Source organism: Rissa tridactyla, chromosome 3, assembly GCF_028500815.1.
Source record: "Rissa tridactyla isolate bRisTri1 chromosome 3, bRisTri1.patW.cur.20221130, whole genome shotgun sequence".
Classification (NCBI taxonomy): domain Eukaryota; kingdom Metazoa; phylum Chordata; class Aves; order Charadriiformes; family Laridae; genus Rissa; species Rissa tridactyla.
Window position 1 is genome coordinate 117,073,841 of NC_071468.1, and position 72,089 is coordinate 117,145,929.

The window sequence follows — 72,089 nt, forward strand, 5'->3', positions numbered from 1 at the left end:
TTTCTTGTCAATGTTATTTCTACAATCACTTAGTTAGAGCAGGGCATATTGTTCTCTGAATTTCTTGTTAAAATGTTTCACTTAATTAAACTTTTACAACCAGTTCTGCTCTATGTCTGATACTTGCTGTAAATTATAAAGAAAAGCCCCTCTGGCATTTATGAGAATTCAGATGATGAAGACTACAGGAAAGAAAAAAAAGAAACAGTGTCACTGAGCCCCAGATAGTTGCTGATTCCCGGTTATCTGCCACACAATTCAATTTAATGAAATATAGTATTTCTTATTGTATGAACTGGGCTGAAAAAGAAGCCAAAATAGAATTAATAATATTTCAAATGATTATATTGCAAACGTTTCATAAGTAGAGTGATTTGCAGCATTATTTGAAAAACTGTGGTTTTGTCTATATTTCCGTAACATATTACATGGAAAATAAGGCTAAAATTTGCTTGAACCCGAAAGAAAAAGAAACCAACAAACAAACAACAGGAAAAGACAGGGAAATTGAAGTTACAACTGGTTGTACGTGCTTGTGGGGCGTACCTATGCACAGTTGCAAACACACACATCCCTTCCTGTGTCAAAACGTTGCCAGAGTTTCAAAGGGGTGCTTGAGATGACCTCTCCGGTGTGGGGATTTAACAACAGCTAAGTTCCAGCGAGATCTCGTTTTTGAGAGCAACGTTCTGCTTCCAGGCCCTCCCAAAACCAACTGTGGGATGACTGCAAGATGGCTGTCACATCGAATACAGTACTGAGAGCTTTAATCCAATTGGCGGCAACGCTGCTATGAGACTTGGAAATCTCCTCTAACCTCTAACCACAGTTTAGTGCGCAAACTATTGTGTTTGCTCTTGGGAAGCTTCGCTCTTGCCAAAGAGAGCCAGTATTTATGCTATTTGGCATATTTATTATTCAGTTAACCCATTCCTTATAAGTAAATGCTTTTTTAGAATTTATAACTGTCCCAAGAACTATGGGTGATGGATAGAAATAAATAGCCATGAGGGGGAAAACAAAAGAAAACAAAACTTTAAATCTCTCTTCTCCCATAACTTTTATAATTTCTTCTATTGTCCTTTGTTTCACAGGGCTATTTGTCATGATGAAGGGAAGCAAGAATCAGACAGTGTCTGAGAAATCTGGTTGTGCTTAAACATTTGTGAAATTCAGGGAAACGGGTTGTGCAATCTGACATCAAATAAAGATCAAATGACCCATAGGCTTCAGTTTCCTCGTGTATGAAGGTAAACGGGCTCTGCAGCCAACATCTTTATTTACTGGGATACTCAGTAGGGCACATCAACAGGGATTTTTATACCTCTGGTTCCCCTGGGCAGGGTGACGTACGCAGATTAGTTCTATTCAGAATGAAAACTCCTTATTTTGCAGTTCACAGGGAACTACGCCATCTCTTTAGAGAATTATTGCTATATTTGTGATGGTTGAAAGCTCTAAAGGGAAAATGGATTTACCTTACTTTCTAAGAGATGCCCACTCTGTCGAAGCTAGATAGGGGCGTGTATACTACTGTGCTTGTCAGATTCTGATCTTAGGGTTAATGTAGCTCATCTGAGAAAAATCATTACTGGCAGACTTACTTGGGTAATAATATTATCTGGCAATAGGGATGTGAAAGTCATATAACCCGACTTGCTCTGAGACCTGGCTAGACTGGTGTGGACCAGCTGTGGAGGTGGGACCATTATTCCTGCATAAACCCAACACGGGCTCTCCCGTTTCCAGGATCTGACCTAACATCTTTGCCTGGTCCTGCTCTGTGCTGTAAAAATGTATCTGCTGCCACAAAACTGATCCGGGTATTTGTAAATCAGTGCTCCGTTGCTTCGTGTATGTAACCAACCATACCATGGGATGAAACCAGACCCTCTGTTTTCCCATTAGTGAACAAGCAACAACCATATTACAGAGGGAAATGATTGTATCAAAAGAGACATGTACACAAAATTTCTAGTGTCGTTTGTCAAAGAGTTTATTCTCAAAGAGGCAATATTATTTCAGCCTGAGCATGCCTGTCTCAAGGACTATCTATATAGTATTGCAACAGCTGAAAACAAACCGTAACAGGTTCACGCATTTTCCACTCAAAAATAGCCCTATTTTGTGAGTGAATTCTTCAACATTATTTAAATTCATCTTTAAATTGCGAAGAATAGGCTTCAGGCTAGGGGACAAAGGGGAAAACTTTTTGACTCCCATCATATTCAGTGATGTCAGTGAAACTTTGACAGTTAACTAAACTCGCAACAAGTAAAAGTTAGACAATTTGATGTGAAAAACCAGAAATATCATGGGGAAACAGGTAAGAAAACCCTGTATTTCTGATTCATAAATTAGCCAGTAGAAAGAAAACTCATCTACAATTCTTGGCACAGTTTTCTGAAAACTGATACATGCATAAATTTATTTTTCTTAACAGAACATTGGTATTATTATCTGCAGTTTTCCAAGAGTCAGATTTCTATTCTGTTTATATTTCCATGTTCTTTTTCACTTTTTTTGATGTTATTTCCAGAATTCATTTACTTTTTTCTTCGTTTTTTTTTTTTTTTTTGTACATGCTTTTTTCTACGCTGGGAAAGAGATGTGTTTCCAAGTCATTCTTCAACTGGCTTATGAATGTGACCTTTATCTTAAAACCTGTTTATTCTATGTATTCCATAGCTTTTGTGACTATTTACAATATGTATTGCACATTATTGGCTTGATCCAACATACAGTGAAATCAAAGCAAAGACTTCCCGTTGACCTTGACAATTGTTGGATTAAGCCCTATGGTCCAAGTAAAAGCAGCTGTAATGAATGACACAAAAATGTAATAAAGAACTCATTTATTGGCTTATTAAGCTTATTAAAATAACCTAGTGTAGATTATTCAGTTTTCATTTACATATTCAAATTCAAACAGTATCTACCTGAAGCTCCAGTATGCTGATTGCTGTTATTTTTAAATACATTGTGGTACAAACTTTTTACTTCTCCTCTTCTGTGTGTCCACTCAGCTCTTCATGCGCTGCTGTATATTTTCCATTATCTGCTGAAGACTCAGTTGCTCGGTGGCAAGCTGTTCATCAATGAATCTTTGCATTTCTTCCCATTTCCTGGAGCCTTGCTCAATGCCTTGCTGAATCAGTGTGCGTGTTAGTTCCACTTTGTTTCTGAGTGCCTCTCTGCTTTTTTGGGGCATTTGGTAAACGGACTGCCAGTCAAATGGCTTGGGCACGTCTATTCTAAGCTCTCCTTGACGAACAGCGATATACGGCTTTATGCTCTCAGCTGCTATTTGCTCAAACCAACGAAGAAGCTCTGAGATATACTGCAGGAATGCAGAGTAATTTTCTATAGTTAGATCAATTAACCTTTTGGCCTCACTGATTAGCTTTTCTTGGGAATGACTAAGCTGCCCATAGATCTCCTGGAGTTTTTCTTTGACTTGCTTGTTATGTTCATCGATTTTCCTCTTAGCAGCTGCAGACCAATATCGGATTTTTTCCTGAGCAGCAGATGAGAGCTCCATCACCTTCTGTTTTCCTTTTCCTTCAACATCAGTTATAAGGTCATAATATTCCTGGCTGTAGTTTTCCACCAATTCTCTTACTTGGTCCGTCAGGCGTGTAACTGATTCAGCAAGATTTCCAACATAATTCTTCTGCCAAACCACTAGTGTATCTATTAGATTCTTCAGCCATTGTAGTACCTTGTCTTCCACCTCATAGTATTTCACTGACCATCCAAGTGTAGTCGGATCAAAATACTCCTCCCGCAATGCCTTTACATAGAGGAGAAGCTGCTGCAGCTTTTCTGAAAGGTCCTGGAACGTCTTCTGGCTAAGATTTTTAAAGTGAGAAACATATTTTTTAACATCTTCTGCCAAGGATCTCAGTTTCTGTGCATAGTCTGAAGCCATTGCATCTTTGTACAGCTGCTGCGCTTGGACTTTGATGTCCTCAAAATTTTTGGATTGCAAGCTTCTAACCATTTCTTCTACCTTCTGAAAAACTTGTTGCACTACTTGTTTCAGTTGCTTCAGCCTTCCTGCGAAGTCGGCTTCCTGGAGAGTAGCAAATGTCTGCCTGATTTTTTCCTGCAAATGTTTCAGCATTTCTCTAATTTGATCAAGTACATTACGACCTCTAAGAATTGTTTCAGAAGCCGGAACTCTGACTTCCAGCTCATTGATAGCTGCAATCAAGGCATCAAAGTACTCCTGAAGTTTTGAAAGGCATAAATCAGCATATTTTGCTACCTTCTCTGTAGTCTTAAGGTATATTTCTTCACCAGTGTACTTTTCGGACAGCCCAGGGACCTGGAATTTTGTGGTCTTCAGGAATTCAATGGCTGAGTCAATTAGGTGCTTTATTCTCTTGTGATACTCTTCTATTATGTCAATTGTAGCATCCAAAAGCTTTGCTTTTATTCTTTGATAGTCAAATTGTTCAGCTTGATCCGCTGCTTCTTGATATAGCTGTTTAGCTTTGACCTTCATCTCCTGATATTTGCCAGAGGCTTCATTGGCAGCTGTGCGAAGCTGAGCATCTATTTGATCTATTTGTTTTACAGCTAATGTGTATGCTTTGTCAGCATTATACTGCATGATATTCTTCATCTTTAAGGCAGCAGCACTAATTTCCAGTCCCATATGCTCCTTATGATACCGATTAACGTACCTATAGGCTGCATTTGTCATTTTAGGTACTTTTTCTTTTAGACCCAACAGCAAGTCTTTGGCAGCATCCTCTTTCCAGTTTAATTTCATTTGAATCAGGTCAGGTTTCTTGAGGGATATCTCACTTTTTAGTATTTCAATGTCCTTCTGAGGAGCAGACTGAAATATAGAACAGGATAAGAAAAAGGTAGCTTGTATATAAAACAAATCAGGTATTATTTATGAGTGTACTTCAACATTCTCATCTTTGCATCTTTAATTTTATTATACAGTAGGACAAATAAACTACATTTTTTTGTCTACTGTATGTTTGCTCTCATATTGAAAAGTTATTTTGGAAGAAATTATATTGTATCAAGCTACTTTGTGCCTCTTCAAACAGTAGGACCAGCACATAGCTTAGTCTGGTCTTTTTAAAAATTTGACTGCAAATAAGATTTTTCCTTCCTTTGTATCAAATACCTATCATGTCTCATAAGGCACGCAAATTACTTGAGAAAACGGACCTTCTACTCATTCTTGAAATCATTTAAAGTGAATTCAAAAGGCATTTTCTTCATATGAAAATATTAGAGGATTTCATTTTGTAATCATTTAAATCAAAGAGACAATTTACAGAGTTACTCAGAGTAATTAAAAGCCCTTGAATGAGCATCTATTTACATAAACAAATTTTCTAGTTTTCAGTAGTAAATTATTGTCAAGTTAGTGAATTATGTGTTGCTTGTGATTCCTAAATTAGTATTTCATTCTGGAAGGTAAGATATTAAGTTTGAAATTGTTGTAGTATGCCAATAATAATACCATGTTTTGTTAGCAAATCTAGTAAGGTTTTTAATTCTCATAACATATTGTGACGTATTAATGGATTAAAAAGATGGTCTGACCTCTTCCAGTGCCCTGGTTCCTATAATGGCCACTTTTGTAACAATTACAAGTAGCCTGATGGGTATATGTTAAACCTGATGGGTGGCTTATCTAAAACTGGATTTGTACTTTCTTCATTTTCAGGGTGTGTGTCTTCCTGACCATAGGAGAGGGCAAAATTAACTGCATGGAGGAGTTGAAACAGCCTCTTCACACAGATGCTACTTTTAGTATTGGAAAGGCCAGTGTAGGAAACAAAAACTTTAATTACTGATAATATACTTTTCTTAGGACAAAGAGTGGTTAATTTGTGTCTTTACATAAACATACACAAACTTTAAAAGGGAACTTCTCCTCTGATGGCCTAACCTTTTTTGCTTTTTATTGTTCATATCAAACTTACCCGAGTTCGGTAGTAAACTTTCGCCGTGAGAACGTCAGTGTCCATTTCAATGACGTAGCCCAAGGTCCCAGCAGAGGGTGAAGATACTGAGCCGGACAAGCTCCTGTCAGTCTCTTGATAACGCATATGAACGTCTGTAAAAGTTGGGCTGATGATGTCTAGTGATGCAGTGTTGTCCATGACTCTACAACAGTGAATACACAGCTATGAAGGAATGCGCAAAGCACGAGACCAATGCTGTATGTCTAAATACAATACCACCTATTATTTTTTATATATATATATATATATATATGTATGTAAACAACGCCTTTGTCATCAAAAAAAAATGTAGGGTTTTACTATCCACGTTTCTTAGGATTTAGCCTAACACATTCAAAACTTCACATCACTCCAATTTTCCTGTTTTAGATAAAACTATATTGAGTTCCGTTGAGAATGTTCATTAAATTAGGGCAGCAAAACAAAATCTGTAGCTGTACCACTGTCAGCTTTCTACAGACTTCTACAAGGTGACTGCAATTTCTTCCGCCAGCACAAGTATAGTATTGTTTATCTGCATTTGTACTTGCTTTCACAGGCTCTGTCCCTTGGATATATCAACACAACACTTGCAGATCATAACAGGCAGTTAGAAGGCCAGCTCTGTAATCCCTAGTACTGGTAGCTGTGAAGAAAAATTACTCTTTAATGGCTTGTGGTGACAGAGGGATCCAGTCAAAAAAACACAACCTATGCTCATGGTCAGACCTAGAATTGCTCTGATTATAAAATACTGTGTTTATATCTCAGCAGTTTTTCGAAATGGGGCTGCTGAGAAAGCTATTCTAGAAATGCTGAGAGGGAACAGCTTTCCTGCTACCTTGAGAGGGAAAAAGGCACAGCCGATAATGACGGGGTAGCTACATTGGTTCATATTAATTACAGCAAAGCACTCTGGGGCAATAGAGATCAAAGCAACAATACATCGTTGGCAATGTTGTCTATTATAAATTATATCATTAGAACAAGTCTTTACCTAATTCCTGAAACAGTAAGATCTTCCTTGTAGTTTGCGCTCATGTCACGATGTGAAAAGCTGCCAGTTGTCTTCATAACAAAGATGCCTTCTTCATATTTGTAGTTTGAAACAACTGTGAAAAAGATTTCAAATGTGTGTATTTCCAGAACTTACCAACAAACAACACAAAATACATGTCCATTTGTATGTTAGATGGCCAATTGTGGGGTGTTTCAGTAATATGTAAAATTATGTATCAAGAAACTGACTGCCCATAATTCCCCAAATAAAAAGATATGAAAATATTTGTTTAACCAGAGTATTTTAAAATTCAGTGTTTCTCTATATTTAGAACAACATGGATATAACATTTTGTATTCATGCAGATCATAAATGGTGATTCTAGTTTCTTGAGAGTTTAGAATTCTATTCTGATGCATATTTTTAGTACTACTGTAAAGTATAGAATTCAGTGATTATATGGGACTCCAGATTTTTCCGAGTTGAAATAATTTTTGAAATCAAATATGCTTAGTTCCTGAGGAAAAAGATAGGTATTCCTTCATCTGAACTGAATCAGATAAAAAAGTCACCTGCCTTCTCTCCTTTACATGTATTATCACAAATAATGGAGGAATGTTATGTTGTTCACAATGTAAAGAAACTGCTACACAGAAAAGAGATCTTTTCCATTTTTTTTCACGCTATGCCATTAGTTATCTTATATCTAGTCATTAGCCTTCAGGGTGACTGACAGAGACTCTGATACTAATTTATTAAAAAATGCTGCTGTTGATAAAAGAAGTATAATCTAATGTCAATGCTAACTAGACAGCAACACCTTCATATACAAAGTCCTGGAAAAAAAAATCTGTAATAACCCAGTATACAGTATTTCCCCCCACATTGTAGCGTATAGAATTTCAGTGTCTTACCATTCAAGTCATATTCCAGGAACTGCAATGTTGAGCTGCAGGTAGAGTCAATGGACTGTTCGAAAGAGTCTTTTTTGTTTGTTAAGTCTGTTCTCCAGGTGACATTGTACAAAGGGGAAGCAACTTTGAAAGATCCGGTCAAGGCACCAAATGATGGGATGTAAATTCCAGCAGGCAAGGATATTTTGAGAGGGGGGATCTCAATTTTCTGCTCAGGAATTGTAATTGTAGGCAGATCAAAATCTGCAATCTTATTGGCTACTTCATCTAGATCTACATGGTAACTGCCAAGAGAAATACTCTTTGGAAGAGTGAATTGAGACATGGTTATTTGGTATTCAGGTATTGTCACCTCAAAATATGGTATTTTATATTCTTCTAATGTAATATAGTTGGCTCCTACATCCACTTTGGGGAATCTTAGTTTTGGCAGTGTGGGTAAATTAACATCAAATGGCATTGTGTTTAGTGTCTGTGGAATTTTTATGTTACGCAAGTCAATGGTGTATGCTGGGACCTGGAGAGTGGTGAAAGGAACTCTGAACTCTGGAGTGCTGAGAACAGGGCTTGGAATCTTCAGGTGTAACTCAGGAATACTGAAAGTAAAGCCATCAGTCAGCTTATTCACAGGTATGGGGAAAAAGTAGCCATCATCACTCTTTGTGTACACGAGGGATGCTGAACCATTTAAGTACTGTTTTCTGTCAGCACTGGTAGTGACGTCCAACTTCAAGATATCCCATAAGCTCTTCTCAGAAATAGGACACTTTATGTTTTGGAGGAAGTCCATGTATCCTTCCAGAGACCCAGAAATATCAAACTTTGCCTTTGATTTTTCATTTGATAACTGCATATCATGACTGAGAGATATTGACTGAATTTGGCCTTCACCCTTCCAGCCAACTTTCTGGTTTGCAGTATTGATTTTCACTACAACAACTTGTTTAACTGAGGCTGTTTCCAGGAAGAAATTTGGCTGAGTGGCTTGAATCTGAAGATCTGCTGATATACCCCAAGGAGCAAGCTCTAAGGTTGCTTTGCATCTCTGAGCCCCTGTTGTTGTGAAAAGAGGTGTATACCGTGCATAGTTTTTCCCATTGTGTTCCCAGACTGCATAAACACGACGTGTAGATGCTTCAACTGCAAGTACTTCTTTCATTTCACTGTTCCAGAGTCCATCTGCTTTGGAGTGGGCCTCAAGCTTGAGAGATGATCGAGCTCCATTAGCATTCAGATAGGTGTGTGCCTCATGGTCTAGACTTCCAGAAAATGCATTTCCGGTGTAAAATACTCCATCAATGTCCCCGTTTGTAGAAGTTTCTACTGATATGTAAGATGTAAGACTTTCTAAAGCAAGTTTGTGAGCAATTCCTCCCTTAGCACTGGTGCCATGTTTAGGAGTATTAAAATCGTACGTTAATTTTAGCATTGAGGAAATTGTGGGTTTAGACTTAGTATTTCCAGAAAGTTCTTGGCTGAAATTCATTTTTAAAACTGGTGTGTTGATTTCTGCATTTGTTGCCACTGAAGCTTCCAAGTTCCTTTTTGTGAGACTAATAGCGCTGTCATGATTTCCTCCTAGAAATTTGTTATTAGTAAGGGACAATGCTGTGGCCAGCTTCAGCCCCCTTTTTCTTGTCAAACTTGTTGAACCATCCAGCTTAAATTGCAGTGCATCAATGACAGAAGAGGATGAGACACTGAGCTGCCCAGCAATATCTGACTGATTGAACAGCCCAGCACTTGCAGCTAAAGTGATCACACTGGATTTAAATGAGAAGTCGTAAGTAATGTTACCCATGGCAGGAATTAAGATGTGGTTTGATGGGCTGTTGATTCTGAATCTAGGAAGCTTTAGAGTGCGTAGATCCTGTGGGACATGAAGGACTGGAAGCTCCAGAGAAGGTAAGACGAGTGTGTAAGACGGTACTGAAAAGCCAATAAATGGGATTGTGAATCCTGTTGTGCTTATTTCTTTTGGGAGCATGTAACCAAAGGCTGGCATCTCAGCAGTAAAAGGAGAAACCTCAATATTCACAAGTGGAATGGTGTATCCTGGAATCCTGAAGGTCCTTGGTAGTTTGTTCAGTGATGTCTGTATTTTGTATTTGTCAAATTTTGTTTTGGCTTCATTGTATGACTTTGTGAGAAAATCTAAAGCGGTGTTTCTTCCTCTCTCAAAATGCTTGTTGAAGGAAATGATGTATTTATTAAGTACTTCATGCACTGTTGCTAAAGGAAGTGGGATTACATGCATGTCTTTGTTTTTGTCATACTGAGCATTCAAATTTAAATTAAAGGCTTGTCTTGTGGTCTTCAATAAATCCTTCAGGCCTACCTGTTCCCACAGTGAATAATCTTTTAGCTGAGGAGTTTTGATTCCAGTGTAGGGAACCTGAAGCTGAGGAATGCTTAAAGGTATATTTAGGAAGTCCAGGTTGGCATCTCCATTCATTTCAACATGAGCTTCAATTCTGTCATCGTTGTTGCCAGCAGACATATTATGGGAATATCTGTACTGATTGAACCTGCCGGTAGCTTGCCAGCTGACCTGCTGAACAGAGGAACTGAGTGCAAAACCATAGTTATTCAGGAAGTCAATTTTGCCAGTCAGTTTCATGGGGAAGCTGATTTTCACATTTCCATCATTGTTTGTTAATAGACGAATTTCAAAAGGCTGTGCCAAGAAGGAAACCTCATTATTTACAGTTCCAGTAATCCTTCCATTAAGACGAGCATTGTGAGAGCCTGTTAATTCTACTTTCATTCCTCCGAGCTGTCCTGTGCCTTTTACATTCAGTACACTACGTCCCACGCGTTGCGACTCAATTTCAGACTGAATCTGAAGTGTTGCATAATTTAGGAAACCACATTCATATCTCATGGCTTGGTTGACTTTCAGGTACTTGTCGTTTATTCTGTTGTTGGCAGAGAACGTAATAATTGGGCCCTCAACCCTGAAAGTGGCATGTGAATCATGAGTGCCTTCATCGGAGAAATTAGGAGAAGCCCATTTCCAGTTTCCTTTACCAGTGGAGGTAAATGATATGTGTCCTGCTTCTACCTCTGTTGTCATATTATTGATTAGATCAGCTTGGCTGGAGAAATCAGCTTGTGGAATATTCAGTCTGTGGGAATATGCCGTTCCACTCTGCATCCAAATTTTTCTTTGCAGCTTGACCACTAAATTGTTCTGTAGTTCTATTGAATTTTTCATTGTATATAAGTTTGCTCTAGTTTCAGCTTCACCTTCTACTGAAGTCCCTAAAAATACCACTTCATTGGTGTGATCAACTTTGAGGAACCTGTGGTTGACCTTCATGGAATTTTTAAGATTCAGCTGCTTCATCTCAGGGGCCAAGAGACGAGAATCTGCAACAACACTAAAAACCAGGAAATCTAATGCAGAGGTTGTTTGAGCTGAAAGGGAGGTCACAAATTCTGGACTGTTTGCAGATGATGTAGTATTATGAACCTCAGCTTGTGTAGACAGTGTAAAGAATGGAGAAGTGACTCTGAAAGCACCAGACAATTTGCCAAATGTAGGGACAGTCACAGTATGTGGGATACGTGGAAGCTGAAACTCTGGTATCTTCATGTTAGGAATCTGGAGCTCATTTAGATTTAGCTTTGGAAGCAATAATTCTGGTATTTGAAACTGAGGCATTTGTATCTCTGGGAAAGAAATGTCGGAAAAAGGCATATCTCTCATCTTCAGATCATTAAAATACAAATCAATTGCTGGCAACTGAAATTCACCAGACATGAGTTTGTCGATTGTTTTCACAATCTGAAGTTTAATCTCATTCAAGTCAATTGTATAGGAAGGAACTTCAAAGGTATTTAGAACTCTAAACCCTGGGGTAGTAAATTTCATTGGGATTTTCATGTCCTTTAGTCTCCTAATATTTATCTCATAGGAGGGGATATGCAGATCAGTCAGTGGAACAATGAAGTCCGGTGTTCGAAATGTTGCTTCCCGAAGACTTCGGAGACTAACCTCAAAGGCAGGTATAGTGACTATAACAGTTCTGATTTCAGGGACTTTAAATCCTGTTTCAACAAACTGGTTTAAATTTTCAGCCCAGTTTTTTAGATCATACTTTTCAGCCAAAGCAACAATTTTCTTAAAAGCTATGTTCCACTGGTCAGAAATGTACATGACAACAGAATTATAGAGTTGGCTTATCTTCTGAAGAAACCACTGGAATTCCTGGGAAATATCCATTTCAGAAATCCTCTCTCGCAGGTCTTCCAGATGTTCATTTACCTTGGCTTTCAGATTAGCAAATGTTGTTGAGTTTATGAGCTCCTTGAACCAGTTAATTATTGCAGCGAGCTTCGTGTCCCTTAGTTGTTCCATGTATTTTGAAATCACAGCTCTAAAATCTCTCATATACTGTTTCAGTGCTTCTGCTTTCTGTGGAAGTTCTAGATTTCTGAGTTCCTCATTTATTTTCTGTGTCACTTCTCGGATTTTGTTGTTTGTGTCATCAACAAACTGGTTATAGTCAAAAGACTTGAGCTTTTTAATAAGCATGTCAAGGAATTTGTTGACTTCCTTTATCATCATTTCATAATCAAAGGTTTGCACTTTCTTGACAGCATCATCAATAAAAGCAACAACTTTATCAAAGCATGACTTCACATCGATATTTTTCAGGTAAATGGTCAGTTTCTGGACAGTTTCTTTTATTCTGTACTGGTTAAGCAGTTCTATCATTCTGTCCATTAAAAAATACACCTGCTTATCAATTTCATATTTTACAATCAGTTTGTGCACATGACCTCTGAAAGCGCTGATCTTCTCAGATACTTCGTATTCCTCCATCCAATTCAGAATAAAGTCTTTGATTTGTTCAAGAACTTCATTAATTTTTTCAATTGGTAATGAAAGCTTTAATTTTTCCAAAACTTCTTTAGCATCAAACATTTTAATCTGTTGTTTCAAATTTTCTGCAATGCGTCTGACATCAATATTCTGAATCTGAATCTTGAGTTGTTCTAGTTTTTCCTGTATTTTAGCGGTAATTTTGTACTCATCATCTACATTTTTCATCCAAGCCAAAGTACTACTTCCAATTTTGCTAGGATAATACTGGCGAAAAAAAAATTGCAATTTTTGAATAGTGTCAACTACAGTCATTCTTATATTATATTTGTTATCTAGAGCTGTCATTGTTTCAACTATTTTGTCAAGAATCTGTGCAATAAGCGCTTTAATGTCATACTGCTCATAATGATCTTTGATATATTGCTCTATTTGTATCAGATAGACCTGCAGCTGAGACAGTATTTCTTGAAGATTGTCCATGGCTTTTTCCAGCATTATCTGCAGATCATCAGATGTTATTCTGTAGTCCTTTGTGAAAGCAACTAAATTATTTTTCATGCTGCTTACTCTGCCTTTCATATCTAATTTGTCCATGTAATCATTAATGTGCTGTGGGAGTTTATCCAAAGTTGCCTTGTATTTCCTCATATGCTGCTCTATGTTAATGTTCTTTAGGTAACTTTGTATGGCCTGCAGTGTGGATAGAATGGTGCCTCTGATTCGTTCAAAGTAAACTGGCAGATGTTCCAAGAATGGCAGGTTAATAACATGCATATCTTTATTTTTATCATACTTCACAAAGCCAGAGATGCTGAATTCTTGAAGCTCTGACACACTACCCCTGAGGCCTAATACATCAATTAAATTAACTTCTTCAGATGTGAATGGTAGTATGACTGATGTATCCATCACAGAGAGATCTGCTAAAGCTCTCCCACTAAGTTCCACGCCGGTCTTTTCTGCATCATTGGAAGCACTGAGATCTTGTGAATATACATTATTGTTTAGCTGACTTTTCAATTTCCAAGCACTTGACTGCTCTGATGGAGTAAAAAGCACATGAACTTTGTTATCAAGCAGGGTAGTGTATCTTCCTCTAGACTTCAAGCTATGGCTGGTAGATCCTCTGTAATCATGGGAGAAAGTGAAAGCAAGAGGCTCTGCTTTAAACAGGAATTTGCTGTAAAGGTCCCCTGTGTGTTCACCCATGGCAATCAGCTTTCCGTTACCGTTGGTATGTATGTCAGCAGTGATAGAAAATGGGGCCATAGTGGAACGCACGGCATTGCTGAAACGGAGAGATTTGGAGTCACAGTTTGTGTTCATTGTAACTGAGGAAGCAAGTCCCGCCACATTCAGATTAACTCTGTGACTCACTGCTGCGCCTTGAACATTTGCGACTGTATCTGTTTTGAAGTTTGCAGCTAGCTCAGCGTACGCAATGGTGTAGGTATGCCTTATTTCATCTGCTCCATAGGCTCCCCTGACATTGCCACCCAAGTTCAGCTTCAGAGGCTCGAGAAGGAGTTCTGCTTTGTTGGAAACTTCTACTTTAGTGTATTTAATATTATTGCTCAGTTTAGCTGTAAGTGAGGTAGGCTGCAGTTGTAGGTCAAAAACATGCTTGTGGAATTTGTCAAAGCTGAAGCTGTTGTCTAACTTCGAAGCAAATGTTAAGGATAAGCCAGGAATATTCAAGTCATTTGTGTACTCCAGCTTAATCTCTTTGAATGATCCTTGCAAATTATTTGAAAACTTGAGTCCTTCTCTGTTAACTCTGAAGTTTAAAACGTGTTTGTTGTCCATACCCAGAATGGTACTCTGATATTCACTTCCCAGCGTTATTTCCGCTAGGCTCACTCTTCCACCGAGGTTGAATTTTGCATTGTTTTTACCATAGCGCCCAGAAGAGGAGAGTGACATGGACCCTCCAGCAGTATCAAGTTTGGCATTCATTTCACTCTGCATTGTCAACGGACTAAACTGCACATTTGTGGTTGCGCTGCTGGCTAGACCGTACTGATTTACATTGAGGGATGACTTATGTGCAGCTCGATTCTTTTGATCGGTCATAGAGATATCAGTGTTGAAAACAAGATCCTGGGAATTGAGAGAACCTGCAAACAAGGCATAGTACTGGGTTTGCCTGTAAGTGGCTTGGTACTCAGATCGAAGTGCTGCCATCTTCTTTGACAAAATTAATTCAAGTTTATTGACACCTGCAACATGTCGATACCTCCCATTTGTTTCAGATGTCATTTTCAGCTGGCTGTTTTCATACTTCAGTGAGGCTGTGTTCTTTAACAGTCCACTTTGTACATCAGAAACTGAAGTAATGGAAAATAAATCATCACTGTATCTGCCGGATATCTGATTGGTAGCCTGAAGGTAAGAAGAATCCAACTTCAGATTTGATTTGCCTTCTAAAACCCGTCTCTTTTCATTGTATGAGCTTGACAGAGTGTAAATGCTTCTTGCAAAGACAGAACCCACTTCCAGCTGCCCTTCCATCTTAACGTTATTGATATTCGCGTTATTTGTCTTTTCAGAAACAATATCACCAGAGAATGAAAGCTGAGGACCCAGAGTACTGGATGCCATAAGTGACATGGTGTAGTTTGCAACTGGACTAGGTTCATAACTCTTTGTTCTGGCCACCTTAAAAGCTGATGTTAACAGTCTGTGCTTCAGGTGATTTTCATATGCACAGGTAAATCCATTTCTGTTATATGATGCTTCTCCAGAACCTGAAATAGGAAAAAGACAAAAGGTAACGGTGTAATTTATACCTTTTTGACTTTAAGATTTTGTCTGATGCCACTAAGCTTTTATGTTACGCTTGAATTGCAATTACTGTTATATCATTTTGCTTAAAAGGCCAAAATGTTTTGGTGAATCGTGAATGTTCCTGTAAAAATTATTATTTTGATACTTGGGGCTAAAGTTTTGAACTATGAATAAATTAAATCTCTACACTACTAAATACAATTATATGAAACAACATGAAGTTATGTCATTATTTAAACTTAAATTAAGAAGATGGACTCTCAAGAATAACCCATATGCAACATCCCTGTTTTTAATGTTTTCTTTATCATGCTTCATTATGGTGGGGAGTTTAGAAAAGACTGAAGCTAGCGTGTCTTTTTGCAATTTGAGAACACAAACTGCAATTTTAGATGAATTAACTTAAAAATACCAGTCTTAAGACCTATCCAGTCTGAGTCCGGGATAACTGCTATGTAGTTATGGCAGTATAGGGATATATAAAAATGATAAAAAAATATACATCTATATAATATATAAAAACAGAGCGACAAATAAACTGTGGGCATACCTACACATACACCTGCACACCTGATTTTGAAAACACTTGACATGTCAGATACACAAGTGTTTGTAGAATCACGCCTTCAGTCTTGAAGGGCTTTTTCTTCAGTAGGAAATATCTAGGAAAATTTGAACCTCAAAAGTCTTTATTGAATTAAACTGACTTCACCTTTAGTGCCTGAATAAAGAGGCTCACATAATAACTTTAAAAACAGAGAGTAAAAGATCTGAGATTATACAACACCGTTCTTTAAATAAGCGACAGGAAAATGAATGTACTGTACCTGATACATGGAAAATAAAATCATTGAAATAGTTTTTCCAGCATTGCAGTACTAGCACACATTCTTACCTTTCACACTGTAGGAAAGTAGCTCAAAAACTGAATCAGCGTTCGTGGTATAAGTAGTCCTTATGCCAGATGCTTTCTCTGTGGTGCTATTAGCCAAAGTGTATGCTGCTGACCAGTTGTAATAGTTGCTGTACACATTAGCGGAGACCTCTAAAGTGCCAAGTAAAGGCACGCGAAGAGGATAGGATTCTGGAATAGTAAATGTCGGAATTCTGTATTCCTGAGACGGCACACTTATTCCCATTGACTCCATTACCAGAGGAGGTGTTTTAACAGTCTGTGGCACCCTTATGTCATGGGATGATCTTCCACCAAATGGCAATGGGATATTAATTAGAAAACTGTTTTTATTTAAGTTGTATCTGATCCGGCCTTCACTAGAAAATAAAAGTGACTCTATTAGAAATTGTAAGTCCATGAAGCATATACAGAAATTTCCATGATTCCTACTATTCCCATAATACTGAGCTTATTCACATGCTTATATCAATGTCACGACTTTAGGTTTAGATAGGATGTAATGATCATCTGTTATTATCAGCATTTTTTAAGCACTCATCTATCAGAATTTACCGACAGCACTTTCGACATCAGTGAATTCTGCCAATTTTTTTTTCCCCCTTATTTCATATTCAAGGAGACTCATAGGTCAAGTAGTCCAGAAACACATTCTTTCCGTAAGACCTTGCATAGAATTCAAAGGTTCCTGATTCTTTGTTCAGAGCTTAACTAACTAACTAACTTTAGCTCCCAGGTGGAGAGTGTCATTCAAGGGGCTAAGTACTCTACTTTTATAAATCTTGCACTTGATTTTCTACTCTGAGAATTCAAATCTGCTTTATGAGCACTAATGAAAACATGTACTGGCACGAAAATGATTCTCAAAATGAAGGAATTTGAATGAAAACAGCTGACATAAAGAAAAAAAAAATCCTCCAAAAAAATCTGCCCCATTTGTGCAATATGGCATGCTGAGGACCAGAAAAAGGTGATTATATTCTTCTTTAAAAAAGCGATGTATTCTTATAGAAATACGTGAAAAGTCTTGTTAGCATTAGAAGTTCTAAGAACCTAAATTCTAAAGAATTTATCTTCCTGATGATAAGCATTTCTAAAGTTTCATCCAAATATTCAGCATTTATTTTATTCTGAATAAAGATAAATAAAAATCCAACCATCTGACCAGGAGCTAGGAGTGGAAAAAATGGATCGTCAGCTGAAAAGCTTGTGGGCAAGAAGTGTAATTATGAAAAGGCAAAACAGGAGGAAATTTGGCCTTAATTTGTGCATGAACAATAAGCTGGCAGAGATGTTTTTATTGTTTGCCTAAATGGTCTTTTATATTACAAAATCTTCTTTTTTACACTTAGAGCTACATCCTAAGATGAAAATTAAGGAAACACTTTTGAAATTTGTTCCTTTATATCAAATGGTTAAAAAAGCAATATCACAGGGCATCAGAAATCCTATTATTACTATTATATTGTGCACTGCTGATAAGAATATAGGAGAAAAAACAGTTTTTTCCTTGCTTATGCTTAGTTTAGGAACACAATGGAAGCAATAGAGATGTGTGTCATTAACATACAGTTTCCTATTACCACAGTGAAAGATAATATGTGGAAAAACAGCGCTGAGAGAGATAAAATGCAGGACTCTTCTCCATCTGCTTTTGTAACCCAATCTTATACTAGCTTCTGTTACCCTTTACATTCATTTCAGCCATCAATATTTCCCTAGTTCATGGGAAAATTATACAGCTATGTTTCTATTCCTTACAGTGGCAGCTGTGGGTGTATTCTGAAGATACTACCAAGCAACACTGTTCCTTGAATCCTTATGCACAGGCAGAGCAGCAATGTGATAGAACACTAACTGGTAAGAGCAATATGTGCTAGGAACTGTAATGAGAGCAAATCCTGGCAGGTGCATGAGCGTTTTAAAAATCTATATCCACTTTGGCTGACTTATAGTCTAATTTCCTAGAAACAGAAGAAATACACTATTTATCTGCCTTCCAGTCTCTCTTTTTGTTTGTCAAACCCTGTGTTCTGGAAATTTTTAACTTATTGGATGACTTCTATCATATTTGACAGAAGGGTAAAAGCCTGAAGGGTAATTACATTCATGCAAGTTCTGTGAAACTCTCTATTAGGTGGAGGAGATGGGCCCAAACTAGTGCAAGCCTCCAGTCCATACGTGTACATCCATGGCATGTGTTGCCTCTGAGGAATTGACAGATGGAGTCAGACATGGGAAGCGTTCAGGGTACTATATTGGTAGAGGTCAACCAGTATGTCTAGGGGAATGGGAAGAACCGTCCAGTAGGACTGCACAGGTAAAAGGAGAGATATTAAGGTTATGGTCAAAGACAAAAAGGTCTGTAGGGATGCAGGACACAAACCTATGGGAAACCTGGCTTCATCAGTTCTGTGGCTTAGAGTAAAGATTGTTCAACACTGTATTTTTCTTCAGTTCTCACTACTAGATAACACAATACTTCAGGATATATCCATATGTTTCAGGAGTGACTGCTGAGTCAAATCTGTATTAAACACATGCATAATTTCCTCCATGTAACTTCATCTCTCTGATCTTAAAATTCTTTGATATGATTCCAATTTTATGCTAATGTTTACAGCAATTCCACGCTGTTTTATAAAACAAAGTAAACCAAAATGACAAAAAATATATGAACAAATATCTATTTTCAGTTTCCTGCGTGACTGTCCTAGTTTCTCTCCCTACCTTTTCAGGAAAAGTTCTTCAGGAATGGTGATAACAGGCAGGCTAATTTTCTGAATGCTCAGTTCCTGCAGTCCACTTAGTTTGTCTTGCAGAGTTTGGGCATAGGGGACATCTTTTGATGCCTTTTGCAGCCAGGTGTTGGTTGCCTACAAAGAAGAGACAAGTTTTTCAAAGTAAATAACAAGTTTTAGAACTTCCCAGTAAGTTATCTGAAAGCCATTGTAACTATCCGTATACTGAGCCCTAGGCATCTGATAAAGTGACTGGCTCGATCAAAGTTGGAAATATACATCTTATTCAATACGATGAGTGCTTTTACAAGAAGTTCCCATTTTGGCTTCCACAGGGGAGGCAAGAATTCACCAAGGCTATGTGGTCAAGCTGTAATATCTACTGTAACTTGAAACATACCACGATAAATTGTGACACAATATGTCGCAGTGTCATATCTGTATGAGCCACTTTCCGATCCAGCAGTTCATTGGCATGCTTCTCGAAAGTTTTTGGGTAGTCTGAAAAGTCAACTGGGAAGCCAGAAGACATTTTCTTCACAGCAGCACTGGCGCCTGAATTCCACTCTAGCTCAACTTTCTCAGAATCTGAAAATCATGAATTTAAAAGAAAAAGGTTAAATGAGTAATATTCTTATTCTATGTAGGGATATACTATAAACTAATGTAACAAGATGCTTAAATTTATAGGTTGTACACATGGATCATGTTTTTGCCCCTACCATATCTGAGAAGTACTCTTTCTGAAACTGAGTTTCCATGAGTTGTTGCAGCTGCGTTCATCTGAAGATATCCTTTGGTTGGTGAATAATTAACCAGCGCTTCAGTTCTAAATTCAGTTTGCAGGCGAGGAATAGAAACGGTGCCTCCTAACATTGCCTCTTCCATTCCAGCATACCTGTGAAAGCAAAAAGTAAATGTGAATATAAAAAATTTCACTCTAATTGTTCACTTATGTTTCAGGAGCAATTTCAGCATCTAAATCTATAGTAAAGGTATAGTAGGTGTTAAAAAAAATAGATTGAATCAAACTTGTAAACTCTGTTCCAATTCAATGAATGTTTTCAGCTTCTGCTAGTTACTTTGGGAAATCTACAGTAAATTATTATACTGCTACTGTGCAGATACACACAATAATAATTCTGTATTAATTCCGTAATACTGAAACGGATGGAAATATGTACCTGTCTTGGTAAAGTTGTACCTGAACCAAATTCTGAACTCCTTACTCAAGCTGAATTCACTACTAAAGGATACAGACTGTGGCCATGAATCACATAGGAACAAAACACTTGACAAAATATATTATGCCACGGGGCTTCATTTTCCTTTATTCACATTTATTTTATATCTCTGTAACTTTGTTGACTTGAGCAAACTTCTAATATTATGTTAGTGCAAATGAAAGGGAATTGAGGTCCCTGACATCTGTCCAAAGCTCCCACTGATATCAGAGGCAATTCTGCATGAACAGCAAAGACAAAGACTCCCTGGGGCACCATCAAGATCACAGAATTCCATGGAAGATTGAGGTTTATTAAAGAATGTGATCAGCTCATTGCACTATGGGCTTGTGAGGCAGACAATTTTAGAAACCCTGGCAGGCTGAACATTTTTGTTAGCTCCCCTGTAGGTGTTCCCGGAAATATTCTCATCATGAAGCGTGGGAATTTTTACAGGAAGCTCTCAGTTATTTTTGGTTTTGTTGCTTATTGAGTGCCATTAGATTTCTTCATGGGGAGATGTAATAACTTTTTTTTAGAGCTGAACATAACCAGTAAATGATAATACCTCTCTGAACAAATCTTGCCTTGTTTATATCCTTGGATTATCACACCTGCAATAACACTAGTACAATGTCATTCTTGTAGTCATGTGTGTGCAAAACATGGAAGAATTAGCCCAAGGAAGTTGTAATACAAATTATATATATATATACATATAATAGGAAAGATCAGTTGGTGGACTAGATGTATTTATTTGATGTATACGTGATGGATCACAACTAAAATACTTCAAGGGCTTTTAAAGAGGGTTTGAATGACAAGTTTATATGTCTCTCTATATAAGGAATTTCTCCAAAATGGGATAAAATTTCCCAAAATTTTCTACCTTCAATAAAACCTTTGCTATCTTATGCAAAGGTATCTGTAAAAGCCTAAGTGGTTTTCTGAGTTACCTTATCTGGCCAGTAAGAGTAACTTCAGAAATCTTCTTGTTGTTGAAGTCTAAGACAAAAGTATATGCTTTCTTCCCAGAAATGGATTCATCAGTAATTCTGAAGTTTGTACCAAAGTCAACATCAATATCTGGAATGTGGACGTCACTGGTCAAAATCTTTCTGTCTCTGTTGTACCTGAAGGTCAATGTGGCCTCATGCTGCTCTACACCTGGAAAACATAATGTATTTTGGTTATTCGCAACTATGGAATCTTTTTGGACTTTTCTTAAAAGGAGAATAAAAAAGTATTGACTGGAAATTATATCACCCTGAAGATCTAACACAACCTTTGATGGGTCTGAATTAGAAAGTGGATCATCTTTTATTCTCCTCATCTTCTAAAGCCACCATGGGCTGATCCACTAATCCTGTCACTACTTTTGTTAGGTAAACTTGCTATCCCACAGATTCTGCCTTTGACAAATTTTCTGTTTATGTAGTTCTTCTCAATTTCTATGCTTTACTTCCATATTTCATCAGAAATGGTATTTTTCTCTTGCCTACATAGAACTCATTAACAACTTCCCTTCCTTGCTTCAATTCTCCAACATCACACTTTTATTTAAATCATGGGAAAATATTTTGGGGATAAAATAATCAGGCTCTGATCATGAAAATTTTGCACTGGGATTGCATATATGAAATGAAATGAGAATTAAAGGGTGAAAATAGTATTCCATTTTATACTGTAAAGATTTTTTTAATGATTTATTCCTACAAATATTTTTCACATTAAATGACAGTCAACTGAGCTAAACCAAATTTCTTTTTCAGACTCTTACCTTCTGCCTGGACAGCAAACTTTAAGGTGTCTATCAGGTCATTGTCCTCTCTCTGCAGGCCATAATTTGCACTTGCAGAGTACTCCTTCACTTCACCTGTGGACTCTATTTCAACTTCAAATCTAAAGAAAGAATAAACATATGTCTTGTAAATAACTATTTTGTTCATGACCACAAATAGAAGAAATCATACAGTTCCTGCTAGTTTGTTTTTAAACCTCCTGCTTGTTTGTTTTTAAAGACTTTTAAAGGTAAGCTTTATGTGAGAGGGCAGTGTAGATACTAAGCCCTAAGAGGAAAGGTTAGTTAACCCAAAATAAACACAGTTAGAGCTGATATGACTTACCTGGATTCTCCAGTCAAGGGATAATATGGAGCTGCCTCTGTGGCACTGGCATTAGAGTACAATAATTTGCTGCAGAGATTTAGACCAGTAATGAAAGGCTTGCAAGAAGTCCAGGTTTCTCGGTTCTCAATCAGAGGTGGAATCTCTTCAGTTTTGGCTGGAGACACCAAATGTAGAGTGTTGCTGGAATGGAAAAGTGAGCCGTTCACTCCCAGGACAGGTGTTCAGATATTGTTCTATTAAGAAGCTTACTTTCTGAATAAAAATCACCTATTAAGGTAGGGGTTAATGAAATAACATATGGTGGTTAAATGATCAAGTGGTTTATTATTGTAAGTAATATTATTGATAATTATAATTCTGTGTATTGAGCCATTTACCCTCTCTAAAATTAATATAAGTAGTTCATTTAAATTCAACCTAAAAATAGGCATTGCTATTATAATAAATTTTTTATGAAAGAAAACAAAATAATAGAAATGTTCAGTGTCTTGTTGAAAATTTCAGAAAATAGTGACAAATTAAATAATCTGTAAGCCTTGACTCCCAGTCGCCATTTATCTGGGCTATTTGCTTATCTTACAAAAGAAGTTATCACACTTGTACAATGTCTGGGATTTTTCTGAACGGAAAATTTCTCCATGTGTGCCCCAGTCTCTCAGTTCCATCACAATAAAAGAGAAGGGAAGAACATAGCCTCGAAAGTTCTCATTCAGTTCTCATTACCTGATACTGAGGAGCTTTGTTGGAGTCTTCGGAGCAGGAATGCTGAATTTCAGTTGCCCAGCTTTCATACTAACATGTGCTTCAATTCCAGACTCATGGAATATATTAGAATTCACCTCCACGCCACTTCTAGCAAATTCAGGCATGTTTATTCCCAGGTGTGTTACAAACTCAATTGCTACTGAAGGTTTCGCAATAAGTTCTGCTTGCATCTATTTAATAAAAACAAAATGGTGTATTTATTTGCCCAATTCGCTTCTTCCTGGATCTATAAAACAAATGTAATATGCTTGATAATCTAGAGGTAGGGTTTATAGAATTGATTTTGCTATTCAAAGAATTGTATTCCCAAGTCACATAAGCAGAGGGACCACATAAGTGGTAACTGTGATGTAACAAATACAGCAGGATGATAACACCAAGGAGCCTTACCTACTTCAATGCAAAAATACCAATGCTCCAGAAAGGTTTTGTACATGCAGTTACTTGAATGTATTTTTAAATCTGAAGACAAGAGCCAGTTTTCCATTGTAAAAACAAAATAGCAATTTTCAGAAACAATGAGTAAACTATTCGACAAAAAAGAAATTAATCCAAGATTTGAATTTCTCTAAACAGAAAACAGCTTATTTTCAAGCTTTTGGTTTTGCCATTACAAAAAGGGACAGAATGCAAAATTCTGGAAAAGATTCCAAAGGTAACTAAAAGGCAACCAGTACTAAATTTGAGGACATATTTTTTTATTTTTACTTAAATAGTGTATATGGTGGAAAACTAAAAGTTTAAGTGAACTGAAACTATTGAGAAACTTATATATAATATTGACTGAATTGGAGAAAAATAGTTATTAAAACTGGCAAAAAGAATGGAAATATTTAATTTATTATTTTTTTTAATTTTAACCGGATAATTAATTTCATGTAATATGCTCTTTAATTGTTATAATTTTAAAATGTTTCCTTTCAGATCATTTAACTCAGTTTTCAATATTTCTTCTAATTGAAAATCAAAATTTTCACTTTGAATGGGCTACATCAAAATTTTTTATTAACTGTTTGGTTTGAACACCAAATTCACATGCTGTAGCTTTTGTACTAGTCTCATTTGAGAGCCCGAAGAGAGAAATAAACAGAGATTAAAAAGATTATTTTTGAAAGGGTGATTAAAATACTTTGAATTCATAAATTTTATTATGTCTCATGCTTAATGTATTATATGTATTACTTCTTACTTCAATGTAAATGTCATTCACAAATTAACTGGAGACCTCTAATAAGTAAGTTGTTTTTTTCATTTAAAGAGTATTCTGTAGTCTTTAAAATTCTTCTGGTGTTAGAGTTTTATCCCTAAATGAGACTGTAGATTATCAGGAGGAGACAAAATAAAGCAAGGTGTTTTGATGCTTACGCTTTTTTGATGAAGCTTCACGGCTACTTTGGCCCCAGGTGTCGCTATTCCAGACAAGGCAAACTTCAGTTGCAAACCTGCTCCAGTGGGAAGCTCAAACTCATTGTCCATGAACATGTAGTGGACAAATAAATCCCTGTCCACACCTTTTGAGATGGCTTGTGCAATCTGTGAATCAAACAAGGAAATGAACACTAAGAAATCTACACTTTGGAATACGTCCATTTCGTACTTTAAAAACTGATCATTGAATGATTGCAACCGTACAATCCAAAAAGTAATTTCATATACAGTACAGAAACTAATTTCTACAGATTCCATGCTTCAAAAAATATACTAAAGACTGTTTATCAAAATCTTAGCTTTAAATGAATACTAGATTTTATCACCTCCCTTGATACACACGGATCACCTACCTTGACATACACATACAAAGGTAAATTCATTTAGATAACACGTAACATTCTGGCTTCCCCAAAGTCAATGGCAAAGCTTTTTTTTACTTCAATGAGAGAAGGGTTTTACCAAATATTCCTAAACTGTACTACATCTTGCTTTCTTTTAAATATGGCGAATTATTGCTTAATATGAATATACATTTTAGCAATCAGAAATTTAGTAGTATAACAAAATGGCCAGCACTAAGATTTTGGGGATTGTTCCAATAGGTATCTCAATCATACAATAAGATCTGAACCTTCCTTCTTTCCTTCCCCTCACCCATCTTCCAGGAGGACTCCACTCGGTTATTCAGGAGTCTTCATGGGTTTCTCATTGTGCTTCAGACTAATCTGCATATTTTATTTTACATAATTTTATTTTCATGCTAGTATCAAGTATCCATTCTTTACATCATAGATAAACACAATCGAAATCTTAAAAAAATCTTGTACAAACCCCCCAAATTAGTAATACACATTGGTGCATCAGAAACATACCATTTCTGGAACAGTCTGAAGAATTTTAACACTCTTTAAAATCATGCTTCCCAGCAATTTGAAATCATTGAGTTTCATGTACCCAAGTTCTTCTCCCAGGATTCTCAGATATGCTTTTCCTTCGGGAGCCTCCTTGTTGCCCAATTCTTTTATCAATTTTTCAAGGTTAAGCATTATTCCTTTCATGAGATCCTGAAAATTTGGTCAGAAAGTAGTAAAACAGATTTATGAGAAATCTGTAAGATCATATATCTAAACCAGTTACTTACTGAACGCCAGCTAATCTGCACATGCATTTCTTACAGATTTGTCTCCAGAAAAAGGCCCCTCCCACATACAATTAAGAAAAAAACATTGCTAAATAGTATTAAGCATTTCTATTTTAGCTTACCAGAAGAGGAGAAGGCTTGTATACAATAGAGAGGGAAGTGCTGTAATTATTGTGTAAAGATAGGAATGCCGTGCTGCACAGAGAATGTTTTCAAGCTGTACCTGATCCTGCTTGTCATCCTGGGAGTAACCAAAGTAGTCAAAAAGTGCCTTGGAAACCTGCTCTGGCACTCTGCCGTCAACCCAGTACAAGGCCTTGCTTGCAGTGTCTGGGAAAAACCCCTTCTCTCCAAACAAAGCTTCCAGTGTTGGTTCAAACCCCTTTCCATCCAAGCCAAGCTGGAATGAACAGGACAATGCAATAACTGAGACAATTTCCCCACATCTTTGGAGCTTTGCAACAAATAGACTTCTTGGGGAACAAACAATACATTTAAACTTTATCCTACAAGTCTATGATTCTTAAGGGAAGAGACAGAATACTAGGTCTTACAATGAGTTTTATCTCTGTGGTGAGGTCCAACAAAAAACCTACACACAGGCTGTATTTCCCTTAAAATCTACTATGACTACTTCAGTGTGCCAGTAATAATTCATTAGTTTGAAGTCAATTTGTTACAGATGGGTTCATTTTACCCTAGCTGAGGCCTTTAATAACTCCAACAGGGTCGCCCATCCAGTCAGTGGCAAGTGACATCACATAACGGTTGGCTTGCTCTAACACCCATTGCGATCAAATGAAAGTCCCCTTGTAAGCATAGTGATCTTTAGATTTCTCCCAAAGCTTGTAAAAACAATACGTTATTCAGAGGAAGTTGTTAGAAGCAAACAGAAATGAGAAAGAAAACAGCTGAATAGTAGCAAAAGTTTTTGATAATTGTTGTACCTCAAAGATATCGCTTGGGGCAAATCCATACACATTCAGGGTGGTTTTCAGCATAGTCTCTTTAGGAATGTAGCTGTTTGGATCAAACACCACATTTCCCTCTAGTTTGGCAGAGATGGGATCAACTCCAGGTACAGAAACTCTTTTGGAAATCTGATAATTTTGTGAGAATTTTCTGAAATCTTTGGCTGTTGGAACCTGGTTTCCTTTCAAAGCTTCTTCAACTCGGCTTTTTAGACTAGGAAAGAGGACAGCAATACAAATACGATTAGTATAAATTCCAGAAACACATTTAATCTTAGTTGAGGTATTGTTTGTGTTACTTGCAGACATTCTTACAGCTGAGGTGAATATAAATTGCTAGCTCTCTGCACATATTCACAGTAAAAATAAGACTTAAGGGGAAGATAGTAAGCTGGCTCTGCTCTGTCAAAGCCATAGATTTACTCAGCTGATGTGCCTGCTCAAAGAAAACAAACAAGCAAACAAAAAAACAAGCAGAAAATGCATTGCTAAATAACTACCACTGCAATTATGGTCAGAACTTTGTTCTTCCTAGGAGACCAGTATATAACTAAATTTTACTTACTCTTCAATGCCTACTTCTTCGGAGTCTAGGATGTTGGCAATGTGTGAGGCAATAAAGCTTTTCACTTGCTCGTTCTTCTCCTTTGTGAGGACTCTCAAAATCTTTGCAAGATCAGTTGGGGAAGGATCTTTCATCAGAATGAGATACGCCGCTAGACGTTTGTCTGTAGGTGCTTCTCCTTCTTGGAAAGCTTTCAGAAGTGCTGAACGATCCTATATAAATAGAGAAAGGTTTGCACTGATGAGCTGGCAGTAGATGATACTGTTAAACTCTTTTGGGAATATATAGGGTGAAATAATTTCCAGGATGTAATTTTTTCAGGATTGAGTAACTATATCTATACCTTATTTCTATAACTGACGAAAAATTTTTAATTGAAGCTATTCTGATAAAGTTTCTTTTGATAGAAAATGCCATAGAAATTATGATTTTATTAAAAATGATTTTCTTATCCTGTATCTGACAGGTTACTTTTTTGTTTAGAATACTGAGGTTTGATTGTTGGGAATCATAAGTGTTCTGGTTTGCAGAAAAAATCTCAAATTTTGGCTGAAAGACCATTCAGTTTAGGAAAGGGTGGTGATAAGACTCTTCTGCTGCAGGAAAATAAACATAGTTTGAAAATAAATAATAATAAAAAAAATTAAATGCTTTAAATTAAATCACATCTAAGGACATGAGCACCAGCTGTTTCCAGGCTCCCAGAGTCATTAAGTCTTGTCTGGAAACAAGAGCATGTCTCTTAGATTAGAAACTTATAGATATTGAAACTTTCACTACACTAAGATGAAGATGCTGTGTATAATGACACCCATTCTGTAGGAGGTGCTTTAATGTCTCTGGATGTAAACGTAAATCTAACCAGTACTATTAATAACAACAACAACAAAATGCCTGTATAAAATAGGGACCTGGCTTTTTCTTAGTTAAATCCATTTAAATCTGCAGTAATTCATCAGTTAAAGCGACGTTTAAATAAGTAGAACTCCATTTAAGACACACTAACAGGAACAGATCCAAACTTCCCATTTAAGCAGAGGCCATCTATACAGAGCAACTGCATCTCAAAGGAGCAACACGCATTATGTCAGAAACCTGGAGAACTTCTCAGGTACGTGGGTGGAAACTAAACTAACTAAAGGAATTCTAAAAAAGCTGGAGACGGCTAAAAGGGAGATGGCAAAACTATGAAATAATGGGAATGCTTTTGCATATTCCATAACTTCTGTGAACAGTCAAGGTGAGCCGAAGACAGTTTATGCTAGTTCTTGTGACGCAGTTTACCTCCTCAGTAATGGTCATTTTCCTGAATGCCTGGATGGCTGCTTTCTGAACTGAAAGCGATGCAGCTTCACTTCTGATACATGTCTTAAGAAAAGATTTCAGGTTGGGTTTAGCTTTCTCCATTACTGCACCCATGTTTCCAATAGCCTGTCAGCGATGAAAACACAGAAAGATAACAAACATTTATTCTCCACCAAGAGCAGTAGAGTAATATATGTGCTACAATTTAAAATAATAGCCTGCATAAGGAAAGAAGAAAATAAAAATACCCGAAGTGTGAGGTATGTGAGTTCATCTTCCCCAGAGCAATCAGTGCCCAGCAGTGACACCATGAAGTCTGCAACATCTGTTACTTCCTCTGTCACAACCATCTTCTCGTTGTAGAACCTAAAGAGAGAAACACACCAGAAAAAAAAGTAAAAAATAGGAAATGTCTATTTTCTTTATTCTCAAAGAGCAAATTCATGAGATTAACAAAAAAAAATCCTCAAAAAGTGACTACTCTTAGGTTTTACTCTAAGCATTGTAACGTTTTCTTGAGGTTATTTTGTACAATTACATGCTATCATTACTTACTTAGTAACAGCGTGGCTCAAGCCGTAAAAAGAAGCTCTACTTGGCTGATACTGGGCCATGTTAAGAATTTCCCGTATTCTTTTTGGTGTTGGAGAAGGCAATAGTCCCAGGGTGTATGTGATCAGGTCTACCATGAGTGGATTCGCGTTTCCAGTTCTCAGTATTTGAAGGACTGCACCATAGCACTCTGGAGTCCCGCACTGGGTCAGGGCCTGAACTGTGATGGAACTGAAAAGAAAAGAGATAACTTTGATTGATTAATTCCCTGTTTGCAGTTATCGCTGCACGTTGCATGTTTGAAATAAACATTTGACAGGTTTATTAAGTTGTTTTAATGTAAATTATGTATGCTTATGTGTAACTGGAAGCAAATCACACAATCGCTTATCAAAAAGAAGCTTCTTAGTTTTACAAGTTATGCTAATAACATGATTAGCTCTGAAAAACAAGAAAGTATTAACAACACTATAATTACACAGACATATCTTTTTTTCTCCACAACAGACTTTCCCACAACTTTAAGTATTATAATATAATATATTGAACCACTCTGAGGCACTAGCCCCTCTACAGACTGAGGACATAAACTATGTGTAAATTGACTCAAGTCCAGCTAGGACAGAAGAGTAAGGGTGGGGAGTGGAGAGCAGGGTCAGACCAAAGAATCGTGCCCTTCCATGTCTCTCAAAAATCTCACTTTCAGAACTGTGTTCTTTGCAATAAGTCAGACTTGGGAGTTTGCAATTACAGTCATTGTCCTTGAGCAAAACGGCACGAAAGATATTTGGCTACAATAACAGATCCACAGGATTGTGCCTGGCATACACACTTGTGACTTGTGTCGGGGAGAAAAACCCTGTGAGGGGCTGTTATACTCTAATTCATAGTTCAGCTTCTCCAATAAATTTGGAAGCGTTGATGGAGGAATGATCAAAATGACATTAGTTCTTCATAGAAGCCTAGGAGTTTCAGATCTATTTGAATTCTTATACTGTTGTCATATATTTAATGTACAAGTTCCAATCAATTACCAACACAGCATTTCTGATGGAAAAACGTGAAATCCACAGGTTTTACTCTCTCTTCCTTCTTTCTCTCTCTAGATAATACTGATGATACTTATTTTTCCGAAAGACACTCTTTACATCTAATTAACCTCTAATTTAACACTGTTTGCAGCAAATCATCAACTTTAGAATGGATTTGCTCTGGCATTGACACGTGGTGTACTTACACAACGAACTGTGTAACGTACCTTGAAGTTTCCATCATCTTTGGTACAAGAGAGCCAAGAGTGGTGTTATGTAAACTTCTAAGTCCAGTAACAAATTTGTAAAAGAGTCTTGCTCTCTGCTGGTTCTGCTGGGAGGCTGTAAGTTTCTGCAGTTCCTGAAGGATTTTCAGAACAGCATCCCCCTGCCTAGGAAATTTGGCATCTGTACTTTCCAATGCAAGTCCTTTCTCTTCCAGTTCATCTAGAAATTAAAAAAAAAAATTTGCATTCTTTATGTCATCATCAAGGAGCTATGTTAATTTTTCAACTTCTGTCATACATTCAGTATAAATATAAAATCTGTAGGTTGTTTTATATGAAAATTGTTGAAGTTTAACAGCTGAGCAGTTTCTAAAAAATAATGGAATGGAATTTAAATGTAATTCTCCCCCAAATTAATAATAATAATACTTATTCATATAAATTCTTTTAAATTTTTATGAAGATGATTCCTTACCACCTTTTATATTAGCACAGTTTGCTTTTTCAACTTCTAATGAATATATCTTGGGAGAAATATGTTATGACTAGCAATAACAAATTGCAAGGCATCTCAAAGTAGTGTGTTTTAGAACCAAATGTAGAGTAATCATGGACTGTTTACATTTGGTAGCTGAAGCTAAAAGTTGCATAAGAAATTATGGTTAGCTAAAAAGGGATCATTAAACTCATTTACAATAAGATTAAAATTACTTTCCAAGTAAATTATAACTTTTTAATAATAAATAATAATTTCAAAATTAAAATGAAAAGAGAAAGATTATTTAAAATTATAGAGTGATTTTGAACTTTTCAGGCTTTTCTATTTTATATGCCAACCTTTTTACTGACTAAATTGATCAAATTTCATTAAAAATTAGGAATTGTTTTGGTCATTAACTGCATAGTTAATGAATTCCGGGTTTAAAAAACGTTGTTGTCCCTGTATTTGACATGTATTTATATTTTCTCCCTGTATGTGTATTATTGAGAATTTCAGCTATACCTCCATCGAAATTTCTGTTATTGATCTTTGGGGTATCTTCAAGCTTCAGTGTCTGGTTGACCTCTGTCATCACACCATAGCGATTTCTGGCAAACAAAGAAAAATCGAGCACTTTAGTTGAGTTTAAGTGCCTTTGAGGCATCTTTCCATGCTTTGTCCCTCCTTGAGAACAAAATGCGTATTTAGGGATGAAGTCAGGGCAGAATGTGATACATCATCATTCAAAATGAATATTTATAAAGAAAGGGTATTGAGAAACAGCGAGCAACCTACTTGTATGAGGAAGGCAGAAACAGGTGTTTTTCACTGCAGACAGCGTCTCTTATATGCCTTTTCTTTGCATCAATATTGTAATGACAGAATTGAGTGCTTCTTAGAAGGGTAGATAACGGGATATTCTGTAAAATGAATAGTTTGGCAGTCATTTTACTGAATAGTATAGGAAACAAACATAGTTTTAAAGGCTGCCACAGTTTTCCTGTAATATTAACAGTTACAGCATATTGGAAACAAAGGTGCATAACTGGAATCATTCTCACACAAAGACAAAATTGTGCCAGCATCAATCTTTGGTCTTAAGTCTCTTCTCAGGCGAAAAATCCAACTGAAATTTTCCCTCAGGCCTTACTAACGTGTTTGGCTTAGCAGTTACTTCATGATGGATCCCCTGCTGCCTACCACAAAGGACTCCTTCATAGAAACCAGTTTGTAATTTTTAGAGTAGTTCAGGCTCCTCATAATAGCTGATGCTCTTTTTAATTTCACTCTTATTATGCACATTTTTAAGATTTATATAGTAAGCTGTAAAAGTGGAAGAAATTGTAAAATGTGCTTTTTTTAGCATGGTATGAAATCTTGATTTATTTAATTTTTTTTGAGGGAAAACATTCAAAAGTACAGATGCCATGACACCAGGAAGAAATCTGCCAATATTCACGCAAGCAACTGCAGTTGATCGTTGTGGATTCACAACTAGCCTCAACAGCATGTCAAACCATTTACTTCGGGGCATTTAAAACCCTCTTCTCCTGCACATTGCATACACATCAGCAGGGGTTTGGTGGCGTTTTTTACATGAAATGGGAATGTTGAAAGTTTTGACCCACAAAATTAAAAATTTGGATGTGATCTGATAGGTTAACGTGCAATCAATAACACTAACTCCATCTATGAAAAGGTCTCCTTTAAAAATTCTTCAGAAGAATATGAAAGAAAGTAATTACCCTCTTTCCCTGAATCTGTTTTTTCTCTATTGACTGCCAACAAAACCACAGTCTGATATAATGCAAGGGGGCAGAAAACCCATTTAAGTTTTAGAAGATAATTACAAAATTTACTTATTGTAGTAGTTGTTTAAATGATTTAGTGAAGAATGTTATATCATAGAATTTTTGATAGTATACTTACTAGTCCCTTTACAATGGCAATAGGGCTGACATAATCTCTGATAGGACTGAAGTTGTCACAGGCTTTCAGGTCCCTGTTAATTGAAATATCTTCTGCTACATTTCCTTTTCTAGATTTGAATTCAACTTCACTGTCACACTTTCCATATACAGTATCCTGGAAAGAAGAAATAAGTCAGTGTCTTTGTTTATGCTGTCACACATTTTCTGATCTAGCTGAAAGGCACCCTTTCTCATCTGAATTTCCAGGTCTTTTGAAAATTGTGTTCAGGAGTAACTCCACTAGGTGAGATTTCTTCCATTTGTTAAGGAAATAAGGTGAATGCTTTTCAAAATACCTACCATGGGAATTGTTTTTACGTTTTCTACTGTTTCTGTTGGCACAAGTAGAGCTGAGATGATCCCTCTCTTGAGATTCAGTACATTCAGAGGTTCGTCCTTCTCTGGATACAGCTTGACTTTTGTTCCATCCTGAATGCTGAATTTTAGCTCATGTCTGTCCAAAAAAACCCCCAACGTTAGTATGAAATCATGTTAAAGCCGCCCACATGTTATCAATAAACTTCTGGGCTATAGCTAAAGCATTGTGTTTATCTTGGTCTACCATTATTTACTATTCACGGTTGTTCCTATTACAGAGTACTACTATTAAAGCAGAAAAATTTTAGCCAAGGACATTCTGATATCACCAGACTACGTCATCTAAGGACAAGCAAATATCAGGAGCAATGGCTGGAAGTTGGAATTGCACAAATTCAGAGAGGAGATAAGTAAATTTTTAAAATGAGGTAATTATTAACCACTGCAATAGGCTACAAAATGATGGGAAGGATTCTCTACTAGTTGCAGTCTTTAAATAAAACCTTGATTATTTTCTAAAAAACGTATTTTAACACTGTCTGAAGCCGTTTGGAGATCTATGGCTTGTCAAACAAGATGGACTGGATACTGAGGCATTGAAATAAGCATGAAGGTGCACAAGTAAAACACGCACTGACAAGCACTGGGTGAAGGGAGTAGCAATAAGTTACGAAAGCAGATAAGTAAGGAAAAGATAAGTGCATAGGTCATTAAAGACCATGATAGGAAACCTGGACTTCAGTCTCAAATGCCCTTCTATTGCACAGTCTTAGTACCATGTCAGCAAAGGAAAATTATCTTAAAATGGCTGCAGATAGCCATTTGAGAATTTGCCTACAAGAAGGAACATTCCACTTGCAATAACCTTTTCAGGGACTACCCAACATTTTCCTGATGTAGATGATATAAATGACAAACACAGGCTAGGTGAAAATTCTGGATGGAAAAAACCCTACCCCACTAGCAATTGAGAACTGTGCCAAGATAGCCCTAAATTATATCAGGGAGAGTTTTGCTGTGGAACCAGCTTATAAGTCTACCATGTTATCATGAAACGTGTTCCATGCCTGGAAAAAACATAGTCAGGGTGGACTGTAACACTGAAGCCTGTTCCATGTCAAGGCTACAGGTATTGATGATAATTGATATTTCTTACTTGGACATGGCATTTGCAAAGTCCTCAGAGTTCTTCGACTTTTTCAGCATGGCCCTTCCCTCAGTGTCAACACCAAAAGTCTCCCTCAGGGAGCAATGCATTGTCCTCAGGATGAAGTGGCACAGCTGTGGTACCTCCAGTTCAACCTGAAAGCACAAATATGATGTGTTTATCCTTTTTTCATTATCACGTTTCCAGGTTCATCCAGTTGCAGTTTTGAAAATAAGGTATTCCTTGGGTTTTGTAAGGTGGCAGAATCACCCTGCTAGCAGCTGTTTGGAAAGATTCCAAAGTACTCTGAATAGCTTAAGGGAACATGAGAGAAGATATGAAAGCAGGTATTTGCTTGGCTAATGGCATGGAGTATGCTGCATACACAGTAAACAAGTAACTTAGGTTCTGAAAATTTATAGTACTAGAAGGACTGTATGAAAACTTCAGTCATTACACTGATCAATGTTTAGATTCGGTCAGAACAGTGTGTGCTACATAAAAAAATATTTTCCCTAGTTACTCCATTTCAGAAAAAAAAAAAAAAAAAGATGGGAAAGTTTTGGGCAAGGTGGAGGGACATTGGGTAGTTTAATGGTCTACAGGACCTTTTACTCCTACAGCCCTGATCCTGGCTTGAGCATTACCATCAACAGGCTATCAAGTAGTCATGGCATCAATGAGCTGTTTTGGTTCAACTTCTAGAATTGTTTGGTGGACATTGATAGACTCAGCCTGGTAGCAAAGGAAAACTGAACTACCAGGTCCTCCCCCTCTCTCGTGTAAAAGTACAGCCCAATCAGGATGGAAATGCACGGGCACAGCAGTATGAACCACCTCTGCCTCTGAGGAGGTCTGCCATCCTCAGCACCTGTCTAGGACAGGGAGGGCTTAGTCCTTAGGACTCTCAACATGTGCCTTTAAAAGAATGATCTTTTTTGGCAAAACACTGAAGGATGCTCCCCGGCTGCCAGCTCCCATGTTATTCCGTATACAGTCCCAATCGATTGTACTTACTCCTCTTTCCCTACCTTGCAAGTGATCTTTGAACCGCTTCGAGAATCTGCTGTTCCCGTGATCCCATTTGATGTTTCTGCTTCATATGAGTAAACATATTTTCTGAGGTGTTTAAATCTGGTTGCATCTTCTGCAATTGGGAAAAAAAGGGTGCTTTTATGACTTGGGTAGGATATGCGTATGACCATACTTAAAATACACGCCTAGTGTTGTGTAACTAAAATGAATGCCACATATAAATGAAACATGAGGACCCTCCCACTATTTCCTTTTACAGAATAGCTTTCAGACAAAGAAGCAATGCCTTCATGTCAGCTGGATACTTTCTGAAGCATAAGACAAAACTTGTGGGAAAGCATACGTTTTGGGGCCCACTGCTCTGTTTGATGAGATCCGAAAACATGACCCCATCTGGCCTTCAAATCACGCCCCATTAACATTAATGACAAAAACAGGAGAAAACCTAAGATATGGAACTGTTTTTAAAATGACGCTATTCCTTCTAAATTAAACCAATCAAATGGTAGTTTTCAAATTGGTCATAAAATGATTCCCTTCAGCTCAGATTTTTCCATAATAATTCAAATGCCAGGAGCTGCTTTATCTAAGTCACATGACTGAGACTGAAAGCAAATAAACACAGAAACAGATATAACACCAAAATTAGCATTCATCAATACCATTTCACCTGAATCTACAGAGTATCTTTTGGCCCCAGACCCTCCTGAAACATGATCTGCTCTAAGTCACATATTAGATCAGCAAATTTTACTAGAGTAGACTCTTTAAAGGAGATAAACCTAAGTTATACGAAGAGCATCCAGAGCAAGACAAATGCACTAAGTTATGTGAAAGAATAAGGCAGGAGTAAGTGTTTCCAGAGCTGTTTCTCTTTTTATCAAAGGAACCCCCAAAACCTAATGGGCTTCCTCAAAAGGATGAATATCACCTGTGTTTAATCTGCTCCTGTTGCTTGCAGAGGCAATTCATCTGTAATTTTAAACTCTACAAGCAGGAACAAATGTGGTAATAGAGACATAAAGGAAAATTATATTTTGTCTCACTGTCATATACAGGGATATGAGATGATCTTTTGGTGTCTGGAATGTGTAACGTAGGCCAAACAATGTCCTCGATTACAATTCACTCCCGTTATAACTGCAAACATCATTTTAAACTCAACATATGATGATCGGGCATTTTAAGTGACTGTGTTAGAGCAGTTACTGTCAGTGACTGCGTTAGAGAAGTTACTGTTCCCTCTCTTTAGACTGAGCAGCTCACTGGGACTGTGAGGTTGTTGTGATGCTGAGTGAAAAGCAATTCTCTAAATTGCTCCCCTCTGGTTATTTGCGACTGTCTGAACATATTAGAACCCTGATCTACTTTTACAGAAAAAAAAAAGGTAAAGTAATCTAAGTGTAAACCCACATGTCTGCCATCAAATCTGCTTGACTTTGCCTGCCTATATCTGCCATGACTGTAGCTTACTCTTCCTCTTTTATAAAATATTTGTCATATCAGAGGCCAGTGGCAATGTCATCTTGCCCTTTATGTCAGAGAATTGCATACTTAGAGAGGAGAACAGAATAGTACTATGAATCTCGTATTTACTCTTTGGACTATCGCTTTTTTTAGCTTTACATACTTCAGCAGTGTTTTAATTGAGATTACTTTCATATAATTGCTAAACAGAATTAATATCATCAATACTAGCTCTCACACAGCAATCAGCATCTTACAAACATTTCAAAACCGACTTAAATGACCCAATTAACCTTAAAATTAACTGCTTTAAAAAAGTTCAACACTATCCCTGTCACTTTTGGCTATCCTGGACTATAACATTGCTTAACTGTACATTCTCAGAAATTTTCGCAACACCAGTATCCACTATGTTAAAGCCAAAAGGCTAATTATTGCTTAATTTCCCGCTTTCAAACAGAAATAAATGGAAAAGGCATAAGGAAACGATCAGATTAGAAATGCAAATACCAAATAATTTATTGTATCAAAAATATTCAAGAAAGTGGCAATGAAGCCCAGACCTTTGAATTGGTTCAGGCAGCTGAAATAAACCCAATTGCCTGGAGATGGTGCTAAAGCATCCAACAAGGGGGAAAAAACAACCCTGAAGATCCAAAGGGACAAAGAACAAAACAACTCGTTTGGTACTTTGACCCTGTGGTGGAACATTATGTATTTAACCAAGCAGTCAGGGCCAGGCCGAGTTCATTATAAAGATAGGGCATAAAATCAGCGTTTCCTGAGTCTTGACTTGTTTAAAGAAATTGCTGTCCTTGCTGAGAGAGTTGATGATTTATTCTACAGGTATTTAGTTAGATATGCAAGTGCGATTCTGTGGGTTTAGCAGTCACTGTGAAGGGTAAATGAGAACTGAGATTCAGCCTACGGTGAGGTGTACTGTACATAACCTCGCCGCTAAAGCTTCACACCTGATAAACAGGGATTTCTAGATTAAGGAATTTGCACCTGACAATTAAGAAATCAACAAAACAATGGGAAGTATTTTCCTAATGGGAGCTTTTTAAAAGTTTAGAAACTCAACCTCAGCTTTTCCGATCTTAGGAAATTTTTGAAATTCTTGGAGCCAAGCCTTATGGATAATTAAATACCTAAAATAAATGGCAATAAAGACTTCAGAATATTGCCATCACTTTTGTTTCAGTTATTTCAGAGGAAGAGACTTATGGGATAGGAAAAATCAGGCTTTGAAAGATATATTCAGTTAATACAGTAACACAAAATAACAAAAGCAGATGCAGAAAATCAGTTACTTGAACATCCTGGATTTCCACTTTCAGGTGTTTCTTCTTCTGTAAAGAACAAAACCAAGAATTAAAAGCTGGGAAAGCAATTTATAGCTATAAAACAAGGACTATGGAAATAAACATACTACATTTTCATTGCAAGACATTTATAATTTATACCAACTTTTGATGAAGTTTGGCACACCGATGTAAATACCAAAGCGCCTACTAAAATGGACAGTACAGAGACAAATCTAGAGCTGCCTTGATATTGTGAACTAAGACCTCAGAATTGGATCTTTAGGTCACTGAGTTAAATTACTTTGCTTTAAACTGAGAAGGATCAGCTTCTAGGCCAACAAGTATTTTCAAAGGCCCTACGTTATGCGAAAGAGAAAGTTTATAAACAATGGGCACAAAATGTAGAGGTAGACAGATGAAATGTACCATATAACACTGTTTATTTCAAAATTCTAGTCTATTTGAGCACACAAAAATACAGCATAATGGATGAATGGCTATATTCTTCTTTTTGTACGTTTAAAAAAGGACGACTGACAATTAATACTACAATTCTCTGCTATTAAATCTTTTCTGAATATTGAGAATTCATTCTTTGGAGGAAAAGAATATGGATTGGAAGCCTATTCAAGTTCAGTAGAATCATTTGCTCCAATCTGTCTTAGGTATGTCCCACATGACTCTATTTAAAATAAAATAAAATATAATCTAGTAAATTTGCTAAATTTGCTGCATTCATTTGACGCTATGTCAGTCTTTGGGATATCACACATAAATGCCAGCACTTTTCACAATATTATCTGCAGACTTTCTAAATTTTCATTCTGGGAATTATAAGGTCGACCACTCTACAGAAATATATTTTAATGCTAGTTACACTAATAGCAGTAGCAACAGTAATACTACTATTACTATTACAATAGTATTAACATTAATAATAACCATTAGAAACAAGGGCATCCTTTAAAGTTGTATAACATCAGTCAACAACAGAATGTTAGCTCAGCAAAGGTGTATTTATGATGAATTTGATCTGCATATAAAACCAGACCTGCGTAACTGGCCCCAGACTCACTTTCTTCCTTAAGGCTCCCGAAGTCTTAACACTACTATGTCGTATTCTAAAAAGCCGCTTCTTGGGAAGCAAGGATAGCTCACAATACACAGCACCATATTGATCTAAGCTGTCATTTCTGATCTTAGGAAAAAAATCTCTATTGGCTTACTTCTTTTACTACTACTGCTGATGACTATGTCTCTTTAACACAAAATTGTATTTCAAATGTCAGTGTTGCTTGCCAAGCACATTTTGCTTTATTGCTCTCCGTCTTCATATTGTGTGCAAAATAGGTTAGCAACAGCTGGGATAAGTCTGTATGGTATCTCCAAGCTACAGTATCTCCACGGGGGTTTAAAAGGACAGAACAACAATTAGGCCAAAAAAAATTATGGGAATTCCTTACAAGTTGCAAATTACATTAAATCTGATCAAAAGACACCAGATGACATTTGTGAATTTTTCTAGGTTGGGATGCTCCTATGATTACACAGTTCTACAGAGGGAAGAGATGACATCTTTGCTTACGCTCTCTAATTTTATAAGCCATTGTCCTGTTGATTTTTGCATTATTGTTTTTTTCATCAGTTCATAAATAAAGCGGCAAAAAGCACTAATATAAAAGGCAGTACTTACGTGTGAGAACACCACTGCTCAGCAGCAGCAAGAGCAGCAAGAGCTGCGCAGGGCCCATGGTGAGCCCTGAACCCTCTTGCTGCTTTCTTTTCCTGTTTTTCCTTCCCTTCCCTCTTCACCTCTTCCCTACCGCCTCAGAGGGAGAATGAGCCTTCTGACTTGGACCTCCATTTATATAGTCCGTAGCAAGCAGCTGAGGCAAACGGTTTAGAAAGCTCAGAGCAAATTGCCAAAGGTCCAAAGGTGAGAGTCCCAGATCCCTACTGCACTCCAGGCAATGCTCTGCTTTGGTTGCTGGGAGTCCCTGAAGGCAGAAGACTGAGCATATACTGGAGATAAGTTACTCTTCCAGTTCATTGGGTTTTTTCTTTAACAGAGTTTTAAAAGTAAAACCCCTCAGCTACAGACTCAAACAATGTATTCAACTAAATTTCCCACGTCTACATAGGAACGATCACAATGCATAAATTATAGCTGGAAGAAATGATCACTGCAGCATGCTTTCAGTATAGGCGCTGAGAGGCTTAAGGGTATGAGTTTTTGAGAAAATGAGAGTATTGTGCAATTTAGTCATCTTCCCTATACAGGCAGGAGAACAGAAGCTGAAGATTTTTTCCTTTGTTGTGACAAAAATTTGTTATATACCTTTCTAAAAATAGTTTTACATTTACTTGCAATATTCTGGTAAATCAGGTCGTGTTCTTGTTGAAAGTAAGGTCTTTTGTTTCCTTAGATTCAATTTCTTTTTTTTTTTCCTAATAATAGCAAAAATATGAAAATGACAAAATTTATCTGAATGAAGAAGATAAAATTATGAAGAAGATAAACCTAATTAAAATATAAACAAATGAAAAACCTTTTAATGAATATGCATATTGGTAAAAAAGACTGATTTTATGTCATAAGAAATTCTAGTAGTTTGAATTCTCTCTCATATCTATCAAAGCTAATTGCAATAAAAAAATTGACTATGGAAATAGTTAAGAAAATTTTGTTCAGTAAATTTAATTTTTGTATATCTGATCAAATTGAAATGTTTTGACATTCCCAAATCAAAATATTTCCTCTTAGTTTGTTGAATCAAAAAAATCAAATTTTGGCTTAGCTAAGCGGTAATTTCTTTTCCCTTGAAATGTTACCATGTTACCATGCATCACAGCAGCTATCCCTAAAGTCTCTTATTTCTTCATACCCTTTCTCTCTTGGACTTCATAGTTAGGTTACATTTCCCAGGATGCACTAGGATCATGTAACTCCCAACATAAGTTCAACCGAACGTTAAGCGCTGATGTACGACAGGACATTCTTTCCAGTAAGGGAGGCATCTTCCTTGTAATTAGGACTTTAATGACATTAACAAGATCGTGTCGTTTCAGTGAGATTTCTTGCAGAAATTTATTTCCTGGATTCATCAGTATTGGAGGCATCAGAAAGAAAGCATTTCTTAGATTTTTCCATTTCGGTTTCCGTCCTTCACTTATACCAATCATAGACACAATGAAGATTATTATTTTTTACTTCCAAAAAGCAACATAAGTTTTAGGGTTTTGTTTACTTTTGTGTCCACAGCTGCCTCAATATGTGTTGTGATACGTAACAATGATTTTACTTTGCAGTGTAATTCTACCAGAGAGACTGTACAAAAATATCGTATTTTTGCCCCTAGCATTTGATCCCTTTCTGCATTGAAACATCAACAGGTTTTGGCTATTACTTAAAATCTATTTATTTGTTCACTTTGCCACTGCAGATAAATAGAGCTCTAGAGTGCCAGCATGCAGAGATCTGTTAGCCATTTCCCTATTTTGCCTAGTGTCTTCTCACTGCCTTCAGGTGGTTCTTCGGGCTCAAGCTGAAGTTGACTGATTGTATTAATATGACATCACATGGACATAAGCAGAAGTTATGACTCAGCCCATAAGCATGCAGGTAACATGGATGCACCACTCTACTGTGACAGGTTTATATTGCTGTATTACCTCGTCAAGGGACAGCACTTTTTTTTTTCACAACAGGTGCCACAAAATGCCACACACTTTTATCTATTCAGTCATCAAGGAATCCCCCTGTTTTCAGCTCATTGGAAAAAGTCATTACTCCCATGGAGTTAGACAACATAAAGTTCTTATTTCAGCTATTTCTGTGAAATTGTGGGCTTTGACCTCAGAAAAGAGTTTGTCTTCCAGACCAATCTGTTTTAACCCGTATTATCTCATTTCATTCTTTGTTTCTCAATTCCTTTTGGCTAAGTCCCACTCTCCTCTGCGTGCATCTCTTGGAAGTGAAATGAAGATTTTAAAGATGGAACCCTTCTGAAGCCCGGTGACTGTATCACAGGTCGTACATCTTTGCATCTTTTGTACTCTGTATGACAAAGACAGGCAGAGGGTATTGGTGCAGACTTGAAAAAACAAAGGATGACAGAAACATCAATATTTACTCCCTGTTGTTCTACACTGGAAGTAGCTCGTTGGTATATGCTGTATATCTCTAATCTGCATAGATTTAGTCCTGATCTAAAAATGGAACACCTAAATAGAAGTTCTCCAACTGTCTTTGGACCGAGCCATCTCAGGTGAGTGCTGTGTTCCACATTTCTTTTCCCTTAAGATTTTTTTTTCCTTTAGTGCATTACTTGGCAACAGATACAGTTTGGGCCCTGGTGCTCACCACCGTAAGGTAGCATTGTTGAAGCAGTAGGTACTGCCAGAGACCATGACGTTTGTTCACCATTTCCTTCAAAAAACTTAAATATAAATATTAAATTATTAATATTAATATAATATTAAGTATCAATATTAAATTATATTTAGAAAGGAACTATTTGTGGACATTGCGCACCTTTTTTCTTAGGAAAACCTAATAAGGGGAAAAATCCCTAAAGGAGACAAAAATGTCATCAGCATCTGGTAATTAACCATTACTGAAATGAAGTTTCATGGCTTATTGCAGAAAATGCAGCTCATTTATTAATGCTGATGAAATAAGACAGCTGGAGCTGTCATACATTTCCTGAATTTTGCCAATTATGTCTTCTTTCTTTCCTAAAAATCTTGCCATTGGTTTAGGATGTTCTGCATGTCCACACATTGGTACTACCTGAAAATGAAAAACATAGAACATGCACAGATCCAGAGTAAGTGCAGTTCATATATGTAAAGAAGGTTTGATAAACTGAAGGTGTCACATGTACATGGAAGGACTGAGTATTCACAAAGTCCACCATCTCATGTATTCAGCAGACCTGCTGTGTACGGACTGAATCAATGGTCTTATGAAATGTAGCAAGTATGACAATACTACCAATACGCTGAAATAATGTTGGACAGAGAGATAATTTGTGCATGGGTATTATGGATATGGGAAATCTCTTAGCAATTGTAGAATCGGAGAATAAACTTGGTTTGGAAGTGACCTCTAAAAGTCATCTGGTCCAACCCCGCACTCAGGTCTAACTAGACCAGGATGCTATGAGCCTTGTTCAGTGGAGTCCAATCAAATGATGAAGGTGCGATTATTTGACATTCCGTCCTTCAGGAACTTTAGTCTAGCTGCACGCTACTGCTTCCTCACACGTACATGAAGAAGCTGTGTATTTGGGTGCATTAAAGGTACTTTAAATGAGTGAAACAGCTCCATTTCCATTGGAACTACAGCAATTGCTCGAGAAGTAGATGATCAAGTTTCCTGCTTTGTCATCATGAGAAAGGGTTTGATCCTATGTCTAAGTGTCCTATGTATGGCTACATGTAATTTTGGTTGGGAGCAGCCTTCCTGATTAAATGGGGCTACTATGTAGCCACGATTTGAAGTTTGTAGAGCCAGAAAATTGAACAAGTAAATAATGAAACGACTCCTGTGCACGTGGAGACATGTATCTGGGAGTACGAAGTCCTAGCTTCCGCTATGTGTGGATTGCACATGTGGATTAAATGCAAACATAATACACGTAGCAGGGACCAGGGCTCAGGACTGAGTACATGTATGTACTAAGCTGCTTAGATTCCAAAGAATCCTCCTTCCATCCCTTTCTCCCTTCACTTTTTCTTCTTTCCGCCTTCCTTTCTCTCCTTTTTCTTCCTCCTTTCTTCTTTTCTTTTCTAAGAAATATACCCACTACACAGTGTTCACATTTTTTTTTGTTATTACTCATTTAGGTCAAGGCTCAGCACTTCAGGTTCTTTGGGAGCTCCTTGGAAACATTGGTCTTAGTCTTCTACTGTGTTTCCCAGATCACAGTGTCATCTGTTTAGGTCTTAGCATGTCCCTTACCAGAGAAAAATGGTTGTATTTTCTGGCGAAACACCTATGGTGCTAACTGTAACCCAATGGCAATTGGAGGAAACCTTGTCTCCCAAAGGAGGTGCTGGAGGCGCATAAACACACACTTTGTTTGTCTAAGAACCGCTGCCAGAAGCCTGCTGAGGCATCAAGAGTAGAAAAATATTTGGCATAAGCCATCTCCTCCAGAATTTCTCTCCTTGTAGGTAGTGGAAAATGTTTCCTTTTTACATATTTATTTAGTTCTTTTGAGTATATTCCTGGGCAAAAAGTCTGTCTTCTTTTTGCACTAACAAGAAAAAGTACCGATTCTGTTGAACCTCTTATTCACATTCTCCTTTCAAAGTATTAAACCTCCCCAATTCCTTCGTTTTGTTTTGTCCGTAGGCAAGAAATGTACTTTTGAACTGTGGTAGGTTGGGATCTCTAAATTCAGTTTTGAATTCTGCCAAGGGATTCCTACAAAGATGTCACAAACCTCTACTTTATTCTCTCTCACCAACAAGATGACATGGTGAAATGCTCCATGTATTTCTAAAAAAGCATTTTTTCCTTTTTTTTTATATTCTCTTCTAATTTCTTATTTATCTACACCTTCCATTCAAATGCTCCCTTCTAAGCTCACCACTGGAAAATTTATCTTTTACTGTCTCTTTTAGTACTAATAACTGTTTCTGTTACAGATGTGCAGTGCATCTGCGAAAAAGTCAAGACTGAGAAATAACCCACTAACTTTCACAACGACAATCCAGGGATTTCCTGTAGAAAAGTTACATGCTGCTGTTCCCGTAACGTCCATTGGAACAGTGGCATTTTCTTCACCCTTTTTGTCCAGGTTGTAATGTTCCAGTATTGCCAGCCCTTCCAAAATACCGTATTCCAGTGGAGTGTCATAACATCAGTGGTTCAGTGAACCATGTTTTTTGAGAACTCCAACTTGAAAATCTGCGCACCTTTTTGCTTCATCTCTCCCTTGGTTTCAACCCTCCATCATCTTCATACTGCTAGAGCTCATGCTGTCTCCACAGGCTTTCATGTATGCAGGATGCCATCTGTGCCTGCAAAATTCCAACTGCTTTCCCAAAATTAATTCACATCACCACTGTGCTTTCTATGATGCTTTTCCTCATCTCATCTGGCCACTTCTGAGAGACTCAATTTGTTTTCCAGACTTACAAGTTGAGTTCATCAACATAGAAACAGTTTCTTTCCTTTATTTACTCTTTCTTTTCGAATATTTATCTGTCACATGTTAATTTTCTACGGAATACCATGTTCCTCAAATAGGCACACTGCAGTTAAATACTTAGCCTTCAATTAAATGGAAGCTTTGAATGTAAGAATTGTCATTTATAGAACTACTGCCTTGCTGTTTTTCTTTTTGCTGGCTTCTGCTGCTCACAAATACACTGAGGAGTAATGCTTAAATCTTTTCTAGTTGTTTTGGGAGTTCATTTTTCCACCACTCTGAGCAGTTCATTTTTCTTTCTGCTTTTGAGAGCTATTCAATAATCACTCAAAGTCAAAGAGTCTGACAGGTCGCCTTCACTCACGATCTGAGCTGATCCATCAATTTGATAGTTTTAACCGATTGGTATGCTGCAACACAAATTTCTACGCAATTTTACATGGAATTTTACTAGATCATTCCTGAACCTTTTCAAGGCACTGTTCTCCTTAGGGAAAAAATTTCTGTCTTCACGTTAGCAATAGGGAACAGTCCGCAAACAGACTAGCTTGCCTTACACAGCATAGGAAACCCTTGCCACTAGCTTTCTCCTAATGTTAGATAATCAATACTGCAGAATATGCCCCCTGTGACATACCAGCTGCTTGAAGGCCACAGGAAAGGCTCTGTGGACTAAGCTCAGACATGATAGTTAAGGAAATAATTAGGTTTACCCAATGGCTCATCTGAGGAGGAGAAAGAGATTATTTTTTTTCTTTCATTTTACTAAGGCGCTGATGCTATACGAGGAAGAAAAAAAAAATGAGTCAGTACTTTTTGCATGACATTACCAGAAACGATAATGAAACATATGAAGCCACGAGAGTGATAGTAGATATGTCTGGCAGGTGGGGACTGAACTTTAATCTATATATGAACTAGGTTATAAATTTCCTTACTGGATGATGAACTGCACCTGTTAGGCCTGAGGCTCTGAAAAGTTAGAAAAGAAGGGGACATGTCATTCAGCTTATTGGTACTGACATCAAAGGCTTTGCACTTTCTGGTCACCTTCGTAAATATAGCCTTAACGAGCAGTGGGTTCAGTTTCCTTCCCAGGGTAAAAATGTTTTCAAAATTAGAAACACTATTGTAGTGGTTGTAATTTTAAATTCTAGCACAGGCCAAGAGTCACAGAGACTTGAGAAAAAACCTTGCCTTTTATCCCTAAAGAGGCTTTGCATTGTGTCACTGAAATATCTTCAGCTCACCCATACACCTGAGTATTTTGCTGATTAAACAGCACAATACTACTGATGATAACCAAAATTCTTGATTTTTAGAAAACTCCTTCGAGAAGAAAGGTCTTTTTACCCTCTGTTTGGGTTCCTTTCTAAACTCAATACAGCAGCTTTGATTAACATACAACTGACAGGAATCAAATTCATATTTTAAAGACAGATATTTGGGATATTTTAACATTAAACATTTATATCTTTACTCACCCAGGGCAACATTGTGGTGCTGCAAAATACTACCTACTTCCTCTTTGCAGGTACAACTCATCTAAAATGTGCTGTCAAACCTTAATCATTTTAATGTACTTTTTTAAGTAAAGCATTTGTCTGTACTTCACCAATTTTTTCATTTTACAGGCAAGTATCCTCTTTCCTGTTCTTCATTAATTTCTTATTACTCCTTTTCTGTCCAGCAAAATCTCGGTGACAAATATTATCTTCTTCATATATTGCATTTATTCCAGAAAGCCCTGTTTGAAATCACCTTATTGTCAGTTCTACTGTATTATCTTTTTAAGGACTTTATATTCCTATAGCATAATTCAAGCTTATATATGAGCTCTTACTTCTTTCTGAGTGCTCTTTCACTCCTTTCGTTCAGCTAAGAATGCAACTTTTCAATACTAGATACCTCTGTACTTGATAAGCCACTAATAGATAATGGTAAAAATTTAGTATTAATAAGCAAAAGGGAGGAAAGGAGTGAAAAAAGGAAGAAGGGAGAGAGGAAGGGAAGAAGAAAGGAGGGGAGGATGGAGGAAGGAAGGGAGGAAAGGGGGAAGGCTATTTTTGTCATCGGTACTCTGTTGTGGGTCTGTGGTGGGTCAGTGAAGTACATATACCTAAATGCACCCCTGCATGTGGCCGTAATCAAAAATGAATTCATTGTTCTCAGCAGAATGAGTTCAACAGCTTGCACTGGGTATATGGAATTTATCAATTTGGATTAAAAAAGAAAAACCTAGCTGTATTCTAACTAGGATGAGACTTTGTTGTCGTTGTTTTTATTGTATTGCTGAAGAAGGAAATGTATCTCCTAAAACCCACATTAATAAGAGTTACATGTTTGCAACTGAAATTCAGTTTTGGTGGAATATGACCTCAATGGAATATAAATCAGCATGAGAGAAGTGTATTTATCCAGAATACTAACTTGTCCCTATTATTTTACATGGTAAATGGGAGTTCTACTGTGAACATCTTGCCCATGGAATGGTTATTTCCTTGCTTGTCTATAAATACACACTTCCACGCACTGATTAATATGGACTTCTGCCAAAATCAAGGTGTTTCCAAATCTGGAGTTTAGGTTAAAACTTATTTTCAATATTAGTACATTTTTATTAGTAAAATTATGTTATTTTTGTTAACTCCACCATAGGCAGAAAGAATGGCGTTGGAAACTAGCATGCTACCCCTGATTGGTACTGCCTACATATTTGATGATGTCCCAGGGGCTAGAGTGACATTTTATCTTGATTCTATATGATGATTCCAATTTTAAGTACCAAATTATGTGGTCAGATTATCACTGAATTATTGGGCACTGAATTCCTTCTGTATACAGCTTCTGTTTTGGGGTCTGAGGGATAATCAGTCCATGACATCCTTGAAAAATGCGTCTCTCTGGATAATAATGGGTTGCAAACACTTGCCACTTAGGCTAAAACTCCTTTACGTAAAGGGTTCAGTGAAGATGGAGCACTTTGTTTTATGTTTGTGTATGACTGTCCAATTGTCTCTGCTACCGACAATGCAGTGATTCATTATGCTGATCACTCAAATGAAACCAAACCCCATTTAACACTAAGATAAAGCATAAACTGCAAAAACAGGTTAAAGTTCATCTTTCAATAGCAGCTGGGGCTCAGAAAAAAGGGAACATCCTGTTGTTAGATGTTATTTAGTTCAGATGTTATTTAGTAACAGAAGGAAAACTTCCAGCAGTTAATTTTTTTTTAAGTTATTTGAAAACATGCTTAATCAAGTTAAATAAAACATCTAAATATTTATTTAGTTGGCAAGAATGAAGATTTCTGAATTATACTTTTTGGCATAAAACCCCAACATATCAACACACCAGTTATGAGATAGTTTAACGAAAAAGGACAGGTTTCTAAGAGAAATGTAATGCTAAGAGTCACTTTATGTGCAGGAATGAACTGGTTGACAATGATGGAGTTATGCTACTCTACCTGATATGAGGATTTGGCTTAATTCTGAAGCTGCCTCTTTGTTCTTATTTGACGCTCTCAGCAGCAACTTCTCTGCTGACTGCTCCACCATTTGCCTTTCTATTCCTTGACCTTTCACCATCTTTCCCCTTGTATCCAGTATCTGTTCTATTTTTCATTGCCACAATTGCACTTTAAGATATTTATTTTCTAGTGTTATTCTTTTTTCTTCCTATTTCCTCTGTTTCAGCACGTCATCTATACCCCACACTACCCCAGTGCTACCTTTATCTTCTTCCTCATAGTTAGCATCTTGCTAAGTCTTGCTTTGTGTTAGACTGCTGAAATCTTCTCTTTATCTTCTTGTTCACTAAGCCCTTGTAATCTGCTATCCTATCCAGAATTCCTCTGCGAGAACAACCTGGCAGATTCTCATCACACAGCACTTCATCTCCTTAAAATGGCCACTTCTGTTGCATCAAACCACACATAACCTCAGAGTGCTCTACTATGTGCCTTCCTGAAATAACCCTCTGCCCATTTCCTAAGCTCATGAGGCAACGCTTGTGCACTGTTTCCTAGTCTAGTGTAGACTTCAGGCCTACAATGTTCAGAGGGTAAGTTTAGATAAGATGTATTCCACTGTAATGGTAAGGATTTGGTGGGCAGAGAATGTGCACATAGTTGTGAGCAATTCAGAATTGTGGTCAACGTGTAGAGGTGGGCAAAAAAGCAAAGCAGTAACATAGTGAAGGAAGAGAATGGAGAACAGTGTCAAAATTATAACAGTATTACAGTAATGCAAACAATGGTACGTTCTGAACAGGAACAATAACAATAACAGAAGCAATAGGGCTATTATTCAGTTCCTGTGGTTCCAGTGGTTCCAGTACAAAGAACATATGGTGAAAACTGAGAAGGATCAGAGATAGGCAGGTCAGAGCCACAGAAAATATTCCAATCTGAGAGAGACTGAAGAGACTGTAACTGTTTGCTTTGAAGAGGAGATAAGAAGAGATAAGATAAAGGCACAGAAACCAATTACAAATATAGAGAAAGATGAAAAGCACTGAGAGTGTCCTTTTCTTCCAGTACTAGAAGACACTTGGGGAATGCTTGTGTGTGGAATCAGTTCCTGAAATACAACCATCCAATTTTATTTTCAACTCTTTGGGTATCAAGGACATCTGTGCTGTGTTTGGAGATAAGACATGGATCTTACATGAGATTTGCACCCTTCTCAGTGGGCAACTGAAGGTCAGAGAAGGTAATCCACTGAGTAAAAAATGATACTAGATGCCCAAGTCTATTTAATCTTGCTTTAGGTGAATTTCACTGTTGGCAATAAATCTGAATGTAAAAACTAAACACAGTAAATAAAAATAAGTATCCAACAGGTAGCTTTGGAGACCTCCGCTTTAAGTCTATTCATTTATGTACCTCTCAGTTTAGCTTATCTGCTGGACGTCCTATTATAGAATCATAGAATCGTTAGGATTGGACGGGACCTTAAAGATCATCTAGTTCAACCCCCCTGCCATGGGCAGGGACATCTCCCACTAGATCAGGTTGCTCAGAGCCCCATCCAGCCTGGCCTTAAAAACTTCCAGGGATGGGGCTGCCACCACCTCTCTGGGAAACCTGTTCCAGTGTCTCACCACCCTCATGGTGAAGAACGTCTTCCTAACATGCAGTCTGAGTCGACCCATCTCTAGTTTTAATCCATTCCCTCTGTTAATTCCATTACCCGACATCCTAAAAAGTCCCTCAGCATCTTTCTTGTAGGCCCCCTTAAGATACTGGTAGGCCACTATAAGGTCTCCTTGGTGCCTTCTTTTCTCCAGACTGAACAACCCCAACTCTCTCAGTCTGTCCCCATAGGAGAGGTGCTCCAGCCCTCTGATCATCCTCGTGGCCCGTCTCTGGACACGTTCCAGCACGTCCATATCTCTCTTGTAGTAGGGGCTCCAGAATTGGACGCAGTACTCCAGGTGGGGTCTCACGAGAGTGGAGTAGAGGGGGAGAATCACTTACCTCAACCTGCTGGCCACGTTTCTCCTGACGCAGCCTAGGATACGATTGGCTTTCTGGGCTGCTAGTGCACACTGACGGCTCATGTTGAGCCTCTTGTCCACCAGCACCCCTAAGTTCTTTTCTTCAGGGCTGCTCTCAAGCCAGTCACTGACCAGCCTATATCGGTGCTTAGCTAGCTAGACTGGGACCTTATCACAGTAGTGGTTTACAAAGACAAAAAAGAATATTTCTTTCCTTGACTGAGCTGATACAAACAAAAGAGACTGAAACAGACAGATACAATAATACAAGGATACAGTAAGAATATAAATTACATATTTGCCAAAACTTGGACATCTTAAGTCATCTCATATACTAGAGTACCTTGCCTGTTTTCTGCTGCCTCTTCAAAAGAGTAAGAAGCTCCTGTAGATACTGTATCATAACTGTCATTACTTCAGTAACATAAGGAAACTCAAATAGCAGCAGACACTCATGATTAGTCATCTGATTAAACACGTAGATCTTCACTGATTGTAATGGAAACTTAGACATTTAGATTACCTGCAGACACCTACATCACAGACAACTTAGTTTTGAAATGATCCAAATTTTCATGCTTAAGTATGTGAGCTAAGAATTTTCCTTCAGAGGAACGTAATTCTATAACTCATCCTGAGAGCTTCCAGCATCTCTCTGTGAACCACCTGACATTGCTGGGAAAAGAGTGTAGCTGTTTCTGTATGTCTACTTTATATTCTATAAAAATCCATCTTTTAGTCTTAATACTAATTCATGAGGCGTGATTACAGTGGGGCTAGAAATAAATTTCAGAGATTCAATTATGTTCTCAGATAAAATTTGCTCTCAACAGACTTACATCGATAGACATGTGTTTTCTTATATCTTAAGTGAAATAATTCCTGAAGCACCCAAGTAAGAGTGTAGAATGTAGATTAAGGAAGAATGTAGAATGTAGAATCAGGTTCCTTGGTGATGGATGGTAGGGTTTGAAATGATTAAAGCAGAGAATGTACAACTCCAATTCTTTGAAATAGCAGTTGTGCTTGGAAATTCAGATGTTAGCATTTTGATTTTTGAATTTCAGTTATCCGAGATTTATGTTGGGAAAGTGTTTGAAATTTTCCCATGACTTTACACTTTGGTAAAAAATTATTCTGAAATGAAATTACACATGGACTTAATATTTCCATGTCAGATCTTAGCTGTCTGTGCTGGAAGCTTTCTGCCTTTAATCACTGCTGATGGACACCCAACTCAGCCACGGCACAGAAGCAGGATTAGACTGAAAGACCAAATGGTGAGCAGTTAAATAGACCACAAACAGGCTACTTTGCTTGGGAATTTTTCCCTATTTCTTTAAAGTTAGGGTCCAGAGAGAGAAGATGATGATAGGAGAGAGTAGGTCAGAAAGCTAGAATATATATTATCTTTGGATGGGGGCCTGAATGAAGCTATGTATTTTAAGAAATAGAATACAAGGGAAAAGATGTCTGAGGGGGTGGAAAGGTGGTGTTCAAATAAGGGTGCAACAGAGAAGTTCCAAAGTGAATGGGCTGCTCAAATATTTACACACCTAAAGATGTCCAGAACTATAGTGATTTCATGAAGAGAAATTAAGACACCCCTTACTACAAAAAGACTGATCTGAAAAACAGATTTGCTGTAGTGGACAATAAGAAAGAGATACAAACAGAAAATATCTGGCAAAGAAGAACAGAAACGAAACTAGTTCCAGGGGAAAAGGGTGATGAGGACAATCGGGTTTGTTTGTACTAAAAAATTAAATGGGCCAAAGATCACTTTCTGGCTCCAAGGCTAAGGGTCGTGGTACAGTCCATGTCCATCAAGTTAAATTCTCTCATGTCACCAAACAAGGTGCTTACATGCAATATGTGTATTGGGAATGGTTCCTGACTTGAGATAAATTTGAAGTGGTGCCTGGGCATTATTTGGGAAAGTGCTTGTTGGGATGGGCTAAAAACATGCTGTTGACTGTGCTATTTAGCTGTGAGAAAAAGTAAGGCCCAATTGCCATAGTTCTGTTTTGTTTACTAGTGTAGGTGTAGCCTGGGAGAGTAGAGTCCAAGGAGACATGAGGATAATATACAAAGAACTGCGAGATTAAATAGAATGCCATGACCTGAGGACCGAAGAAAAGCAGGGAAGAAAAAATGCTGGGATTCCTCTCAACTCCAGGAGGTGTCAGGTCTAAAAACCTGGGAAGCATCTTACCAAGAAATATTTAATAAGCCATCAAAGCCATTATATTTTGTCATCAAAGTGTATCCAGCGAACAAAGGTATACAATGTTTGCCAAAAGTAAGGATATGAAATATGAATCTGAGGAAGTCTGAAAAACACTATTCATTTTTACGTATGCTGGAAAGCATTGATTCTACTGGTTTCATACTGGAACAGGTCTATATTATGTCAGTTTAGGGAAAACATTCAAGAAAGTGGTGTTATTTCCAGTGATTCTTCTAGTGGAATTTCAGAGATTTTTTTCTTACAAAGGAGGAGGATAAAGATTTGATAAGGGAAGGAAAATAGAAGATTATACTATTAGTATTCCTACAAAACTGAGAAATGTTCATCCACTGACAAGAATTTATGAAAAGAGAACTACTCTCAGAGAAAAAATTCAAACCAAAAGCATGATCTTAAGTATGTGGAAGAAGAATGTAACTTCTTTACTGCAATACCACTTTGGAATTTCCATATTAAACAAGGGAAAGAAACTTAAAAGGAAGAACTCCAAGCTTAACTGAATAAATAACCTTGTCAGAAAATACTATTAAAATAAGCAGAACATTAACAATGAATAAGAAAAAGGAGCAGATCAGCAAAAAAGTTAGATCTTGGAAGGGTTAAGGGAGAACTGCCAAAACTCCAGAGGGAAAGTATGAGTTGAGTACTGTAAAAAAAAGAAAGCCAAGGAAGGACAGGAGGAAAGGAGCTGATAGAAAGATACTGTTAAGCTTGGTCTGAAAATTAAATTGACATCAACCTCAATTCTCACTATCAAAGCTTGGGGCACATGTAGGAACAGAAGTGCTTTGGAACTTTCTGGTGATACAGAGAGGTACTCGGCAATGACAGTGCCCTTAGAGATAGTGAGCTACTCAGCAAAAGCAGCAAACCTAAAAATTTGACTGAATCCTATGACATCTTTCCATGGATCTAGCCTATAGTCAACACAGAAGAGACTAGAAGGTTACCCAGGAAGGAACTAAATGATCTTAAGAACTAGAACATTAGGAATATCATGGATTCCAGTAGTACAAAGGGAAAGGTCATTCATTTAAGAACAGATAGAAGGAACTTCTGCTTTAAGCTAGAAACCTGTATATTGGGAAAAAAAAGAGAGGAAGGGAATTATTTATATATATCATTTGTGGGCAGGATAACTGTGAATTATAACTGAGCTGTGGTGTAAGTGGAGAGCACCACCTAAGCTGCCATCTTAGGCTCTACTGGTGAAAATATTTGTACCAATGATAGGGATGTATTACCTATTACTCATTAGAATATGACAGTAATTATTGATTATTTTCCCTGGTACTTTGGAAATCTCATGTAGAACATTCTAAGCACTTCTTGTTACCCATATTCAGCAAATGTGAATTCAACCTAGATGGAATGGAAAGACTATTATGATCAATATGGAAAAAAGAAGTGTGTTTTCAAGAGAGGACAAAGCAGCCTGACGCGTCTGTCCTAGAAAGGTCTGAGAGGGCTATGACTGATCCCTGTAAATCCACAGGAAGAGAGAAGAGCCATACAGGCTTAAGGATGAAGTTGTTACAGGCCCAAAGTAGAGCAGTCAAAGGTACATCAAGGCTAAAGACTAGAAATTATGCATCAGCCTTTGTAGAGGAATGGTGGTATCTAAAGGGACAAAACCACACATCTTAGAGCCCAGTTTAATACATTTATGACTAGCATAAGAAAACACAGTTTCTTGTGATGGCATGTAGGACTCTGATCCTAAGGATTTCAATTGCCCTTTCCAGTTTTATGCTTTAGAAATGCTGCAGAACTTTGCTAAGCAGAAATTAAGAGAACGATGAAAATGCACAGTGGTTACTTCCTTGACAAGATCAGTAGACTAAATTCACAGAGTTCTTGCAGAAAAACTTTTCTGTTTGCTTACATTTATACCGAAGGTTAAACATTACCCTGAAAGGTGAAGCTCCTCATTGCAACATCGGATGGTATTTTTCCTCAAACACTAATGGATTTTTAAAAAACAAAAAGGCAAAAAATCCCGCTAAAAACCTACACCAAAGATTTCAGGAATGTTGTTTCTAAAATAAGAACTGTGTTTAGTGTCAACAGCTGACAAGTATGCAGAAAAACACAGACTGTTAAACTGTTATGACATTGAAATACTCAGGCCCAGTATTGCACTTTTTATGTTTTCTTATTAGATGCATGATTATGTCACGGAATAGGAGAGGAAGACAAAAAGCAAGATTTTTAAAGGCACCAAGAACAGTTTGTCAATGGGAATTAGGTGCCTAAGGGGTATTACCGCTTTGCATATAGATTCCATAATCTTTGCAATTAACGATGTACATTGGGCTATCAGTATAGGCAGAAATGCATGCAATCATACTAATAAATCCTGGAGTTCTGCCAGTGCAACTGCTTTACAACTGGATACATTCTTTCTCTGAGAGATTCTTTCCCTTAAAATCTTTAGTCAAATTTTGCCTTGACTAAAGAAATTGGCCATCATTGCACCGCAGATAAAAATCCGTGCTTTTATAATGCAAAAGAATATTGAAACAGACTTGTTTTTCCACAATGACTGGCACTAGTAGAAAACATCAGTTTTCAAGAAGGTATCTAGTTTAGTGTGACAACGTTATTCTTCTAAACTACCTGATAAACCCAAGTTAGGCAGTCTGCTCCCAAGAACTCTGCCTATATAAAACACTGTTTTTATTAAACATTCCATAGTATTAATTAACGTAGAGGAATGGTGTTTAAAATAATTTCCTCTAAGCTATGCAATAAGGTCTGGAGTAAGTGGTGGACAGGATTTAAGGAGGATCATTCCCACGGATGTAGATTTCAACACTGTAAGAGCCACCCATGGATCATCCAAACTTTCTTTAGCAGGAGGGTTAGCCACTTCCGAGAGTCACACCTTGCCAGGTCCCATTTTGCCCTTCACTGGCTTTTCTCCCAAAACACTTGTAAAAAATTTTTCTTACAGTGGGGCTTTTTATTAAGAAAACCAACCTCCTTGATTGCTGTTTATTAGAATATGCTTGATAGTTTGTACCATTCTGTGGCAAGAAAAGAATTATGAGGAATAGAAAGCATTTCAATGAACTGCTGAATGACAGCAGAACTCATCAAACTCTCTTTGAACTTTAATTTATCTTTCTATTGTAATTCCGGCAATGTGATGGCCATGCAAAGAGCTTCATAGAGCACTTAATGTTGTAAACAAATGTTTACACTTTACTGGTAGAAAGTAGCAACTGTTCTCATATTTGCAGGGGAGTCTATTAATCTATTATGATGTCATTAGCTCTGATAATTCCTATTAATATTTTAAATTTTTTTTTTCCATTGGCTTACAGTTAGCTACTTATGTCAGCCTAGGAATGATTTCCAAATGATGTGGAAGGACAACATGTACATTTTATTTCTTTAGCACAGGCATAAATTCAACAGTGAAAAACTCGTGATGTCATAAACGTAGTTAAAAGAGAGACGTATTTAAGTTACATAGTTATTGGTGTTTGATATAGAGTCATAAAAGTTAATTATGGAAAAGATCTGAGCCAAGATTTTGAAAAATGGTGATTACTAAAATGAGGCTGCCTAACTGTGCTAAATATGAGTGCATATTTAACCAATTAAAATAAACACAACAGAATTTTTTTTCAGAATCTAGTAGCCTCCATTAAATTTTAAAAAGCTGATTAAAAAGTTAGCTGCAATGAAAATCAGGCTACTAGTTTCTAATACTAAACACAGACTTGGGAGCCTAACTTTTTTAAAAAAATTGGCCTTGTTAGACTAATAACTTATTGCCACTCAGTGGTACCTTTCATTCTTTTTTCGTGTTGTATTTTTAAAGGCACTAGTGAGATGCTTTGTGTTCATTAATATATTTCGAAAACTGTGGCGTAAATTAGTTCTTGGCCACAATAGTGAAATTTCTTCAAGTATCCGAAATGGCTTAACAGTAATAATTCTTGACATGCCATTTCACTGCATGTGAAATGGGTGCCCTGTGTTGACTGGGAATTCATGTGAATTTCCTACAGGAAAGCTGGGGAGGGGCTGTTTGCAAGGGCATGTAGCGATAGGACGAGGGGCAATGGTTATCAACTAGAGCAGGGTAGGTTTAGATTAGACATTAGGAAGAAGTTCTTCAAAATGAGGGTGGTGAGACACTGGAACAGGTTGCCCACAGAGGTGGTGGAGGCCCCATCTCCAGAGACATTCAAGGTCAGGCTTGATGAGGCTCTGAGCAATCTGATCTAGTTGAAGATGTCCCTAGTTAGTGCAGGGGGGTTGGACTAGATGACCTTTAAAGATCCCTTCCAACCCGATACATTCTATGATTCTAAAGTAAGCAGTGCCACCAAAAATTCTTTGTCTTTGAATTTGCATTCATTTTAGTACAATGTATTTCTGCAATTATAGACATTAAAAACAATGCATGGCATCAATTATTTCTGCATCAGTAAAGCTGCTAAGATAACAATTTTGTAGTGTCTTGCTACAATCCAAGTATCAATACTGGTTTTTAACCAAAATAGAGGGAAGATTTTAGATTGTTATCAGTCATGATAACAAAGCTGAGAGAAAGCAGCAAAACCCACCTTTGAAGCTGGGTGAACGATTAGGCAGCAAAGTTGCACTGAGCTCTGCCCTGCTCTGGAGCAGAATCCTATTACCAAGTTCAAGATTATCTCCATGCACTGCAGTCCTCACTACACAGATACATTCCAGGCTGAACTCAGTCTAACTGAGGAAGCGGTCAAGGAGCAAAGTGCATTGGATAAAAAGAAGAAAGATCAAAGTAAAGAAACTCAGCATAAACTTCTTAATGTAACAGATAACGAAGGCATTAAAAAAGAAGAAACTAAATAAATAATATTTTGATATGAGGGCATTTGCCACAATACAGTTGATTAACAGAATCTATTTTACTAGATAAAAAAGAGCCAGACCTGATGGAAAGAACTTCAAGGGCTATCAGGGCAGGCTCTATTACAACTGACATGGTCTCATGGAATCATAGAATGGTTTGGGCTGGAAGGGATCTTAAAGATGATCTAGTTCCAATGCCCCTGCCATGGGCAGGGACACCTTCCGCTCCCTTATCACTCTTATATGGCACCACCAGTATGTTCCATCGAAGTAGACAAGGATGTTTCGTGTTCTAAAAAACCTGCATAACTAAATGCTTTATTATGTTTCTTCTTATACTAATTTTTGTCCAATGCACTGCAAGCATTACTGGAGCCTCTGGACATTGTTGGCTTTCTGAACTACAGGGCTGTCATTTGACAAAAGCATAACCTGGGGACATAAACAAATGAAAGCCAACAAATGTGACCACTGCTTCCATGCTGATTCTTTGTTTGGTAGCCCAGCTGAAGACAGCAGCTGTTTTCAGAGTTGAGGAGTAAGCACATACTCTTCACTGGGTTAAAAACTGGCTGGATGGCCGTGCCCAGAGAGTTGTGATTAATGGGGTGAAATCCTCTTGGCGGCCGGTCACCAGTGGTGTCCCTCAGGGCTCAGTTTTGGGGCCAGTTTTGTTTAATATCTTTATCAATGATCTGGATGAGGGGATTGAGTGCACCCTCAGTAAGTTGCAGATGACACCAAACTAGGTGAGAGTGTTGATCTGCTTGAGGGTAGGAAGGCTCTATAGAGGGACCTGGACAGGCTGGATCAATGGGCCAAGGCCAACTGTATGAGGTTTAATAAGACCAAGTGCTGGGTCCTTCATCTTGGTCACAACAACCCCAAGCAGCGCTACAGGCTTGGGGAAGAGTGGCTGGAAAGCTGCCCGGCAGAAAAGGACCTGGGGGTGCTGGTGGACGGCCAGCTTAACATGAGCCAGCAGTGTGCCCAGGTGGCCAAGAAGGCCAACAGCATTCTGGCTTGTATCAGGAATAGCGTGGCCAGCAGGAGCAGGGAAGTGATGGTGCCTCTGTACTCGGCACTGGTGAGGCCTCACCTCGAGTGCTGTGTTCAGTTCTGGGCCCCTCTGTACAAGAGGGACATTGAAGTGCTGGAGCGTGTCCAGAGGAGAGCTACCAGGCTGGTGAGGGGTCTGGAGACCAAGTCGTATGAGGAGAGGCTGAGGGAGCTGGGCATGTTTAGCTTGGAGAAGAGGAGGCTGAGGGGAGACCTCATTGCCCTCTACAACTCCCTGAAAGGAGGTTGGAGAGAGGTGGGTGTTGGCCTCTTCTCCCAAGGGAATAATGACAGGACCAGAGGAAATGGTTGGTCTGGTTGCGGCAGGGGAGGTTTAGATTAGATGTTAGGAAGAATTGCTTTACTGAACGAGTGGTCGGGCACTGGAACAGCCTGCCCAGGGAGGTGGTTGAGTCACCATCCCTACAGGTATTTAAGAAATGTCTAGATGTGACGCTTCAGGGCATGCTCTAGTGGCAGAGATTGTAGGTTGTTTGGTTGGACTTGATGATCTTAAGGGTCCTTTCCAACCATGAAGATTCTGTGATTCTGTGATCACAGTGTTACAAGTAGAAAAATGATTAAAGTAAAGCATAGAAAAAATTACTGATTTACCTACCCCATTCCAAAAAAAAATTTAGGTGTACACTAGATACTAAATTTTGTCCTTGTCTATGAGAGTATTTTCCTACTGAAATGCAAGTATTTTACTTTCAACTACCTGAAACTTCCTAGGCTTGTAAAGAGACACCCTACACCAGAAGACTCCATATCATAGCAATGTGCTGAATGCTAAACCACCTCCAGTTTGCTGTTGACTTTGCTTCCTCTTGATTTACATCCTCAAACAACATTTTAATGGCATTTAGTTACCTACAGCTATGCAATTAAAGTGGGATTATTTTCACCAAACTTCAGGTATCTATAATCTTAAATTGGCCATCTAGATTAATCTCACCAAACCTTTCTAATACAAATACATGTATTTCGTCTAGAACCTAGGTTCCTCCCATAACTAATGGGAGAAAAAGAGACCTCATGAGTAGAACTCATCTCCTAGTTAAAAATAGAGCAGGTGACTTGTGCTAAACATGCCTACTTCTTTCCACTGAATATTAAACTATCTTGGACAGCTGGTTCAGATTTTAATGCTACACACTAAATATTTATAAGATGCAGTCTCCTAAATTCCAAAGTATAAAGAGATTTTATAAAATCGCAGAAAGTGCTTATTTTCTCATTTTGGTGTCTAAGAATTTTTACAACACACCCCACGGGAGTCTTGCATCTTGCTGAAATTAAATGAGATTATAAATTCCTTAATCACCTAGGAATTATTTCATCTAACTTTGGGCATCTAACCTAGTCTAACTTTGATGACTCACTTAGACACTTAATGATGGTGTGTTTACAGTAACATAAACTGAGCTGAATTTTATCCTCTGGGTGTTCTTAAATAGTCTAAACTTTTATTACTCCTCCTCATAAGAAAAGCTATAGAACATGAGATTAAGTTACTGCTCCACAGATATCTAAGTTGTTTTCTTACATGCTTTCTATGTTTATGTCACCATTACCAGTTCTTTCTAAATGAATAATAAAACATTCACTACTTGGGAGACTGAATAAAATACAAATTGCCTTCTATAATCTGAAATAGGATCCTTTACTCGTTCCTTCAGGAAAGCAGCATAAGAGAAATTGCACTGCTTGTATCAAGGACAATGAATTCACTGTAAACAACTATCCGCTTCATGTGTAAAGTTCCCACCTAACATAAATTATAAAAGAGAGGATGTCAGCATTTGTTCATGTTTGATACCTACGGTATAAAAATGAGCACTGCTCCAAGTTCAGTGTCACAAGCAGACGTGTGAATTTCAAGTGGCAGTCATATTTGTATGATAGATCTTCTTATGATTGTACAGACTGGGGAAGAAAAGTTTTCTTAAACTAAAATCATGTGGTAATGAGTGCAAAGAAGAATTTTTTTACTGAGTACCTCCCTCCCTGACTTGCAAATGCTTTCAGTATAAGAGATGGCAGTGGAAATGATTAAACAAAAGGTGATTATTTCACAGGCTTATCAGACCTCTGTTAAAAGGTTGTTGCTGCAACCCCTGGTTAGGGTCACCAGTCCTCCAAAGATAGGATTAAAAACCCCAGAAAAAGCAACGTACATAAAATACCTCTCTCTCTCCTCTCCTCTCCCTCTCTCTCTCTTTTAAGGCACGAAGCATCTTTTCTGTGGCCTTTACAGGCAGAAAGAATGATTTCAAGACTCCTCTTTGATGACACTGAAAAGTAACATCCAAATTCAACTACTACATAAGACAATTTTCTCATTTGCATCAAATTAATTAGCAGAGGTGTTCCTTTGCAGCACAGAGAAAATGAACAGACCACTGCACTCAGCCACAGTTACACCGCATACAGGAATGTTGTCCCTATACTAAAACAAATCTACAAAACATATATTAACTTGGTTTGTTTTTTCGTAGAAATCAGTCGATAGCAGGATACTCATCTCTAACTCAAACATATACACAAATGCCAAATAATTTCTAGAGATAGCTATAAAATGGAAAGCAAATTAATTAAAATCTTCATCTCCTCTCATGTTTTTAAATCACAATTTCAAAATTTCATGATGCTTTCATATACGCTCTGTTAACTCCAGTTGTTATTTTTCACTGTCTCTTGGAAAAAGGTGGAATAAGGACCGTACAAAAATAATCCAGCTCTCACTTACTTAAACATTAAAAAATAGCTCATAATCACTATAAAGTCCTGTGCCATTAGATATATAGCACCACTCTGCCACTTTTTCTTTATTAATTATTTCCTTTGTATAGCAATCAGTGAATCCAGATGTCTGAATGTGAGAGATCTTAGCTGTGGCATCTGGATCCTTCACAGATTCCAAAAGTAAGTCCGCTATTGGCATTTAAACTGAATCACACTCCGTCTAAGTATTTATACTGCCTTTGGCTTGCTGTGTTATTGTGCACTTATTAATAAGCTGGTGTGCTTACATTTTGACTGGGGAATACTCTGTGCACTTTGGAAGAAATCCTATCCCCATTGAAGTCTATGGGAGTTTTGCCATCAACTACAAGAGAGCCAGGATTTCATCCTTTGAGTTTTTGCTCACAGAGAGGAATAGAGCTCACCTTAGGCAGGCTCTTCAAAAATCTTTCAGTCCTGTAAGTCTTCATTACTTATCCATTAAAAAAATCTGCTAAAGAAAGAAGTTAAGCTAAAAAATCCCAGTTGCTCTTTCTTTGTATTATCAGCATACTCATAGATCTCCCATTTAGACAAGGGCTGGCACAGAATGTGCTCAGATTGAGACTCTCAAGCCGCTCACAGAATGGGTGACAGCAGGTAAAGGCAACTGAAATATAAAGGTTTTGGCCCAAAGTTACAGTAAGGGTCTATTGGGTTCACAGCTCTACTGGATCCCTCTTGCTAAAAGCAGTCATGTGCCATGTTACCGTGGACCCTCCCAGTGGTGGGTTTGCATTTCTGCTCCCTTCCAACACTATGTGGAAGTCACAAATATTTATAGTTAAAGATATATCATAAAAGAAAAAAAAGAAAGGAAAATCACTGAACTCAGATCTTTTAAACTGAGATTTATCACTTATTTTGTGATCTTTTAAAAACCTTTTAGACAGAAAACTTTTCCTAGAAAACCCTCCACAGATTTAAGAATTTCTCATGAACAAATTCTAATAGAACGTAAAGTATTTTGAGAATGGAGCTCTATTTCTTGAATTTTAAACCATTGTTTTCCATGAAAAGGGAATGAAAAGGGCTAGGAAAACTGCTGTGTACTTTTCAATGCCCTGGTTATTTTGCCAAAGAAATCTAGGGCAAATTTATTTTAGTTAAACATTTATTGGTGGCCACTGTTTCTACAAAGGTTATTTTGCTATCCTCACCATTAACCATTTGTTTCTCTGAATGCCAGTAAGTGCCACATTATTCATCTGCAAAGAGGTGTTAGGAAGTACTATTTGTTAAAGATAAATCGCAGGACTAGTTTTCACAGTTCAAAATCTTGGGTTTTGCAGCTCAGTATAATTTAGGTCATGAACCATTCCCACTGCTCTATAGTGAATTATAAAACATATCAATCCCATTACCCCAAAGAAAAGACATCATAATATGCAAGGCACATGCCTGTATTTTTTTTTTCATATGGTTGAATGCTTATCCACTAGGAATAGAATGAAGGTTTAGTTGAACAGCCAAGTTACCAGAGTAATTCTCCATGTGCTCACTCCCAGCTTGCAGCAAACGAAACTCAACGTGAGGTTAAGTTCACGTCTCCTTAGGGTTAAACGTATGTATGTCAACAGCTAGATCAGCTTAGCTGACATGAAAGAACTTCTGAAGCCAGAATGAACTGAGCTTATATTTGAGTTGAAAGTTCAATGCTAATATTTAGTTTTTATTTATTTTTATTTTAATAAATGTAGTTATTTTGGTCATGGATTTCTGAAATGGACCAGCATTCAGTTACAATCCTATGAGTTGCCTGGACTTGACATCTACTGCTCCTCAAAGCTGCATAAGTTCTAACCTTTTTGGACTACTGGTCCAGTCCAAAGCTCTGTCTGCCTGATATATTTTAGCTGCCTTTTTCTATGTTACAGAGTATTCTGATTACAGAAACACATCTGGCTCATACATGTTAACTTTCTGTTAAAAATTGCCTTTCTTGTCAGTTCTCTCCGACATTGCTTCAAGCATCTCTTACAGACCTTGCTTTTCTCTACTTTACCTACTGTCAGCAGTTACCTAACACTAGTCTCCTGTCTTGTCATATGAGGGTATTATTTTGAGCTGGCACATTTTATCCACTTCTGCATTCCCTTCTGCATATCTTGTCTTCTGATCAGTCTTTCTCTGGGCATTCACACGAAAACTGTGGGAGAGCTCAATACTGCTTATTGCTCTCCCCACTGACCCAGGCAGAATGGATTCTGAGGAAGCCATGGAAGTGGCAACAAACGGTCAACACATCCCTAGCAGGGAAAAAAAAAATATATAAGTGCTCAACCAAAGCTAAGGAAGGAAAGAACTTGATACTAATTTTCAAGTAATCCCTAGCTACAGTACTCTCTTGGAACTGAACTTTGGCTTTGCCACACATTGACAATAAGGAGCTGGAGGCTTACATGGTGGATAATGGCCAAACTAGAAAAAAATGAGATTCACTGACTTATGCAGCCGCCTATTCTTAGGCCCTGACCTGGCAAATCTTTCCAGATTCAGACGTAGTTAGCAGAAAGACATACTTTCTTCCTGGGCATTAATCATGTTACACCTTCACCAGCAAGTACTGCAGTTCAAAAGGAGTGAACATGAAGAGCAAAACTGTTCTTGCTGAGGACCCACTAGCCATAGTATAAACTTTTTGTGGACTTCAGACTAGTTTTGATCGGGTCCCACAGATGATGCAAGTTAGGACTGGAGAGTTTAAGGCGCGCACCTGGTTTAATCTCATTTGAAAGGAATCCAGTTTGTGCACTCCAAGACAGCTCAGTAATGTGAATCAAAGCAGAGTTAGCAGGAGGTTTGCTTCAGGAACACATGCTGGATCCAGATTAAGAAGTGAATGTAGTTGCATCTTCAGATCATCTGAAGTGATTCACTCTTTTTTTTGAGTATATGCCTCCACCACAACCTACATCTCATTCCCCTGTCTCTCCCTCATAATACAGATAGCTAGAATAATAACCTAAAGGACTGTCTAGTATCTCCTCTTACCCCAGTAACACTGTCAGCTGTCACTGGAAAAGTTTAGCTGTTTCTCTACTTCCTTGACAGTTCAATGATTTGATTGCTTCTTTTTTCATTTCTTTTGGTTGCTTGTTTTTCATTTCTTTGTTTTTATTTTGTGTACTTTGGAAAGCAAAAGGGTTACAGTGTCTCTTCCACTAAAGAACATGTAAGATTAAGCATCACTTCTCAGAAAGTGGTATTGTAAGTGGAGGTTAATTCAAGGAATCAGTATGTTATCACTATTATTATCATTTCCCTAGAAATTAAAAAGATGGTGTTCGCTTGTCAATGTTACCTTTGTAAGAAACAGGGCTTAGCCTTGTACTCTTTGCTTGCTCAGGACTTCTTATCTAGGTAGAAATTTTAACTGATCGAGAAATGCTGGGCTACACTACAAAGATGAAATATCTGAGTAAAAGTAAAAATAAAATTTTCTTCGAATTTACTTACTAAATTATCTAGTAAGAAGAGTGGTGACTGGTTCACATTGCATTTTTGTCTATCAGCTAAGGAATAGTGCTGTCACTTTAAAGCTGAGCAAAGTCAGGTAGAACGTGCATGGACTGAGGAGAGTCTGGAAACCCTGACTTGCATTTCCTGGACAATTGGTTTAACTCTCTAGACTGTTACACAAGTCTGATGCTTCCTCCAGCTGTACTTTTGGATGAAACTGTCTGTGACTGCTGTACTTTGTGTTGAAATAAATGCTGTCCATGTGTGTTAGACTTGCTGAGAGACCACCGATTGAACTGACCTCCTAAAGGAGCTGACGTTGAAATGCCTTGTTTGTAAATCATAAACAGTCTCAGGGGAGAGAGCAGCACTGAGAAGCCAAGACAGTAAAGCTTCAGGGAACACAGAAGACTTTTGGCACCAAATTAAGTTTTCACTAAAATAATAAGTGCCCACAAAACCTTAGGTGCCCAAACAAGATTTATATAAACAACTCTAACGAACTTATTTGCCTAAAATCCTAACTGCATTGAATTTAATGTGACCAAAGGCCTTTTTTTCACTTTGCCCCTTGAAAGCCAACATCTTAAAAATAACATGCTTGAACACTAGGAATTAACAAAATATGAGTATTTCTGAAATTTACACCCAGATTGCTTTTTTAAAGAAAAAAGAATATTGATTTGCTAATAGCTTGCATTTCTTTTTCTAATATAAAACCATTAAAACCAGTGAAAACAGAATGGGTAGAACCAGCTTTCCAAAGGCATTTAAAAATCTTGTGATACAGAAAGGCACCTAATGGGAACACCAGTTTGTTTTCCATTTATGCCACCACTTCAAGCAATCCCATTTATGTCACTTGTACTTTGCTACCTGGATGCTGTAAGAAATTCTCTTCCAGGCCTAGTTCCCTTAAAAATTCCAACTCTTAACATTATAACTATAGGTCTGTTTACTTGACAGAAAAATGCAAAGGGGAAATTTGTGAAAATATCATGTGTATTCTCTCTTCTTTTCCCAGGGGGGGAAAAAAAAAGTTTAGGTGAAAACAGATACAATAAAATTTGAATTATTGTATCTGGTTTTAGTTATTCAAAAGGTGTATCAGACTACACCTGGCATTACAGTTGGCATATATTAAATTGTTTTTCTAGCCAAAAGGTACTTTTCTTGTTTGTTTATATCTGACTTCCATGTCTGAGCAAAATTCAAATATTGCTATAAAACTATGATTAATTAACAGTATTGAAAGACAAATACTTTTTTCCTCTATTAAGGTAAATTCTTTAATCAAATAAATTAGAGCACACATTTGCTGTAAAGCAGTGGTTCCTTCTGCATTTAAGAGTATTTTTACATGACTAACTTCAAGTCATTTCTTTGTTTTTCTGTTACTAACTCAATGAGCTCACTGCCACGCAGCAGACGTATTTATTGTGCTGTGCAAAGGTTGCAGCCAACAGAGATTTGTTACGTGCAAAGTTCAGGTATCTGGGATCTTAGTAATTAAAGCATGGTATTTCTTGTTGCTTCTTTATAATCCAAATGGGTCCAGGTAGAACAGCTTCTTTATAACTTCTCTGATAAGGACTGGGGTAAACAGGAGGTAAAGGCAGACACTGGTTTCAGTCTTGAGTTCGTTCACTCACTGACACCAGTTTTAACCTACATGCACAATACTGATAAACAGTGGCAGAGTCAGCACTATCGATAAGGCTCCTGCTCCCTGTACAAATACTGCATGGGTCTTGCGGTTGAAAAAATTCACAAGGATGCTTGTCAAAGTTGTTTTTGGCTAAGAACCTACTATACTGTACTTGCACCTACAGAGTCTAACCTATCTGAGCTCCTCCAAATCCATACAGTAGACAGGAAATACCAGGAGACAGTGTTGTAGCCTCTTCAATAAAACTGAATCTGAACCATTATATCTAGGGCAGTTTCATTGTTCTACCATTAACTAGAGACCGTAAGTACTCCTCTCATCTCATTGTCCACTGGCTATGAGAAGGAAAAAAATACACAGAAGGAATTATAAAATCTAGCCAGGAAAGTGAGATAACCGAGTGAGCAAGTATACACTCATTAACTGCTGCTTTAATACACACACTCCTGACTGAGACAGTCCAGAAAACAAATGACTTAAGTTCCACTCCCAGATAATGGTCTCAGTGTTACCAGGAAACAGTACAAATTTATTAAAATATCATTATTATTGTGTCCATCTTTTAGAGCTGTCACTGTGATACCTGCAAATTACCCCCAAGGCCACCATACACTACAGGTAACTTATACTGAAGCCTTTCTACTTCCAAAGAACAGGTTCCCTTTAGTTTCTTACGAGAGCTGGTGATACAGTGGTGATACAGTGATGGTTCTGCCCAGTACTGTTTCATGGCTCAAATATGTGTTGATGTATAAGACTGTGATAGGGCCTAACTGGATCTCAGTTTTGTTTCTGCCCCACTATCAGGTTTCTTGCATTGCACACCGACAGGCTCAGCGCATATTCATTTCTTTCATCCCCAGGTGGGAAGGAAAAAAACAGAAAAAAGAAAGTAAGAAAACCTTGGCTCCACCCTACCAAAGGATCAGGCAACAGACTGCTATTGGAAAGGGCCAAATGCAAAGTACCTCCTCTCAAGAACCCATTCCCATGACAGGCAGTTATTTATCATTTCTAGATGGAACTGGCAGTTAAGAACAATCGATGCCTGAATCACTTAAGAGTTTTAGTCAAAATACACTGTAAATATGTTACATTGGATATTTTAGTTAAAAAGCACCAACATGAATGACAATGTTGTTAGCAATACGGGAGTTACTGCTACTTAAGGAGAGAAGGTATTTTCAAGACTGAACTATATGCTTTCATTCTGAAAGGAAACATTTAAAAAATTATTTAAGAATACAGAGGCATACAGTGACATTATAGGAATTTAAAAGCATCCAATTGAGATAGCTGAAGAATGTTTTCAAAAGCTGCATCTTTCAAATTGGACTTCCCAAATACAAGACATTTCTTTCTGATTTGATAAAATGTTATTTAAAACTTAGATAAAACATTATGTGAATTTGTGCCATTAACGTTACGTTTCCTTCATATTTTTGAGGGATTTTGTGGTATTTGTGTAGTTGAGTTTGTAGTTTTCCTTTTTTCTCACAGAGAAGTTAAATTATTTTAACAACTATAAATGGGTATCTTACATACCTTCCATCTTGATTTGTGGCAGTAACAGAACCCTAGCATCCAAACAGTGTACATGAAAGTCCATAAATTATGGACTTGAATGGTTGATCCCTTTTACTGTTTAGATCATAGAATCATAGAGGAAATTAGGTTGGCAGGGATCTCAGGAGGCCATCTGGTTCAACCACTTCTCAAAACAGAGCTGATTACAAAGCTAGATCAGGTTGCTTATGGCCGTGTCCAACTAACTTCTAAATAATCTCCAAGGATGGAGATTACACACCCTTTCTGTGAAACCTGTGCTATCATTTGATCACCCCCTCCTATGAAATACTTTCTTTTTTGTATCTAACTGGAATTTCCCTTGTTGCACTTTATTTCCCTCAGCCCTGCACTGTTCATCCCTGAGAAGTGTGTGGCTCCATTTTCTCACCTATAAGGTAGTTGCAGACAGCAACAAGATCACCCTATAGCTCTCTTTTCCTAAGGCTGAAAAAACCCAGCTCTCTCACCTCATATATCATGTGCTCCAGAGTCCTAACCACCTTGTCAGCTTTCCTCCAGACTCTCTCCAGTTTGACAGTGTTTCTCTTCTATGTCAGAGCCCCATGACGAGACACAGTATCCCAAATGCATTTTAAAGGCTCGATATAGAACAATAACCACTCCCCTAGACCTTCTAGCTACTCTCTTGCTAATACAGCTTCTTAGAAGGTAGGACTTGATAGCTGGAGGGGCATGCTGCTGACACATGTTCAACTTGTCTACTAGTTCCTGTTCTGCAAGGTTCTGCTTTTTTTTTTATCAAGTCAGTCCCCAGCCTGTTCTGTTACATGGTCTTACTCTAAACCAGATACAAGACCCTGTACTTAGTTTTATAGAATCATAGAACTGTTAGGGTTGGAAGGGACCTTAAAGATCATGTAGTTCCAATCCCCCTGCCATGGGCAGGGACACCTCCCACTAGACCAGGTTGCTCAAAGCCCCATCCAGCCTGGCCTTAAAAACTTCCAGGGACTTCCAGTTTTGCAGAACTTCAAAAGGTTCCTGTCAGTGTACTTCTCTAGCTTGTCAAAGTCCTTCTCAGGAGCAGCCCTGCCCTCCAGCATATCTATCACTCCCCCCTATTTGTTGTCACCCATGTATTTGCTAAGAGTGCCTTCTGTTCCGTCATCCAGGTTAATAAAGATGCCGAACAGTTTCCACCCAGGTATTAAATCCTGAGGAAAGTCGCTAGTAAACAACTATCAGTTAGACTTTTAACCACTGACTGTTCTTCACTGAAGCACCGCAGTCTAGCCAAGTCTTGTAGGCTAGTCTAGTCCCTACCTTACCCAGTACACACCTCCTCAGTTTGGTTTCAAGATGCTATGAAACGCTATTTTGAAACCCTCATACAGTCTACATCAAAAACTGGCACTTGTTGACACAATGCTACCTTTTTTCCAGTCCTTAAGAAGTATCTGAAGACTTATTAAAATCAGTATTACACGCACAGAGGCCTCTTCTGGCAGGAGGGTTTTTTTAAAAAAAAACATAACTGAAACATGTTTGGATGAAAGTTATCCCTATATACTTATTTTAAAGTATGCACCATAATGGCTGACATCTAATATCTTCGTTAGTTTCTGCTGGAATATAAATATTTGGGCATGACCTTACTGGTCACCTAATATGCTTTCTCAAAATGAAAATAACAATATTTCTAGAAGACTTCTGCTTATCCTCGAAGAATTCTGCCTGTTCTGCATGATTATTGGCAGCATATCTTTGCATTCCTAGAAACAGACAAAAGCCGTTAACAGAAATCCTTTTATTCCTGATATAGTTAAAACTTCTAAAATTGTCTTTAAGACTTCCAAACATGGTTTTCTCCTTAGGTCTTTTTACTTTCCTTATAACCTCTCTTCACTGTCTTACCTCTCAGTTCAATCTATTCCTGTCAGTTTCCTCTTTCTGCATATTTGAACCCATTGGGCAATGAATTACGGGCAATGAATATGTGCCCATGCTATGCAGTCGCAGTGTACTGCCATTCATCACAAAAATTTGCTGTTTCAGAGAAGCACTCAGAAATAACACCGAACATGCATCAGTCTTCTGTGTTAGCAGTACCTCTGATCATGTGAAAGAAAAGAAATAACACCATATAGCTCGGACACTGGGGGAAGAAGTACCTAATCATGACATTTAGACACAACGCAATCAGAACAGCCATCCACAAGCATTCATTGTCACTTGCTATAGAGCTGCTGGCAGCACAGAGATATTTATTATTACTTTACATACAAAATGCTGCTCCCTCTTCTTTTGCTTAACGTTCTCCATTGCCAAAAAACAACCAGCCACTAACTCTAACCTTCCCAGGTTTCAGTAACATCAACTGACTAAATTCAGTTCCTTTAATTATTCTGACTCCTGGAATTATCACTGGCAATTAAATATATAGGCCAAGAAATCTGGCATTAGCAGGATAAACTGGACGAATAATGAGTACTCCCATGAATAAGGAGTATTGACAGTAAGGACAAGGTCATGATATCAATATGTAAATTTTTTAGGGCAACGCCTATGTTCTTTAGCTCCATTATACTCAATTGTGAAAAAGCAGAAACATTGTATTGTAATTAATAGGAATTATTTAGCAGTCTGAGACTTGGACCAGCGCTCTTGGTAAATCGAGAGCAAAAAAATCAAATTAAATGAATGATAAAAGACAGTATCTATGTCCTTGACACAGAAAAACAAAAATGCAAACTAGGGGTTATGAAGGCCAAGGAAAGTAATGAATATAATTAACGGCATCGTTAACTGCATGGTAATAATCTACAAGCAATAGCAACATAGCAATCTCAAAGATAAATTCAGGATTTGCAACTACTAGATACGCACAATTTCTAGTGTCAGTTAGTACAAATAGTTACAGTGCACTTGTTCACCAAATTCAAGGGACAGCCTCCCAAGTTTCAAGGTGCTGTTTTGGAGATTGAATAATCCTCACTTATTCTGCTTTATCATTAGATCAGGGGTACTGTTTACCTTCAGTGATTCACTGCCTGAAATTACCATGACTCTGACTTAATTTATTGATTCCAAGGAAAGGTTCATGTGAGAAGTCACATAGACTAGCATCATTACCCTTTAGCCTATTTTCTGTAGACCTGTTTGTGAAGCTTGTCTGCAAAATTATTTTTTTCTTGAAAATTGTCAATAAATCCTTACCTTTCAGGGTTGTTTGCAGGGACCCTTTTCTCAAGTCACTGTTTTACCACGTGTTACATCACTCTTTAAATGTGGCCTCAGTCCATCTGATTAATTAGCACACATATAATAAATAAAACAATCAGATAAATACATACTTCAGAAGCAGTTATGAATTTCTTGTACACTAGAGAGTCAGATTTCTGATTCAACTCCAAGTATAATTAGAGTTTTTTGCTAGATATTAAAACTCTAAATGAAAAGAAATTTATCAGGACTGGTCTGTCCCCACACCTGCGATTTCAAAGGCATCTAGGTGAATGCTCTTATTCTAAGGCAAATAATGTGGTAAGTAAATGTTACGTTTGATGTGGCACTG

At 37.6% G+C, this 72,089-nt stretch overlaps 1 protein-coding gene across 2 annotated transcripts; it reads right to left on the reverse strand.

Annotated features, from left to right (window-relative positions):
* Nucleotides 1–2,499: 2,499 nt before the first annotated feature.
* APOB (apolipoprotein B) lies at nucleotides 2,500–40,085 on the reverse strand. 2 transcript variants are annotated; one of them, XM_054195725.1, is made up of 29 exons: nucleotides 39,929–40,085; nucleotides 38,242–38,280; nucleotides 35,458–35,573; nucleotides 34,436–34,581; nucleotides 33,262–33,415; nucleotides 32,921–33,076; nucleotides 31,787–31,911; nucleotides 31,514–31,599; nucleotides 30,511–30,730; nucleotides 29,256–29,483; nucleotides 28,949–29,066; nucleotides 28,680–28,826; nucleotides 27,396–27,607; nucleotides 26,807–27,044; nucleotides 26,083–26,259; nucleotides 25,591–25,782; nucleotides 24,653–24,820; nucleotides 23,246–23,457; nucleotides 22,520–22,702; nucleotides 22,174–22,295; nucleotides 21,350–21,560; nucleotides 19,893–20,068; nucleotides 19,571–19,758; nucleotides 19,160–19,305; nucleotides 16,412–16,788; nucleotides 7,896–15,476; nucleotides 6,979–7,093; nucleotides 5,961–6,144; nucleotides 2,500–4,849 (listed from the first exon to the last, which is right to left on the reverse strand). In XM_054195725.1, the coding sequence occupies exons 1-29, from the start codon at nucleotides 39,984–39,986 to the stop codon at nucleotides 3,023–3,025; spliced, it is 13,902 nt and encodes a 4,633-aa protein (XP_054051700.1). In that variant the 5' UTR covers nucleotides 39,987–40,085; the 3' UTR covers nucleotides 2,500–3,022. The 2 variants fall into 2 exon arrangements, with proteins under 2 accessions (XP_054051700.1, XP_054051701.1); XM_054195726.1 differs by having other exon boundaries at nucleotides 38,242–38,277; nucleotides 39,929–40,056.
* Nucleotides 40,086–72,089: the final 32,004 nt, after the last annotated feature.

What these genes read in the sequence shown, in the direction of transcription:
- APOB (XM_054195725.1), bottom strand. Translation starts at nt 39,986, where the DNA reads ATGGGCCCTGCGCAGCTCTTGCTGCTCTTGCTGCTGCTGAGCAGTGGT. An exon ending in TTCAGACTGTTCCAGAAATG is followed by an intron (nt 24,821 to 25,590) that starts GTATGTTTCTGA and finishes TTTGATTCACAG; the next exon opens with ATTGCACAAGCCATCTCAAA. An exon ending in AAGTTTACTACCGAACTCGG is followed by an intron (nt 4,850 to 5,960) that starts GTAAGTTTGATA and finishes TCTATATTTCAG; the next exon opens with TCTGCTCCTCAGAAGGACAT.